The sequence below is a fragment of the Panicum virgatum genome, chromosome 2N (assembly GCF_016808335.1).
Source record: "Panicum virgatum strain AP13 chromosome 2N, P.virgatum_v5, whole genome shotgun sequence".
Taxonomy (NCBI): domain Eukaryota; kingdom Viridiplantae; phylum Streptophyta; class Magnoliopsida; order Poales; family Poaceae; genus Panicum; species Panicum virgatum.
The window spans coordinates 37,057,898-37,128,277 of record NC_053146.1 but is presented as its reverse complement, the minus strand read 5'-3'; the positions used below and the strand labels follow the sequence as shown (position 1 = coordinate 37,128,277).

General features: G+C 45.9%; 4 protein-coding genes and 1 long non-coding RNA gene across 10 annotated transcripts; 3 read left to right on the top strand and 2 right to left on the bottom strand.

Moving 5' to 3' along the window:
• The first annotated feature begins 38,766 nt into the window (after positions 1 to 38,766).
• On the top strand, positions 38,767 to 42,768 carry LOC120660333 (plant cysteine oxidase 5-like). The gene is made up of 7 exons (XM_039938831.1): positions 38,767 to 38,922; positions 39,254 to 39,307; positions 39,376 to 39,539; positions 41,412 to 41,560; positions 41,685 to 41,832; positions 42,094 to 42,297; positions 42,408 to 42,768. Exons 3-7 carry the CDS (start codon positions 39,425 to 39,427, stop codon positions 42,521 to 42,523), a joined length of 732 nt encoding a protein of 243 aa, XP_039794765.1. The 5' UTR covers positions 38,767 to 38,922; positions 39,254 to 39,307; positions 39,376 to 39,424; the 3' UTR covers positions 42,524 to 42,768.
• Positions 42,769 to 43,909: 1,141 nt separating this feature from the next.
• LOC120660332 (rab3 GTPase-activating protein non-catalytic subunit-like) lies at positions 43,910 to 48,430 on the top strand. The gene is made up of 8 exons (XM_039938830.1): positions 43,910 to 44,617; positions 45,048 to 45,182; positions 45,315 to 45,503; positions 45,672 to 45,733; positions 46,027 to 46,184; positions 46,260 to 46,408; positions 47,739 to 47,882; positions 48,121 to 48,430. The coding sequence occupies exons 1-8, from the start codon at positions 44,234 to 44,236 to the stop codon at positions 48,292 to 48,294; spliced, it is 1,395 nt and encodes a 464-aa protein (XP_039794764.1). The 5' UTR covers positions 43,910 to 44,233; the 3' UTR covers positions 48,295 to 48,430.
• A 234-nt stretch (positions 48,431 to 48,664) lies between these two features.
• On the bottom strand, positions 48,665 to 51,854 carry LOC120660331 (pentatricopeptide repeat-containing protein At4g02750-like). 6 transcript variants are annotated; one of them, XM_039938823.1, is made up of 5 exons: positions 49,828 to 51,854; positions 49,614 to 49,676; positions 49,472 to 49,532; positions 49,049 to 49,124; positions 48,665 to 48,983 (listed from the first exon to the last, which is right to left on the bottom strand). In XM_039938823.1, the coding sequence occupies exon 1, from the start codon at positions 51,751 to 51,753 to the stop codon at positions 49,957 to 49,959; it is 1,797 nt and encodes a 598-aa protein (XP_039794757.1). In that variant the 5' UTR covers positions 51,754 to 51,854; the 3' UTR covers positions 48,665 to 48,983; positions 49,049 to 49,124; positions 49,472 to 49,532; positions 49,614 to 49,676; positions 49,828 to 49,956. The 6 variants fall into 6 exon arrangements, with proteins under 6 accessions (XP_039794757.1, XP_039794759.1, XP_039794758.1 ...); XM_039938825.1 differs by having other exon boundaries at positions 48,665 to 48,963; XM_039938824.1 differs by having other exon boundaries at positions 48,665 to 48,949.
• A 1,475-nt stretch (positions 51,855 to 53,329) lies between these two features.
• LOC120660330 (phosphatidate cytidylyltransferase 1-like) lies at positions 53,330 to 59,595 on the bottom strand. Its single transcript, XM_039938822.1, has 11 exons — positions 59,177 to 59,595; positions 58,797 to 59,050; positions 58,562 to 58,713; positions 56,548 to 56,689; positions 55,716 to 55,872; positions 55,137 to 55,184; positions 54,802 to 54,888; positions 54,597 to 54,725; positions 54,458 to 54,514; positions 53,883 to 53,966; positions 53,330 to 53,789 (listed from the first exon to the last, which is right to left on the bottom strand). Exons 1-11 carry the CDS (start codon positions 59,267 to 59,269, stop codon positions 53,712 to 53,714), a joined length of 1,281 nt encoding a protein of 426 aa, XP_039794756.1. The 5' UTR covers positions 59,270 to 59,595; the 3' UTR covers positions 53,330 to 53,711.
• A 5,375-nt stretch (positions 59,596 to 64,970) lies between these two features.
• Positions 64,971 to 66,045, top strand: LOC120658810. Its single transcript, XR_005668852.1, has 4 exons — positions 64,971 to 65,043; positions 65,172 to 65,219; positions 65,303 to 65,386; positions 65,905 to 66,045. It is a non-coding gene; the product is annotated as an uncharacterized LOC120658810 (long non-coding RNA).
• Positions 66,046 to 70,380: the final 4,335 nt, after the last annotated feature.

Here is a 70,380-nt window from a genome sequence, read left to right as displayed (position 1 = left end):
GTTGCTACATCACATAACTGTTGAAATATTAGGCAACTGCATGCTTAAATTCCAAAATAAATAAATCAGGAATATTACTAGATCTAGCATGAACAGTTCTATCATACTAGTAACAAGACACATTAGGATCATATACTCAGAAAACGTGATTAGGAACTGGATGAAATAACTGTGTACATAATGAGCCTTGGCTTTCGGGAAGACAAACGGAGTTGACCAGATGAAGACGGCTCTGTTGATGGAGTATAGTAGCCGGTGTCGAAGACGATGATTCACCGCAGCGCCTGACTTGGACGAAGGATGAGCCGTGATGATGGTCTTTGAGCAGTCGGGCCGGACACTTCCGAAAAACCTTAATCTTCCTCTCCCGGTGCAGGATCTCGAGGATGGAGGTTCCGGAGACCTGCTCTCCCATTTGCCAGTGCACGCCGACACTCAGGATGAAGAAGACCTTGTGTCGTGATCGGATTCGTAATCAGATTAGGAAACTGATTAGACCTTCCATATCTCGTAACTTTATTGTCCAAGTGACCAAAAAATAAAACAACAAAAGAAAGCCACGCTCCTGCAAGGCGAGGAGCTGGATTTTGACAGACCATTCATGCAGACGTCGTGCGCTCACGTATTTCACCATGGCCCGCCCGGTGAGACGAGGCGAACAAGCGTGCGCGTGAGGAATTTCATTTCTCTCCCACACACATAGTTTGGAGAGGCAAGAATAGCTTCTCTATTTAAGTTAGTTATTCTCATCTTCTACAAGCAAGGTGGGACTAAAGGTTTCTACTTCCCCGTGCCCTCATGGGCCTTTAAGATTTTATTAGGAATTTATTTAATATGCATTGGGCCAAGCACAAATTCGAACAATATCTACTTCGGTTGAGAAGAGAAGAGAAGAGAGACGTCACATAACTACTGAGGTGGAGAAGAGGAGAGACGTTGTAACAAAGATTTCAAGATATTGTATTGGGGATGAGGTGGTCCGTGGTCAATATATTAATGATATAGCTTATACTCATAGCTACCTATTATACAAGTGGGCTACTAAATGGGCTGCAAATGATGACACTAATGCCAGCAAAACTATTAGCCTTATCTAAAGGGTCGGTTTTGATGGACTAAAGTTGAGTGCTAAACTTTAGCATCCCGCGACAATCTACTGATCTTGATTGTTCTGGGCGCTTCCTTCCCATCTTCTACGCCTTCCTCCTGGTGTTCGACTGGAACCTGCGTAGCCTTGGCTCCTTGACAGGGATGGCATCTTGTCTTTTTCGTTGAGCTGCAGGGCAGCGTGTTGAAGCAGGTGGATGCTCTGGGCAACTGCTGGATCTTTAATATGATCCAGGAGTCTTGTGGCAGGCATGATGTTGGCCACTGGGGTATGAAAGCCTTGTTCAGCATCTTTTTCAAATTCGGCCTGGAGATTGCACTGGGGTTGCTGTTACTAGCGTTGCCGCGCATCTTCCCTCTGTTGTGCGCTCTCATGATTCCTTCCTCTTCTTGCGTTACGGTGGACATCATCTTCGTTGCCAGCGTTTGCGGTAAGATCACCTGCTGAGATGTCTTCTAATAATTCGCTTTCTCTCCTACCGTTGCCTACATCTTCCATGTAGATGTAGCGATCGGTGTAGGATTCATCAGAGTAGTCTGTAGCTATCTCTGTAAATCATGTTCCTTCTTCCCGAATTGGGGAAAGGTTGTTTCCTTCCTGATATGGGAGGTCTGGGATATATGCCACTAGTCATGCGTCGTATCCGAGTAGTTCTGGGGGCTCCAAGACCTTCCAGTACATGAACCGACCTTGTAGCATAAATGCAATTGTGAGGTCCAGATGTTGACCAATAATGGATATTGGCTCATTATCTGGGAACTTGTCATAAATCGATGCCACCCAAGAATTGGTGGCATCTACGCTCAGCAGATCATCTGAAGCCTTTTCTAGATTGAAAAAGTTTTCAGTTTGGGTGTCTTTCAGATCGTTAGAGGGTACTTCCTCAAGCGGATCGGAAGGTTGGATTTTGCCTAGATCATCAGCAAGTTCTATAGCGTTATTGGTAATGCTGGGTTGATTAATCTGTGTTTATGTAGAGTCGTTTAGGTGGCTGTGAAAGCCTCCCTCGGCATTAGCTACACAAATCCATGATCCGAAGATAAAAGTTAGTACCTTCTTCAGGCATGGTGATGGAGACAATGAAGATGGCCATCGAGTTTGTCGGAGGATCGCCGGAGATCTGCCTCACAGTGGGCGCTAGCTGCCGGTGTTTTACCGTCACGTCCACCTAGGGATACCCTTAAGTAGATGAATGATCGTGGAAAGTCGCTGAGATCAAGAACACGATGATGCAAGCAACACAAGAGTTTAGACAGGTTCGGGCCTTGAGTTGTGTAATACCCTACATCCTGTTGGGCGATCTGTATTGCCTTGGGTGTAGATGGTGTGCGTAAATGGTTTGGAGGGGTCCCTACCCGCCCTTATATAGATCGGGAGGGCTGGTGTGACATCTGGTCTAATTTGTATATGGTCCAGTAGTGGCCCATGAGTGCGTTGTGCACATGTTTAGTACCACATTGCTAGTTGAGTAAGGGTGGAGCCAACTTATGAGCATTTGGCTTCCAACTATAGCACCTTCGGGTTAACCCTTTTATAAGAAGCGAGGACGAAAGTATAGATGAGGTGCTATGTGTAACCGGCTCACCTCTCGCAAGGGCTTGGCTATGCGGCGTTGCGAGGAGGGTGTTACACCTGAGAGCCTATCCCGAGTACTACTCGGTGACTTCTTTTCATACCTACTAGATATATAATGCATGGTTTACTATACATGCCTCAACATATAAGGTACTGATCTGCGCCACGCCAGGTACCCATGGCCCTGGATCTGACACACGCGTACTCCTGCTTAAGTTTTTAACATTAGCTAAAGTTTAGCCTATTTCACCAGCAATATTTTTTTGCTTAAGGTTGTCCTAAAATTTAGCATTTTTAGGCTAAAATTTAGCACATATATCCAAATATCCACTAACTCCATGAACAATTATGTCGGTGTTGACAGTCAAAATTGGTAGGGACCAAGGCTGACCGGTCTGGCCTATTGTAAAATGAAAGTAGATTTCTATTTAGTAATCCTTTTGTATCCTGATTTGTGAAAGGGTACATCTTCCCCGGTTTGTAAATATAAAGGCTATTCCCGGATAAAGTTCAGTATAATATTTAGTTAGAATCTAAATAAAGGCGCGTAGGTGGGCGGGCAGGGGGCACAGCCGATTGAGGCAAAAAAAATTGCATCTACCTTTTATCTTTCAAACCCTAGCCTTTTTCCAAACCCTATTTGTTGTTCCTCCTACGTCTCGACAACGTTTAAAGGTGTTCAGAGTGGCCTGACCAATCTCAGTGCAACCCTAGTTCCGCGAGCTCTGACTGGGTTCCTCCCGACCTCATTGTTCTAGGTCTTCGTGGTTTCTCTATATAACCGGTCTGACTGATCGGCAGGGGAGCTGCTGGTGTTGATAGTTTTGAAGGTTTACTGTGTGTTCTAGTGCGTTCGAGTGTGTGGCCAAATTTTGTGTCAACAGTCGGTACGCTATTAGTTAGTTATTGATAATATGTTAATATAATTTAGGTCAGTCTCAGTGGGAGTGTTATCGACACAGTTACCAAGTCAGTAAAATAGGTAATCGAGCCAAAGGAGTGTCATGCATGGTGATCACACTCTCGTCACATTCCATGACACTTTTCCTTCTCTTTCTTCATAATGAGGCTGACATATCAATAAATTTAATGTTCGTGACACTACAATGACACCTCTATTGAAATTGGCCTTATAACCATCAGCTGGCTTAGAACAAGAATTAATGAATGCCCCGAGAGTGCGTGTGGAGCAGTAATTCAGGTAGGTAGATGATGCGATACCGTGACCTTTTGCTGCTCTGCAACTAGTTTCCCCGCCTGACTGTGTCTCCCGAAGAATGTTGGTGCTGAACGGCTACAAGCCCCTGCGCCCTGCATACACGGCGGAGACTAGTCATTTGGTTTCAATGTTTATTGTTACTTTTCCTCCCTCCGAACGGTGACGGGCATGTAACAATGAAAAAATGGAGGAATTTCGAAGAATTTTGATTCTATAGGACTTTGTTATAAGAAATGCTTTGGAACCGAGGATTTGAATTCTACCCATCCAATGAAATTCCTATAGAATGACTTGTTTCATAGCAATTTTGGAAAAATTCTACCAAGAGGTTGGACCTATTCAAAACTTTCCTTTGTGTCATCCATTTCCTGCGTTTTTTCGTGTGTTTCTTCATTCCATAGGATTGAAATTACGATAACATTCAATTCTTACATTTTCTTATTCCTATGTTTTGAAATCCTACATTACAAAGGGGACCTTAGACTTTCGACTTGCCTCCCTATGTTTGGGGAAAATTGATATTTTTTCCTACTAAATTTTAAACTAATCTGAATTTCAAAGCAAGGCTGAGTGAGATAATAAAAAATAAAAAAATAGCTAACCGATAACACTACTGTCAATTGGTTCTTTGGGTTAGCATTTCAAGTTATGGTTTAGAAGTTGAAGGTGGAATCGATGGCAAGAAGAGTCTACAAGGGGTTCCCCGCTTCGCCCTCCCAAGACGGCTCAGGCAAAAACCCTAGACACCGGCCGGGGGCTCTCTCTGCCTTCTCCCAACCCCATAGCTGAGAAGGGAGCACGAGCAAGGCGGCAACATGTCTTCTCTTTCCTATCGACGCTCCTTGGTGTCAATTGTCAGCTGGCCTCAGGGCGGTGGATTCGGATTAAGGATGCAAGTGGGCGCGGGCCGGCCTGCCTGCCCGCTAGGCACGCCTGCAAAAAATAGTTTGGTGGGCACCTGCAGGCACCTGCAATTTTCATGCGGGCTTAAGCAGGTAGGCCCACGAAACCCATTGGGATTTAGCAGGTAAGCCAGCGAAGCCTGCAGGTGCCTACAAAGCCCGCAAACGCAGCGTCAGCTCGGCATTTCGACGGCGGCGGCGGCGCTACGGGAGCACCTGGGCGGCGGCATAACGGCGATGCGACGAGCACCTTTGTTTCTTTTTTTTTTGTGTTGTCAGCTAGCAAATTATGCTCCAGTGGGATGGGCAGTCAGATCGTGCGAGTAGCCGATAGACAGGTCCTCTATGTCTGCCGGCGCCTGCAGCAGTCTACAGGCCTTCTTCGATGTGGCCCGCAACGTCTAGCAGGTTAACGCGGCAAGCGTGCAAGCTGCAACTGCAAGGGGGCTCCTGCAGAGCAGTCCGCTTGTGCATGCGGGGAGTTGCAGCGCTCTGCAGGCGCGCCTGCGCGCCTGCCTGCATCATGAATTCGGATCCACTCAAGACGATTCTAGCGTTCCTGCGGTCAGATATGGTCGTCCGTGGCCTGCTTTAGGGGTGGTGGCGGTCAGCCTATGGCTGATGCGGCTACGGGCGTGCGGGCTGTGGCCGGTAACGATGATCGTGGGTACTACTTTTGTCTGGACCGGACAGTGAGCGAAGACAACATGCAGCAACAATGCCTTCGCGGTGGCCGTGTGCTGGTTTGTTTTATGGACCCTCAAATTAAAACTCATATTAAGTGTAATAGCTATCATTTGAATATATCAGGTTGTTGACGCTTTTTACGGGCCAACACACGATCGCGCTAGGTCGCGCGACGCGAGGAGGAGCTCCTTGCAGCACCTCCTGCGTGGAGCGGTCAGACCGGTCAGAGGGACCGGTCAGACCGGTCGCCGTGCATAACGGCGACGATCCGACGAACGCTCGCCCGGGAGGGACCCCGTCGGGGCAAGCGCGCGTAGGGTCGCCCTAGGCTCGGCAGGCCAGCTAGGGCGTCCTCAAACGCCATGGAGACGAGAAAAGAACAGCATGTCGAGGTTGGAAAAGTAGGATAACGAGAAAGAAAGGTAAAAACGATAAGGATAAATATATTTGATTGGTTCGATTGGGTTCCTTCTTCAATCGGCCGTGACCCTTTATATTTATAGGGTGGGGAAGACTTACCCCGCAAGAAATCATTTTTACAGATCTAAATCTATTAAGAACTCTAATTGTACTCGGACTCCTCCTAGACCGGTCAGACCGGTCGGACCTACCGGTCAGACCGGTTGGTCATGCCAGACCGTCTACAGACGCCTAGACCGGTCAGACCGCCTGGACACACCGGTCAGACCGGTCTGTTCAGGTTACTGCCAATTTTGGTCGTCAACACAGGTATATAAACTTAATAGTTTAACTTGATGTTAGTATTCTATAGCGTCATGAATAAATCCAGAAATTTACAGATACCGTTATAGTTTTCACCCAGAAGTATTCTAAGATATTGTATCCGTAGAGTAACATGAGTATACTACCTAATGTTCGAATTCGTCCAAAGACATCACAGTACAAAAGAGAGGTAGAGATAATTTCTAAGACTCGGATTCTAAGGTGAGATAGAACTAACCTAGTTGTTTACTTGGGACTACCACTTCTTCTGGATAAAAACAGGCAGCTCTAATAATCAGGCTTCTGCAATATATCCGGACATGGAGGATTATAATAAGTATACATGACTATCACCACCTGCCACCTATCTCTACAAACCGTGGGGAACAATCAAAGGTAAAATCTAGTCTAGACACCACGTCTACACCGTCTTTTACAAACTCTAGAGCCATACAAAAATATTTGTGTCTATCAGGAGTCTTACTTTAGAGCATACACTAAACTAGTGAACGATGGTCCCATAAACAACCAGTGAACTAGCACTAAACTTAACTAAGAAACTAAATCAGAAAGAATTCATGAACACTTATTATAATTGATAAGCATTCGTTGAGGTACAAGCTGGCGGAGAGTACCGGTGCCGATAACCCGAGCATCTCCCCGACTTCCCCTCACTCTCTCCCTTTTCGCAAAAGCACCACCTAGGCAGCACTAAGCCTCTAAAGAGTGCCTAAAGCTCAAATGTGAAGGTGAAAGCTCAAGAGAGGAAGTGCGCTATTGGTGTGTCTTCAAGGAAGCACCGGCTGCTGACAGTGGAAGATGAGTTTGAGGGGACCCACCCTTGGTTCGGCCAACCTTCTGGCACCATCTTTGGCCACCGCCTTTGGCTGGGTGGCTAGCAGGTGGGTCCCAAGATCGGTGCAAAGCTTGCATGCCAAGTTTTTCTCGTTCTAGGCTGCCAAGTGGGTCACTTGATTCATGGAAGCCTGAATGACGTGCTCTGATTGGTCTAGCTTTTATAGCATGGATTCTGGAGCGTGTTTTACCTGGATTTCTATTTACATAATAATAATTTCTAAGGGATATGTGGATTTGACATTATTTTTGGTAAATATGCAGCCTTGAGATGTTAATTCTTATAATTTTTTTGCTCAAATTGATACTCAAAATGGGTCTGTAGTGAGCGTCGACACTTGACAACCCACATTAAACCAATATATGGATCAAAACGCCAATCAGTAGTCCCACATGAAGGTGGGCGCAGAAAGTACAATCATGGCAGAGTTTTACATCATGAAAAGGTACATAGAGTGCGAGACATAAGTTACAAACCGGAGTTCAAGTACTAATTGTACATAAATCCATACATATAGCGGAAGCAAAGCTCAAATATAAACCAAGGCCTAATGACGATACGAGTGAATGACAAACCGGAAATAACACACTAAGCTCACAAATGTGCAATCCACGATATTGGCATTATTAAGAGTTGTGATTGACCACAATCCAACCTTCCTCGTCACGATGAAAAAACTTAGCACAATAGGGATAAAAATCTATATCATCTAAATCTAAAAAATTTATCCACAAAACTTTGATTATACTAATACTCAACAAGATTTACCAGACTAGAGGTATTGTTGGTATTTCTTGAAGTTTACATATAAATCCGCAAGCGCATGGATATACCATTGTTAGTATTTCACCCATGAGTATTAATGGGTATCATTATTTATATTTCCCAAAGGATGGCATGGTGTATAAGTGTTTAGTACATAATTAGTTTAAGCTATAGACCACATATAGGGTAAGTTATAACAAATTTTGAATAAGGGTAATATGACATACACACCCAAGCCAATCTCAAGAATAAAGAATTAAAGAATAAACCTAAGATTAGCGAGAGCATAGGCATACAGAGAGTTCCTAAAGGAATTATGAATTTTAGCAAAGGTTATACAAACGTATGGTTAGTACTAGCCTTAAGCCTCCAGCAAGCAAAAAGACTACCTATGAATTTTAGCAAAGGTTATACAAACGTATGGTTAGTACTAGCCTTAAGCCTCCAGCAAGCAAAAAGACTACCCGGCACTGGTCCGCTAGCAAGCGAAGGCGGTGGTGGATCCAAGAATTGAATATTGGGGGGCTTATTTCTTCTTCTTTCTCCTTCCTCCCATCTTTTTATTCTTCCTCCTCCTCTTTTCCTTCTTCCCCTACTTCATCCATGGCTAAAGAATGTTGGGGTGCTTAGGAGGGGCTTCATGGGATGTATGGGACTAGGGGGGCTCCAGCGCCCCCCCCCTTCACGCTACACCATAACCGAACGAGGGAGTGCACAAAAAAACATCAGAGCGTGTCAGACAAATAGGACTATCACCACCTGCCGCCTACCCTTACAACACAATTGGATATGGTCATATTGGATGGATCCCGTGATACCCCGGAACCACGCTCGTGTGTACAGAACCTGCTCTAGTCACCCTCAGGTCTCCCACTCTTTGGATGGACAAGTAATGAACTAGAGCAAGCTCAAAGGGCACACCAGACTGTTGTTTTAGCACAGATTTCTAGTGTAAACAAATGAATTTCATAACTTAAGGCACACAACATGGTATGACATAGCAAGGCAACCATGAAGATACTCTGAATTATAGATAAATTTGTGACGAGTCAAATACAAAGCTATACCGAAGGCCGAAGGTTGCTCAATGACCCCAAGGACGACTTGTACTCGCTAAGAGAAGTTTGAGCCTAGCTCCACCATCCTAAGGATTACAAGTCACAAAAGTAGAGAGAGGGAGAGATGCATTAAATTTGGTGTGTGTTGTGAGAGGGTTTCTTCTCCTCTTTTTATACTCTCCAAGGGGCGGTTCCTAACTGAGTTATACATGGAAACATGGCAAATCGACTTCTAAAGGATAAGAGTTAATCTCTGGCCAAGCTGCACCTTGATTGAACCCAGGCCAAGTTCGGCCAACCCTCTGGCGGGCCCCTTGGCCACCGCCTTTTGGTGGATGGCTGACAGGTGGGTCCTCTTCTAGAATCTCTATGTTCGCTGCCTTTGTATGTTAGTTTCCCTGCCATGTAGGCCGTCTTTGTAAGTGTGACACAGGATGAGATCTTCTATACAGTTCTTGTACGTCCTCTACGTGTTTTCCTCTTGTTTTGACTTGCATCCCTAAAATGTATTGATTGACAACACATCTGCGGAACTAGATTAGTGATACAAAATATGTGAGTAAGGTATATTATTTTCCTTTATTTATGAGTATAGTTGACGGTCAAATTTAGCATTTAAGGATCGCGAACAAGTGCATACTTAGCGGACTCCTATCATGCAAAGCTTTTGGCTGGTGGGTTTGTTTTACCAAAAACTACTAAGTGTGGATCCTTATTTTCAAGATTTTAGCACAAATTTAAACAAGAGGTACTACTTTCTATGTTTGCAACATAAATAAAATGTTTTTAGGGAAAAACAATTTAAGTAGATAATAACAACAGTTAATAACAACAATCCACAGTTAATTCTCTTCTTCGAGGTGATGTAGCGATCAAGGTTCTTGAAAGGATCTTGGTGATGACTAGAGGGGGGTGAATAGGGGAACCTGCAAAACTTGAAAAATATGAAACTGCAAAAACTATTTGAATCACAATTAGTCCTGTCAGAACTTCCGACCCACTATAGGAAGTTCCGATCCCTATACTACGAATTGAATGGAATTCAAAACTAAATATGAAACTGCAAAAACTATTTGAATCAAAAGTTCACCAGTACGTAGGAGAGCACCCTGCAAGTGATCTTGTGCACTAGAACAACTCAAGAGAGTAGATCGGATCAAATTAAGTTCTAGGTCAACAAGAACAAGTATGAACAAGCAAGAACAAGTAAAGTAAATGACACAAGGATTTGTTCCCGAAGTTCACACCCACTAAGGATGCTACGTCTCTGTTGAGGAGCTCACAAAGAGCCGGGTTGCCCTATAACCCTTATCCTCACCCAATCCACCACTTAGGAGGATTGAGTACTCACTAACTCTTGTCCACGAAGGATGGGGTAATACAAACTTCCCGGGGCGCTCACACCTGAGAGGGCGCTCCGCGGGCGACGCCAAACCGTCTAGGAGCAAGCTCCAAGAGTAACAAATGCGAATCGCCGGATGGAGATGCTTCTAGCGCCTTGAGAAGAACGTGGCTGCTCACTCTAGGTCAAGGACTCAAGCTCACTCACAAATCTAGCTCACACCCAAGCCCTTGCTTGGATCCACTCAAGGATTTGGCACTTGGAAGGGTTGGGGAGGTGTTTTGGAAGCTTAAGAGGGGAGTGTGTTCGTGAGGAGTTAGCAACACTGAATGGAAGAGGTGAAGGGGTATTTATTGAGCCACCTCAAAAACTAGCCATTGCTGAGGATTTATGTGCTTATCGGAACTTCCAACCAGTTCATTTTCAAACAGCCGAGAGGGGTTTGTCGGAAACTACACAGGACCTCCGAGAGGGAGGGTCGGAACTTCTGACCTAGTTAAAAATAGCTGGCCAAGGACCCTTTGTCGGACGGAGCAAGACACTTCTGATGGGGGTTGGAACTTCCGACCCATACTGTATTTTTCAGGTTTAGTCTCAAGTTGTACATCGTGTCGAGAATCGGATGGTTACTTTCTTTTCTAGACACTATAGCATCTCTAGACCGTAGTTTCGCGTCCCTCTTAATAGTACGGTGCTTCCTATACTCAAATTCAAAATAGAAATTAATGAAAATCCTCAATAAAGCTCATGCACCGTTCCTTAACCGAATTTTGCGTCGATACTTGCTCTTTTCAATTTCAATGATTTTCAATCCTGCTCATAACTCAATAAACGCATTAGCTCCTTAATTGTGCGTGTCATTATCATCAAAACCCACTTACGGGGCGTCGGATTGTTATTCCGACTAGTCCACCAGGGGTGTACCCGGCGGTAGAGTTTCAGGATGGGGATCTCAGGACCAAGAGCTCGATGGTAACACGAAGACATAGGGACTTAGACAGGTTCGGGCCACGATGAGTTCCCCTACGTCCTGTATTCAGGGTTGTATTAGGGTTTGCAGGATGCTATGAAAAGTGGAGAGAGTCTATGGGTCGGCCTACGTCTCCTTTATATAGACCAGGAGGCGTAGGGTACAAGGAATGATATACTCGGGTTGTTTTACAAGGAAGGAGGTCGGTTAAGATCCCTAGATATCCGGGTCTATAGTTAGAGCCTCTCGTCCTGATCTCTGAGAATCCTTTCCGCGCACGGCCGAGTAGTTGTAGCCGAGTCACCGAGCAGGGCAGTCTCCCCGGTTCGAGGACCCCACTCGGCAGGGAGGTACATAGATCTACCTCCGTCAAGCCCCCGAGCGCCGGAGGATTGAGTCAAACTTTGTGGTACTTGAATGAAGTCTTTCGGTGCTCATGACGATTACCTACCGTGTCTTGCTGGTACAAAATGGGATGCGCCCCTGGGCGCACCCATTGGGTGTAGCCCCGAGCCTCGGAATGTTTCGGAGAAGCTTTTCGAGGGTCAAAGAAATGATCTTTAACTCGTCTGCCTGGATACCTGCATATCCAATCAATGTTTTTGCCATATTGTCCCTCTTAGGTTATCCGGCCACCCTTAGGCTACCACAATGATCGAGCCTGACTTGATAATCCTGACTCTGAGGCCATAGATTAAGTCTGAGACTACCCAAGTTAGCCAAACATACAGGCCCTGAAGCCTTAGCTGCATCACGGGGACGTACTAAGTCATTAGCGGTACCCAGCCTCCTAGTAGGGTCGCTGGCGGAGTCACGGAGACACGCCGAGTTGTCATGGCGTCCGGGCCCTGAGGCCCTGGCTGGGTCACGGAGACACGCCGGGTCGTTTGCGGCACCTAGCCCCCGAGTAGGGTCACTGGCGGAGTCACGGAGACACGCCGAGTCGTAACGGTGTCCGGGCCCTGAGGCCCTGGCCAGGTCACGGAGACACACCGGGTTGTAATGGCGTCCGGACCCTAAGGCCCTGGCTGGGTCACGGAGACACACTGGGTTGTCATGGCGTCTGGGCCCTGAGGTCCTAGCTGGGTCACGGAGACACGCCGGGTTGTCACGACGTCCGGGCCCTGAGGCCCTGGCTGGGTCACGGAGACACGCCGGGTCATTTGCGGCGTCCGGGCCCTGAGGCCCTGGCTGGGTCATGGAGACACGCTGGGTTGTCACGGCGTCCGGACCCTGAGGCCCTGGCTGGGTCAAGGAGACATGCTGGGTTGTCACGACGTCCTAGCCCTGAGGCCCTGGCTGGGTCACGGAGACACGCCCGATCGTTTGCGGCGCCCAACACCCGAGCAGGGTCACTGGCGGGGTCACGGAGACACGCTGAGTTGTCACGGCGTCCGAGCCATGAGGCCCTGGCTGGGTCATGGAGACACGCCGGGTTGTCACGGCGTCCGGGCCCTGAGGCCCTGGTTGGGTCACGTAGACACGCCGAGTTGTTTGCGGGAATATTCGAATCATATTTGCGTCGGAGTTAAAATCCAACTGTAATTCACCACACTGATCTGTCGCGACTGATAGAGGAGCGGGCTGTTAGAGGCAACGGTAAAAAGGGAAGTTACCGTTTATCCCGCCTTCTCCGCAGCGAGATCGCCGGCCCAATGAAATCCGGCCATTAATTTCGGATCTGCCCGTTGTAAGGCCCTTGGTATTTTAACGGGGGAGGTGGCGCGAAGCATCCACCCCGTTCCCAAGCACTCTAGAGCTTTCCGCTTCCTTAGCCAACTCGGCAAGCCTCCAGAGCTCTCGGCCTTCTTCTTCCTTGCGATTTCCTCTTCTCGCCTGCATTCCACCACCATCGCCATGGCCGACTCGTCTGCTGCATCCGGATCTTCGACTTCGGGGAGCTTCGGAGAGGCCCCGCTGCCATCATCGTCGTGGCAGAAGTGCTCGCTCTAGGAGAGCGACATCAGGAGAAGCAGATCTTCGAGTGGCGGTGCTGCTACGGGGAGGAATTCCCGTCAGAGGACACGAACCAGGCGGTCGTGTTCAAGTCCTTCTACGAGAAGGGCTTCGCGCTGCCCGCGGGGGCATTTTTCAGCGAGCTTCTCCATTTCTACGGGCTCGAGGTAACTCATCTCAAGCTAATTCGATTGCTCAAATTGCGATCTTCATCCACCTCTGCGAGGGGTACTTGGGGATCAGTCCCCACTTCAATCTGTGGCGGGCTCTGTACCGCCTCAAGGGGCACCTGTCCAACGCTCGCCAGAACATTGTGGGCGGGGCTGCCTTCTCGCTGTGCCAGAGGAGCGTCTAATCCAACTTTGAGCTCCGCGACACCAACAAGGGGTGGGCGTGGGAATGGTTCGTGGTGGCGAACCCGGCGCCCAGCCTCCCGGCGCGCACCGGCCGCGCGCCAGAGTACAAGGCATGCTGGGAAGAGTCGCCGACCGCCGAGGAGATGACACAGGTGGAGCACCTCCTCAACGAGGTCGCTGACTTGTCAGCGCAGGGCCTGACGGGGGCCGCGGTGGCCATCTCCTTCTGCAGGCGGCTCACGCAGCCGATCCAGGAGAGGGTCCACCCGGCCTTCGAGTACTGGGGTCATCGGGACCCCACCCGGGGACATGAACGCAAGGTTCCCCAGGACGAGATCGTGAACCGGGTCGCCCGCATCATGGCGGGGCAGATCCGGGACAAGGGCTGCCCCAAAGCCCACTGCCTGAAGTGACCAACCGACGCCGTAAGTCTTCTTGAAGCTTGCCGAGTTGTTTTTATTCGTTCCGGGTTGTTTCCTCTATTTTTCCTCTATTTTTCCGAGTGCACCCATTGGGATGTATAAAAACTCGGCTCTCTTGCAGGCCAAAGTTTTGGAGTACTAGTCCCCCACTCCTCTGCCTGAGGGGGACCCTGGGAAGGACGTCGCCGCCCCCATCGAGCTGCGCCAGACGGCGGAGGAGGAGGCTGAGTTCTCCTCCCACTCTTCCGTGGGGAGCGAGCCGGAGGTGGAGATCACTGGAGCCTCAGGGCCACCGCCGTCGACTGCCCTGGGGAGGAACACGCGCCGTACCGTCAAGAAGATCTAGCTATCGAAAGCTGGGTTGGCGGCGGCACAGCAAGCGCTGAGGAGCTCGACCTGCAAGGGGGCGAGCAAAGTCCGGGGGCATCGGAGCCCCCGGCCACCACTGAGGTGGGGTTGGTGCAGGCCGGCCCCCGAGTAGAGGAGGAGGAGGCCCAGTCGCTGGACCAGCTGTGCGGGGAAGTGGCATTCCCGCGCGCCGGCTCTGGAACTCCGCCGGCCGTGCCGTTGAGGCTGAGGTTCCTGCTACATCATAGCAGCGGGTAAGTTCTGTTGCCTTGATTCCATTCTATCTTGATTTTTGTTTTCAGGAGTCGTTCTTAATGCCCTTGTTATTGCTGTAGGAGGGCGACGCTCAGCGGCGCCAAGAGGAAGGCGGAGGAGTCGTCCAATGAGGGCGGCTCCAGTGATGCTGCAAAATTGACCTCACCGCGGGCGAGCCCGGTGAAGAGCCGAGCCCGCCACAAGGAGGAGGAGAGGAAGGAGGAGGAGGAGGAGGCCAGCAAGAGGGTTTTCCCCCTCCCTGTGACATGGAGATGCAGGACCCGCCCCGCGACGAAGGGGCGGTGAACGTTGTGGTCGGAGCCTTAGATGTCCCTGTCATCGAGGAGGTCAGGACCGTCGAGGTCCCGGCCATCGGGGCGGAGAGGGTTTGAGACAATTCCACCGAGGAGGTCAGGCCCCCGCTAGCAAAGGAGGAGGCCGAGGAGGACGAAGACGAGAAGGGGGATGGCACGGTCTCGGTTAAGCTCGTGGAGTCCGCCAAGATCGCCCGGGGACTTGTCGAGGTAAATCCCTTTGCTGCTCTCCTTTTGTGAAGCCGACTTGTTCTTGGAGGTGTTGTCTTGTAACACGTGTGTCTTCGTCAGGCTCTTGTGGATATGTCGGAGCAGGCCGCTCAAGAGCTAGCTAGGAGGAGCGCCGCCCTCAGTCAGGTGGCGGAGCTCGAGGCCAGGGTGGCCGAGCTGGAGGTGCGGAGCCGCCATCTGGAGGCCGACAAGATCAAGGCCAAGGATGCTCTGCGCAAGGACAAGCGCGGTATGTAGTCGGAGTCATGTCCGCCGAATTCTTTGTGCACTGTTTAGTCTCTGACTTGCTTTTGTTTAGAGCTGGAGGCCTGCACCAAGGCCAACGAGGAGCTGCAGAAGCTCCGAGAGGTGGCCGAAGTGCGGGAGGCCGCCACCGAGGAGAAGCTTCGCCTAGAGCAGGAGGCTCGGCAAGGTATGACCCAGAGATCATATGCTATGTTCTTTTTGTCATGTTCTTCGGCTTGGGCTGACCCAGCCGGGTGCTTTTTGCAGAAGTGGAGAATCAGGTGGCGCAAGACCGGGCGACACTGGATCGCCTGAGCAGGCCGCTGGAGGCGCTGCTCGGGGCTTTTGAGCCCGAGGGCGTGGCGGCTGCCGAGAGCCTGGCTGAGAGGGTAGAGGCGTCCCGCGGTCGACTGGAGGCCTGCATCCGGGGAGCTGCCAAGGATGCTGTGCAGCACACCCTAGGTCTTGTGAAGACCCATCTCCCTGAAGCGGACCTGGACCCGGTGGGAGACGGCATCCCCGAAGACTGCTCGGATGCCGAGTGGGAGGCCAACCACGCTGTCGTCCTAGAGATCGCCGAGTGTGTCGTTGCCGAGCTGTAGGCTGCCAGTCTCCAGGACTTTGTTTTTATTCCTTTTGCTGCAAAGAAAGTTGGTCATAGTGGATCGACTAAGAACAACATTTATGTAAATAATGTTTTTAGTTTAATGTTAATGTTATGCCCACGGTCCGAGTTCTTTTCTGAATTTGCCGAGTAGGTGGAAAGCGAACTCTGAGCCCTTTGAATGGCGCTTGAGAGTGGATCATCAATGTGCGCGTTTGGTCAGGGAGACACAGATTGTTCCTGGACGTACACGGCTGTGTTCAGGAAAGACGAACCGGGTTGTTCTTGTCCGACTGGTCGGACTCCGAGTGGGGGCTGGCTAGATGGCCGAGACACAGCCCCCAAGCGTGTTGAAAATGACCCATTAAAGAACAAAGAGCAAGTGGTATGCAATGCTTGAAATATAACAAACTTTATTGAATGAGCAGATGGGTACATAGCTTTGCATTCCTACGCTTCTACGGATAGAGGCGACGTAGGTGTTCGATATTCCATGGGTTGCCCACATCTGTACCGTCTGGCCTCTGTAGATAGTAGGTTCCAGGAACCACTATGCCACTGACTACAAAGGGGCCTTCCCATGGGGAAGACAGCTTGTGAGCGCCGGTGGTCGACTAGATTCGTCGTAGAACCAGGTTGACGACGTTGAAGTCGCGCTCGTGAATGTTGCGATCATGATAGCGCCGGAGCTGCTGCTCATATCTTGCGTGCTAGATGGAGGCCGTCAGGCGGTGCTCCTCTGCCGAGTCGATGTCCGTGCATCGAGTCGCTTCGGCTTCATTCTCGTCGTAGTTCTGGATGCGCGGAGCACCAAAAGCTATGTCCGATAGCAAGACTGCTTTAGAACCGTACACCATGAAGAATGGTGAGTAGCCGGTAGCCCGACTTCTTTTAGTGCGGAGTCCCCAAACTACTCCGGGTAGTTCCTGGAGCCATTTTGCACTGTATTTTTCGATCGGGTCAAAAATTCTGGCTTTGAACCCCAGAAGGATCATGCCATTGGCCCTTTCGACTTGGCCATTGCACCTAGGGTATGCCACGAAGGCGTAGTAGAGGTCGATGCAGCTTTCTTGGCAGTAGTCCCAGAACTCGAATCCGGTGAATGAAGTACCCAGATCTGTGATGATCCGGTTAGGCACCCCGAATCGGTGTTGTTGACACCGTTTTTGACACGTGTCAAGGAAGGTGATTTTTGTGAAGGGAAGGTGGCCGATTTGGAAGGCACAGGGTTGGAATCGGCCGATGGAGTCCGTCCGATGGGCCAGAGGAATATGCTTTGAAGATGCTGATCCGCTAGCTTTGGTATCCGGCCGATGGAGAGTTGCCGATGAAGTCAAGGAAGGAGGAGAGGATCTGGACTCTACGAGAATCTTGATGATTCGGTTGTAGTATTTAGAGTAGTTTATCTTTAGTTAGTCTTTTCTTTTAAGTCAAGTAATGTTTGCCGTGATCGGCTAGGATTTGATAGCGCTAGGCTATATATATCAGTTGTAAGGGACCGGAAAAACTAGATACACATCCAATACAACACAACTTTAAATTTCTTTGCACTTTTTTGGCGACTTCGCCTTTTCTTTTCTTTTTTCGACGAGTTCTTTCAAGTTGATCAAGGACGCCACACATTCGACCGACTTAATTTGCTGGTGAGTTTTCGTTTTACCGAGTATATTTGAGCTTTAGCTACCGGGCGTATCGCTGTAGCTTCGTTCAAATCTATTCAAAAGTTATCGAGTTTATCTAGGCTTTGACTTCCGGGCGCATCGCTGTCGTCTCGTCTAGATTTATTCACCAATTATCGATATCGGATAGATTTGTAGGTTTTCCTATGCTTTTTGGTCATTATCACATCTAAAAACATACTAGATCACCTTTAGGTTTTGGAGTAACACTTTTGTTATCTCAAGAGCCGGTTTGGATATGTTTTTAACTCACATCATCTGAGTTACACATTCGTAGCTTAGATCTTGTCATACATACGCAATCGGCTATTCAAAGCTGGTTTTGTCGTTTAGTGCATCGGCTGATCCTGCCGATGCGCTCTTTTACTACGCGCTTGCATTTAATATCTTTTTGTCGTCTATAGTATCGGCAAAGCTTACCGATACGCTCATCTGAGAGATATTCGGAATCCCAGCTGATACGCTCTCGAATTTGACTTTGTTTTCTCCATTGTCAATTTCAGGTCAAATTGACTGGCACGCTTGGTTGACTTTCCGTGACTCGGCGAACACTTGCCCTCGGATTCTAGTGTGTTGATTTTTGCATCAATAGGTGTGATATCTCCTCAATGAACTCAGCTACCTTGGCTACTGTAGTGGCTGTCACTGGCTTGACTTCAATCCATTTTGTGAATTTGTCGATACCCACAAATATGTGACTATATCCACCGACGGCCGTGTTCAAGGGTTCCACCGAGTCGAGTCCCCAGCAGGCGAAGCGCCAAGAAGGCGGTATGGTCTGTAAGGCCTGAGCTGGGACATATTGCTGCTTGGAGAAAAACTGGCACCCGGGACATCACCTGACGATGTTCCAGGCATCGGCCAGGGCCGTGGGCCAGTAGAAGCCTGATCGGAAGGCTTTTCCCATGAGGGTGGAGGTGCCTGCGTGGTTGCCGCAGATACCCGAGTGGATATCGCTAAGGAGTCGTTCTCCTTCATCCCGTGCAACGCATTTGCACAGGGTTCCTGAGGAAGCTGAGTGCCTGAACAGCTCGGTTCCTATGACGACGTAGTTGCTTGACCGGCGGGCAAGCTTCTCGTGTTGATTTGCTTTTGGATAGCTTTTATTGTTCTTGATGAAGTCGATGATTGGGGAACGCCAGTCGGTGTCGAGGGTCAGGACCTCCTGTCCTATGGCCGGGGCCAAGTCGAGTTTTGTGGGAGGCTCCTCTTCCATCTTGACCGTGGGCTCCTGAGTGCTTGAACGAACATGCTGGGTGGTACGATAGACTGCTTGGATCCGAGTTTGGAAAGAACATCGGCCGCCACACTGTTGTCCCTGGGGACGTGGTGGAACTCCAGGCCGTAAAACTTGGTTTCTAGCTTCCTGATCTCCCTACAGTAGGCATCCATCTTTTCCTTGGTACACTCCCAATCCTTGTTGACTTGCTGTATGACGACTTTGGAGTCGCCGTATGCCAACAGGCGCTTGACGCCGAGCGTGACAGCGATCCGAAGACTGTGTATAAGAGCTTCATACTCGGCAGCATTGTTGGTAGCCTTGAAGAGTAGCTGGAGGACATACTTGAGTTGTTCGCCTTTCGGGGAGATGAAGAGGACTCCAGCGCCGGCTCCATCGCGGTTGAGGGCTCCGTCGAAGTACATGATCCAGTGCTCAGATCTCGTATCGGGTGGAAGGTCTTGTATCTCGGTCCACTCAGCAACGATGTCGGCGAGTGCTTGGGACTTGATGGTGGAGTGTGGCATGAATTCGATCGAGAATGCGCCGAGCTCTAGTGACCATTTGACGACTCGTCTGTTGGCGTCCTTGTTGTGGAGGATGTCGCTGAGTGAATATGATGAGGCCACCTTGATCTTGTCAGCCTGGAGGTAATGCCGGAGCTTCCTTGACGTGATGAGGATGGCGTACAACATCTTCCGCACTTGAGGGTAGCGTGCCTTTGATTCGCCGAGTACTTCACTGATGAGGTAGACAGGTCATTGCACTTTGTAGATGTGGCCCGGCTTGTCGCGCTCGACGACCAAGACGGTACTCACCACACTAGTAGTGGCTGCGATGTACAGGAGGAGGACTTCCCCGTCTTCAGGTGCCGTTAGGATGGGTGGCGTGGTGAGGAAATCCTTGAGCTCTTGGAATGCTTTGGAAGCATCGTCGTTCCACTCGAACTTGTCAGACTTCCGGAGAAGTTTGAAGAAGGGTAGGCCTCTATCGCGGAGTCGGCTTATGAACCGACTCAAGGCAGCCATGCACCCTGTAAGCTTCATCAGGTCCTTTTTGCTCCTGGGAGGCTTCATGAACCTGATGGCATTGACCTTGGTGGGATTGGTTTTGATACCCCGGCTACTGACTATAAAGCCGAGTAGTTTTCCGGATGGGACACCGAACACACACTTGGTCGGGTTGAGCTTCCATTTGAATTTCCTGATATTTTCAAATGTCTCGGAGAGGTCTGTAATGAACTGGTCATTACATTTTGTCTGGACGATGACGTCATCGACATAAGCCTCGGCATTGCACCCGATCTGACCCTGGAGCATCTCTGGATGGCCTTCTGATAGGTTGCGCCGGCATTCTTGAGGCCGAACGTCATGGTGTTGTAGCAGTAGGCCCCGAAGGGAGTGATGAAGGAGGTCTTCTCTTGATCCGACTCCTTGAGGGCTATCTAGTGGTACCCTGAGTAACAGTCAAGAAAATAAAGGAGAATGCACCCGGCCGTCGAGTCAACGACCTGGTCGTTGCGTGGTAGAGGAAAGGGGTCCTTAGGGCAGTGTTTGTTGAGGTCTGTATAGTCAACACACATTCTCCATTCACCATTTTTATTTTTTACAAGGACTGGGTTTGCCAGCCAGTCTGGGTGTGCGACTTCTCTAATGAAACCAGCGGCTAGGAGCCAGGTTACTTCTACCCTAATAGCTTCCTTTCGATCCTGCGTGAAGCGACGAAGCCGTTGCTTGACGGGCTTCGCCGTCTTGTCCAGATCTAAGGAGTGCTCAGCCTCCTCCCTTGGGACTCCGGGCATGTCAGATGGCTTCCATGCGAAGATGTCCCAATTCTCCCGGAGGAAGAAGGTGAGTGCGCCTTCCTACGCCGAGTCGAGGTTGGCCTCGATCACGGCGGTGTTGTGCGGTTCATCGTCCCAGAGGTCGATGGTCTAGGTTGCCACTGCCGGAGTAAGTTGCGACTCGGAAGTAGACTCCTTGGCGGGGATAATTTGCTGGTCCGCCGGGAGGTTCTTTGCTTCCTGGGAAATAAGAACGGAGTTCCTGGATCGTTCCAGGGTGTCGGAGAGCTCGATGTTTTTGGCCTCGCATGCGTAGGAGGTCTGCAAGTCTCCGTAGACTAAGAGGACCCCCTTTGAAGCTGGCAACTTCAGGAGAAGATACGTGTGGTTGGGTATTGCCATGAACTTGGCGAGGGAGGGTCTTCCCAGGATGGCGTGGTAGGAGGTCTGGAACCCGGCGACCTCGAAGTTGACGTACTCGGTACGGTAGTTGTCGCGGGTGCCGATGGTGACCGGCAGGGTGGCCCGGCCGACTGGGGTCGACCCGGCTCCGGGGATGATGCCCTAGAAAGCCTGGTCAGATGGGACCAGGGATGCCATGTTGTAGCCCATGCTCTGCAGCGTGCTGGCGAAGATGATGTCGAGGGCGCTGCCACCGTCGACGAGTACTTGGACCTGGCTTACCACCGGGCTGACCATGAGGGGGTAGGCACCCGGCCTGGGCAGCTGGACCCAGTGGTCGCGGCGGTCGAAGGTTATCGGCGTCTCCGACCACCGGAGGGGTTCAACCGGGTGTTTGAACACCAGGTTGACTTCTCTGTCATCCAGCTTGAGCTTGCACTGGCATGCTGGCTTGCTAGGGCCGCTGTATATGAAGTTGACGGCCTTGTCTTCTTCCTGGAAGTTCCCTGGGGAATCTTCCCTCTGCACGTCGTCATCTCGCCTGGGCACGTTGCGCCTTAGTGGCCGCGCCCGGGTGGTTTTGAAACCATCCGGCCTGTCGCAGTCGTCGCGGCGGGGTCGCTTGGGGTCGTCGTCCTTGATAACGCCATTGGAGAGTGCTCGGCACTCCCGGGTGGTGTGGTTTGCATCCTTGTGCCAAGGACACTTGCCATCCAGGAGTCGATCCAGGTCCGCTTGGTTGAGGGTAGGGCGGAACTGGGATCTTTCGGCGACGGCGACAGTCTTCTCGGTGCCACGCTTGCGGTCCCGGTTCTTGGAGGACTCGGTGCGGTCGTGTTTCTTCCCGTGGCGAGGTGGGCGGTCGTTGTGGCGGCGTTCCGAGTGGTTTTCCCACTGAGGGGGATGCTCGGAGTAGTCGTTCTTGTGCCGGCGGCGAGCTCGCTCAGCTTCCTCCATGTCGGCGTGCTTGTTGACGACCGTCATCATGTCGCCCACGGTCTTGGGGTAGGTCTGGAACATCTTCCTCCACAATTAGATATTGTGGAGGCCTTCGTTGTAGTGGATGACGTCCCTGTCATCAGCTTCCATAATGGTATTACGGTTAGCAAAGTACCTTTTGATGTAGTCGCGGAGGGACTCGTCCGGTTGCTGCACAACACTGGCCAGATCCCATCTGGTCTTGGGACCCAGGCAAGATGCCTGGTAGTACTGGACGAAGGTGCTGTAGAGATCCTGCCAACTGTTGATGGAGCCAGTGGGAAGTGCTTCGAGCCAGTTGAGAGCTTGGGGACCCATCATGACCGGGAAGTAGGCGGCCATGATGTCGTTGTCGCCGCGGGCAGCTCGGACGGCGATGGAGTAGGTGGGCAGCCACGTATTGGGATCCGACTCACCGTCGTACTTCTCGATCCCTGTAGGCTTGAAGGTGGTGGGTCACTGGATGGCCCGGAGCCGGTGAGAGAAAGCGAAGAAGCCATCGAGGTTGTTGCCGGGGTCGTTATCGCGGCGAGGACGTCGTGGGCGGTTGTCACCCCAGCGACCGCGGTTCTGGTAGTCGATGTCGGAGTCGCCGTGTTCCTCGTCGTACTAGCGGCGTCGCTCTTGCTCGGCGGCGTCGCGTTGGCGGTGACGGTTGTTGACGCGCTGACGCCGGTCTTGTTGGTTGACTTGCAGGCGGAGATCGCCTTGGTTAACCTCTCCATCGTCGCCGTGGGGTCGTGTCTAGTGATGACTTGACTGGGCGCGTTAGGCCGAGTTGTCATCCTGCAGCTGCTGAGCTTGCGTGGCGGCCATGTGCAGGCGAGCACGGGCCTTGACGATCTCGGAGGTCTCCTGAAGACCCTCGAGCACCTGGAACACTCCGGCGAGTTTGGCGTCTTGGCCGTTGTAGTTGAGGACAAAGTCGGCGTCGAGATTGCTGGGCCGGATCGGTGAACGCCGATTCCTAGGGTTGTGGCATTCGGCGTTCTCCAGGTCGCGGTTGGCCCGACTGATGGCCTCGTCATTACTCCTCATGTCGGTGCGGACCTCGTTGCGGCAGAGTCGTTGGGCCTTCTCCTGATCAGTCTCGTTTTCACGAGTGTCGGAGTTGTCGGAGACAATGAAGATTCGGCGATGCTCCGTCGCAGAAGAGCGGTTGGGTGGGAGGGTGAACGAGGCGTGTTGGAAGCCAAGTTCCTCTCCCGGAGTCGGGTCAGATCGGATCTGACCGAGGGTTGCTGTAACACCCTAATTTAATTTTCCTATTTAATAATAAATTTAATTGGCTTTATTTAATTTTCTAAGGTTTTATATGCTTAACCTTGCATTTAATTTAATTTTCTTCCACGAGTAATTAAAATTTTCTCTAGGTTTAAAATTGTTTGTGCATTCATGCGGGTGCATAGATTTTATTTGGTTGAGTGCATAGAGTTTGAATTCAAATTTTGTTTGAATTAAAATTAGTTTGAGTTAAGTTTGAAAAAGAAAAGAGAAAGGAAAATCAGAGAAATATGAGAACGAAATCCAGCCCAGGTAGCCCTTTTCCCTCCGGGCCAGCCCAAACCCCAGAAGCCCAGTCCGCTCCCTTTCCTTTTCCGATCTCGGCCCAAACCGCTCACGGGCCCTTTCTCCTCTTTCCCCTGGGCTCGGCCCGTTCTTTTTCTTCCCTCGCCCAGGCCCAGCAGCCACACCAGCGCCAGCCCAATCCCGCAGCCCAGCCTAGCATCCGCGTCACGCCCGCTCGCTCCGGCCAGCGCTCGCGCGTCGCTCGCTCTGCCGCTGACCGCCGGCCCCACCAGTCAGCTCCATCTTCCCCGGCCGCGCAACGCCCGCACAGCGTCACCGCCGTGATCTCCGTGCCACGTCAGCGCCCCGGGCACGCACGCCTAGGTTCCTCCGCCGATAAATAGGATCCTCGACCCTCCCTGCACCTCACCTCGCCCCCGCAGCTGCCGTAAACCCTAGCTCCGCCGCCTCGCCGAGCTCCACCACGCAGGAGCTCTACGCCACTGCGGACCCGCTGCTCCACCGCGCCACAACCCCGGCGAGGTACCCCAGGAGCTTCGCTGTGAAACCAGGAGCATCACAGGGCCAGTCATTCCCGACCTCGGCCCGTGCACGCGCCGGGATTGCTCGCGAAGCTGCCACCACAGGTGAGTCCAATCGCAAGCAATTCCTTGCCGCCGACGATCCCATGACAACCCCTGACCCCGTGGCATCTCCACAGCACCGCCGTGAGTCGATTTTCGTGGAATCCTGAAGCCGGAGACGCCCAGCAGTGGCCCCGTCCTCGAGCTCTGTCCAGCGCCGCCGCCGGTCCTCGTCGCCGACCGCCCTGCGCTGCAACCCCGGCCGCCTCGAGCCCTCGGTAAGAATCAGTGCCGCCGCCTTGTCCTTTTGCGCTGGGTTTTAGGGTCCATGGCACACCCTAGATGCTCGGGCATAGCACGCCGGCGGTCGCCGCCGTGCAAATCCGCCCCGCCATCGCGCTCGTTGGTTCAGGCCTCCCCGAGCCCAGCTTAGGCCATAGGTGGATCACGCATGAAGCGTTGATCACCCCAGACCCAAGACCGGGTCGATTTGACCCCCGGAGTGCCCTGTTCAGCAAACTCCGGCGAGTCGGAGTTGAGCGCCGCCGCGGAATTGGTCGCCGGCATCAAGCGTCACCGCCCCGCGCGCGGGATCAGCTATGATCCGTCCGATCCGAAATCAACGCGTGAGAATAGATCTAGATTGGGTTAGGTCCGGATAGTTAGATCCAGATCCGACGGCCGAGGTCCTCGCGTACCGGTTCGCCATGGCACTTTTGTTAAAGAGCCCCTGGGTTCCTTTGAAATCAACCTGCGGTCCTAGACAGTTCAGAAGTAATTACACTTAGGCACAATTTTTAGCGTTTAGGCCCCTGACCTTTCCAGATATATAACCCGCAGTCCAGACCCGGACTTTTTGTGCGTTAGCCCCTCAGTCTATGGGATAATTACGTATAAGTCCCCGGTTTTGCCCAGAACCACCCTGCAGCTCTGTTTTTCTTGCAGTTTGGTCCCTGGATCTTGTTTTAAGCGTAGTTTTCATGTTCTAGCTCCGTTTTAGGTGTTCTTTATGTCCACGCGATCGTTGAAACGCGTAGAATAGTTCTAGCTTGGTTTTGCTTGCTGGTTTTATGTATTGTTGTACTATTTCTTAGTGTTTGCCTTTGTTTGCATGTATGTGTATGTGCTGGACTTGTTTTGGCGTTGCGATCATGAGTAGACGTTGATCCGTCGAAGGAGTACCAGGAGCCATCTTCCGCGGGATAGTTTGAACAGCAGGAGAACTTTGAGGAAGGCAAGTATAACATGAACACCACCTATCACTTTTAAATACAATTTCATACTGCATTTAATACTGTATGCATATAAGGACTTTCCTAGCCACTTTATATCCTTTACATATGTACCTTGGGTTGCATTTTGGTTAGTTGTGCTAGGTGCCGCGCTATAACCCACTTGGTCCTTTTTAATTAATTTGATTAATGGTATATGCAACTTAATTCTGGGAGTGGCCCTCTGTGATCTGTGCTTGAGTGGCTCACGTCTCATTAAAAATTGGTTTTTCTAGAAACATGGTTTAGGGGGCCAGCATGGTGCTTAGTGCTTGGTTGGCCACTCTCCATAAGGACCGGTTCATAGAGCGACAACCTGGGACAACAGCGCTACCACAAGACTGGAATGGGACGGTCTTGGCTTACTAATTAGGTCTTCTTGGTTTGGAGTAACTTACTTGTGGGGCAAGGGTGATAAGCTTCTATGGCCCTCGTACTGAGTGGCCTCGTCTGTGCTCTGTGTCTTGACAACCACTAGACCTGCTCCATAGTCGCCGATCCAACCCTCACGGTTACTCCTTACCAACGAGATTCTTTGTAACGGCCTTGTAGTGAGTTTGCTAGTCATCTCACCTACGGAAGTGTGATGAACAACTAGCGTAGCTCACGACTTGTGGGTAAAGATGTGCAACCTCTGCATAGTGTAAAACTAGTATACTAGCCGTGCTCACGGTCATGAGCGGCCCAGATCCTCCTTTTGATTAGTGGGGTTATCTTCCTTTGATTAGGGGGGCTCCCCGGGTGGTTTGGTTTGGTTCTCAGTAGTTCATAATTAATTCTAATTAATTACTATGTAACTGGGTTCATGGTAAATCATCAACTTGTAGTAATTAGCTTTAATAAAATTTTGCCAAGACTTAAAAGCTAATGTAGTTGAGTCAGCCAACCTTAGAGCCTCATAGTTTGTGTTATACTTGTTGAGTACTAGTTGTGTACTCACACTTGCCTACTCTACTCGTTTCCTCTTGTTCTCTTTGGGGATACCCTACTGCTGCTCAGTTCCCGGCGACGTGGAGGAGTTCACCCGGAGCTACCAGGAGTACGAGGACTTCTAGGCGTTCGTCTCCCAATCGACGTCCCTGTGGTGCCCAGCTTCCGAGAGTTTTCGTATATGTATTTACGCTTCCGCATAATCTGTATCAGACATTTGTCACTTATGTAATAAATAACATTCGTACTCGCTTTATTATATCTTGTTACGTGATATGTGCTGTGATATACTGTTCATTCTGTTGTATATACGTGTGACTTGATCCTGGCACGTATATGATTGCTCGGTTTATGTCCTTTTGTAAACCAGGTGTTACAGTTGCCGGGTTGGGTCGTCGCACTCGGATATGATCCGAGTACGTTGCAGCTGCATTGCGGAGCCCGAAGGGGATCCGATCCGGGTCGTCGTGGTGATGGAGTGCGTCCTCACCGAACCTGATGCACTCGGCAATGGATCTGCTGACTAGATCTATCTGAGAGATAAGATCGTCAGCTGATCTAGCTGGACGATGGGTTGTCCTAGAAGAAGTGACCATGGCGTAGTCCGTCTCGGGTTCGGGAACCCTGAGCGAGGCAGATCTCGGAATGACCAGATCGGATCTGGTCCTGGTGGGAGCGTTGCCGAGTTCACGGAGAACACGGTCGGGGTCATCCCGATGGCGAAGCGCGAGTTCGCCAAGTCGAATGCACTCGACGATGGATCTACTGATGCGATCTATCTGGAAGATCAGGTCGTCAGCAGATTCGTCAGGGCGACGGGTCACCCTGGTTGGCATGGCTGCCATGTCGTAGGAATCCGAGAGGCGGTAGGCGCTTGGGGGGTTAGATCGGATATATCCCCGGCGACGACGTTGCCTCCGGTGGCAGGAGAGCCGGAAGCGGGGTTCCTGGGACCCGTAAACTCCGGGAAGCTTCCGAAGGTGAAGGAGAAGCCGACCGTCGCCTCCATCTGGGCGGTGACGCTGGCGGAGAAGACGACGCCGGTGTTGGCTGCCATTGAAATCGATGTGTGAGCCCTGAGTCCCCTACCTGGCGCGCCAACTATCGGATTGTTATTCCGGCTAGTCCACCAGGGGTGTACCCGGCGGTAGAGTTTCAGGATGGGGATCTCGAGACCAAGAGCTCGATGGTAACACAAAGACGCAGGGACTTAGACAGGTTCGGGCCGCGATGAGCGTAATACCCTACATCCTGTGTTCGAGGTTGTATTAGGGTTTGCAGGATGCTGCGAAAAGTGGAGAGAGTCTATGGATCGGCCTATGTCTCCTTTATATAGACCAGGAGGCGTAGGGGTACAAGGAATGATATACTCGGGTTGTTTTACATGGAAGGAGGTCGGTTAAGATCCCTAGATATCCGGGTCTCTAGTTAGAGCCTCTCGTCCTGATCCTCTGAGAATCCTTTCCGTGCACGGCCGAGTCCCGCGCGCCGAGTAGTTGTAGCCGAGTCACCGAGCAGGGTAGTCTCCCGGGTTCGAGGGCCCCACTCGGCAGGGAGGTACATAGATCTACCTCTGTCAGGGGGCCAAATGCACTTACAATCTCCCCCTTTTTGGTGATTGATGACAACACAATTAAGGCTCACAAGATATTCATATAAAATCATTTATCCAAAGCTATAGATGAGCTCCCCCTAAATTCGTGCATGAGTTCAAAAAATTTCAAGAATAGCCTCATATGCTATTTGCACAAATTCAAGATGCTCACATCTATTTCTTTGAATCTAGTGGGGTGCAAAGTGTCACAATAAAGCCGTGATGCATATGACATGATATTTCAAATCAACAAAGTGAAAGAGAACATTACACCAATTCAAAGGCATCACAAGCAAATATAAGTTCAAACCACACTAGCATATTATGAATTAACAAGTCTTACAAATAAAAGATCTCACTTGGCACACATCATATAGTCTCATACATAACATGAATAAAGTCTTACAAGTCCACAAGCCAAGTCCACAAGCCTAGATAGATAGAAGTTTAAGATACAAGACGATCGAAAAGCGAGATAAATGATAAGCATGAAGCCCATGACACTAGTGAGCTCACTCCCCCTTTGGCATCAAGCACCAAAAAGGAGAGGCCCCGCCAAGGCCACTACTCGTCATCGTCGTCGCCATCTCTAGCATCCTCGTCGGTGGGGGTGTCGACAGTCGGCACGTCCTCCTCATCCTCGCCATCAGAGCCCACACGACCTCCAAAGTCCTCATCATCAAACGGCAGAGGGCCTCCATACATCGAAGAAAAATCTCCCATCTCACCCCACGGGTTGTAGAAGACCGGCGGAGGAGGAAACTCCATTGGAGCCCAAACTGGAGAGTGCTCAATGTCATTTTTTGCCATGAGGGCCTTCTGCCTCGTCTCGATCCTGTCTGAGTTTCCGGCTTTGGGAGAGAGAGTGTACCGGAGAATCTGATTCATGAACTTGTAATATGGTATAAGTCGAGATGTCTCTCCAAACTTCACCTCACCAAAAGCACTGTCATACATATATTGCATTTCTGCATCATCAATGATGTTCTCATCATGAATCTTGGGCCTCCCAAGATCAACATCTGGAAATCCAAGAATACTAGCAAATCTGCGATAAGTGACTGAGAATCTCTCACTCTGAAGCATCCAATGGAACTTCTTGCCTGGGCGGTCAACATAAAGAGTGGCATAGAACTGAACCACTACTTCCTCGTTCCAATGACAGTTGAAGTTCATGATGTCTTGCAAGTGCATGTTCTGACAAGTGTCCACTCCCTGAGTGACCACTTGAACATCCAACTCTATCAGGTGATTCCAATCCATGGACTTCATCTCAGTGGTAGGATGGGTCTTGGTCATGATAATCGTCTCATACCAGTCAGCATGAAACCACATCGAGAACCTGAAGTCTCCCTGCTGCTCCTTATCAAAGTCATGATAGTTCTAGAACCTCAGCTCTTCAAACTTGTGTTTGCCCTTCATGTAATTGACTGTTCTGTGTCCATTGTACTGAGCTCCAGTCCTGTTCACAGGTGCTGCCATCCTTATGATGCGATGCTCAAGATAACTCAGATCATTTGCATCCCCTTGAGTACCGGCCAGAGAAGCACGCTTCATCCTTGGCCTGGCATGTGCATCTGGATTAGGCCTACCATGGCCCAGTGCCCTCTTCGGCACCTTGGTAGCCACTACCTTCCTCTTGGCATGAGCACGGGGTGGAGTGTCTTCACGAGTCTCCTCGGAGTCAAAGGAAACTGGTGACTCAATCTCTGGAGTAGAAGCCCGGCCCTTGCCCTTTTTGTCACGAGCCATCTGGGATAAAATAGAGTATATGTGAACATTAGGATGGATCAAGGATTTGGACAAAACGGTTGAAGGATATGAAGCTGTACAGAAGTTTCAGGCTCATGTCGGAACTTCCGACCTAGAGTCGGAACTTCCGACAAGGCCGATGTCAAGAACCCTAGAACAAGGATTTGAATAGATGTTCTTCAAATGAGATGAAACTCTAGGGACATGTTCTATCAGATGCTAGAAACCTAATCCTAAAAGGACTCCTTCTAACTCCTTAAGCATTGATAGATTGGGCAACGAGAAGATTTGAGTGCATACCGGTTTGATTTCTCGCGTGGATCGAAGGAGCGAAGGACGGGATCGGAGTCTCCGATGGATGGGGAATCCAAAGAACTGATGGGCTTCAACTTTCCACGGTCAAAACTCCAAATCGCTGCAATGGGGAGAAGAAAAAGTGGGGGGCGGCAGTGAAAGAGTGGAGTTAGGGTTCATGCCGACCGTTGCAGGTTATATATAGAATAACCTTTTATCGGAAGTTCCGACGGTAGGTCGGAAGTTCCGATGAGGCTAACAAAATTCTCCCGAGAGCATTTTATCGGAGGAGACACGGGACTTCCGATGGATGGGGTCGGAACTTCCGACTCACCATCGGAAGTTTCGATGGAACATTTTTGGGCGACCGAGAGTATTTTTACGGAAGTTACAAGAGACTTCCGACACCAGTCGGAAGTTCCGACGTGACATCGGAAGTTCCAATGGAAGAGTTAATCCTGGCCGAGAGTATTTTGCCGGATGTCACATGGGATTTCCGACACTGGTCGGAAGTCCCGATCCACGATCGGAAGTCCCGACACATTGAAAATCAGCCCAATAAAAGATGATTTCAAGATGAGTTCGATGAGATTTGCTTGTAGACAAGTAAGACAACTTGATTCAAGTGTGACTAGGCACAATCAACAATACATAACAATAGTCACATGAATCAAGATTTGATCCAAAAATCAACATCCAAGATTTTTATAAAAACTCACCCAAATAAAATTGTTTTTCCCTAGTCTAGGCAACAATCAAGTATGTACAATAAGTCAAGCCAAGTTACGAGAATCTAAGATATTTAGTTCACTCCTCAAAGCACAAAACCTTTGCTCATCTAGAGGCTTAGTAAAGATATCGGCAAGTTGCCGTTCGGTGCTCACATGACGTAAAGCAATATCTCCCTTAGCCTCATGATCCTATAAGAAACAATGTCTTATATCTATGTGCTTTGTTCTAGAGTGTTGCACCGGATTGTTAGCTAGTTTGATGGCACACTTATTGTCACACAAGAGTGGAATCTTACTAAACTCACAACCGATGTCACTCAAGGTATGCTTCATCCACAAAAGTTGGGCACAACAAGCACCCGCTGCCACATATTCGGCTTCGGCGGTGGATAAAGCTACCGAATTCTATTTCTTGGAACTCCAAGATACTAGGGAACAGCCAAGGAATTGACACGTCCTCGTCGTACTCTTCCTATCTACTTTGCAACCGGCATAATCCGAATCGGAATAGCCAAGTAGATCGAAAGTGGAGCCTTTGGGATACCACAAGCCAAGGTTAGGAGTATGTACTAAATATCTCATAATTCTTTTAACATCCACTAGGTGACATTCCTTAGGATTGGCTTGAAATCTTGGTCACAAGCACACACTAAGCATAATATCGGGCCTAGATGCACAAAGATAAAGAAGAGAGCCAATCATGGAACGATATACCTTTTGATAGACCGATTTCCCTTCTTCATTTAGATCAAGATTACCATTTATTGCCATGGGTGTCTTGATTGGCTTTGCATCACTTATGTACAACTTCTTGAGCATATCCTTGATGTACTTGGTTTGACATATGAATGTGCCTTCCTTCATTTGCTTGATTTGAAAACCGAGGAAGAACTTCAATTCACCCATCATAGACATTTCAAATCTCTTGGTCATGATCCTACTAAACTCTTCATAAAAATTTTGGTCAGTTGAGCCAAATATAATGTCATCGACATATATTTGGCACACAAATATATCATTATCAACTTTGTGAGTAAAGAGAGTAGAATCGGCTTTGCCCATTTCAAAACCGTTCTTGAGTAGAAAATCCTTAAGGCATTCATACTATGCTCTAGGAGCTTGCTTAAGCCCATAGAGCGCCTTATGGAGCTTGTACACATGATTTGGATGCTTGGGATCTTCAAAACCCGGCGGTTGTTCAACGTACACCAACTCGGATAGGGAGCCATTCAAAAATGCACTCTTCACGTCCATTTGATATAGCTTGAAATCATGGTGAGTAGCATAGTCTAATAATATTCGAATTGACTCAAGCCTGGCTATGGGTGCATAGGTTTCACCAAAATCTAAACCTTCAATTTGGGTGAAACCTTGTGCAACTAACCTCGCCTTGTTCCTTGTGACGACACCATGTTCATCTTGTTTGTTTCTAAAGACCCACTTGGTGCCGATCACGTTTTGCTTAGGGCGTTCCACCAATTCCCAAACTTCATTTCTTGTGAAGTTATTCAATTCTTCTTGCATTGCCATCACCCAATCCGGATCATCAAGAGCTTCATCTACCTTAAGAGGTTCCAAAGAGGAGACAAACGAGTAATGCTCACAAAATGTAGCTAAATGTGAACGAGTAGTTACCCCTCTTCGAATACTCCCAAGTATGTTGTCAACGGGATGATCCTGTTAAATACTTTGATGGACTCTTGGCTGTGGCACTTGTGATTGAGGTTGAATTGGTCCAGCATCATCATCATTATCAATTCTAGGTGCATCTCCTTGAGTTGCTTCTACTTGAGCTCCCTCTTGATCATTGCCTTGATCTTGATCATCACCAAGAGCTTGACTATGATCTTGAGGAACTTGAGAGCTTGGTGGTTCAACTCTTGTTGATGATGATGGTTGATCCTTGTTGCTTTGCTCAATCGGGGCTTGAGTGCTTGATTCACGTGGTCTCACTTCACCCAAGCCCATCCTCGTGATAGAAACACTTGGTGGTTCCTCCATATCTATAAGGTTCTTATCAACTTGCTCTACTTGAGAGCCGTTGGATTCATCAAATTTCACATCTACCGTGACCTCAACACAACCGGAGGTTTTGTTGAAGACACGATAGGCATGTTCGTTAATACCATAACCAAGTAGAAAACCTTCATCTACCTTTGGCGCAAACTTTGAGGTTTTGGTTTTCTTGTTAAATATGAAACACATACAACCAAAAACTCGAAAGTAATGCACCTTAGGTTTGTTACCGGTGATTATCTCGTATGGAGTCTTGCCCAAGTACTTGTGGATGTAAAGGCGGTTGATTGCATGGCAAGCGGTGTTGATTGCTTCGGCCCAAAAGCTATCCGGGGTCTTGTACTCATCAAGCACGGTTCTTGCGGCTTCGATCAAGGTTCTATTCTTCCTCTCCACAATGCCATTTTGTTGAGGAGTGTATGGAGCAGAGAATTCATGCTTGATTCCTTCTTCATCTAGAAATTCTTCAACATTTGTATTCCAAAATTCCGAGCCATTGTCACTTCTAACATGCTTGATCTTCAACTCATATTCATTTTGAGCTCTTCTTATGAATTTCTTGACTATCCCTTGAGCTTCACTCTTATCTTGCAAAAAGAACGCCCAACTGAAGCGGGGAAAATCATCAACAATTACAAGACCATATTTGTTACCGCCAATGCTTATGTAAGCGCTGGGTTCAAATAAATCCATGTGTAGAAGCTTTAGCGGCCTTGTAGAAGTGAGAATGTTCTTGGCAGGATGTGGAGCACCAACTTGCTTCCCGGCTTGGCATGCGCTACACAACCTATCTTTCTCAAACACAACATTGGTTAGTCCTAGGATGTGCCCTTTCTTTTGAAGCTTGGCCAAGTTCCTCATTCCAACATGGGCTAGTCGGCGGTGCCATAGCCAACCCATGTCAGATTTAGCCACCATACAAGTCTTGGGCTCAACCTTTTCTGTTGAAAAGTTCACAATATAGAGTTTGCCCTTTAATTGACCCATAAAAGCAATAGAGGAATTGTCCCTTCTAAGGATGGTCACACCCTCGTTAGTAAAGAGACAATTGTAACCCATACCACAAAGTTGTGAAACGGACAACAAATTGTACCCCAAAGTTTCAACAAGATAAACATTTGTAATTGAATTGTCATGAGTTAAAGCTATCTTACCCAATCCAATTACCTCACCCTTGCTATTATCTCCAAAGACAATGGTTTCCTTTGGAATGTTGTCATATTCAATTGAGGTGAACAAATTCTTCTCTCCGGTCATATGATTTGAGCATCCACTATCAAGCAATCAAGCGGTGCCACCGGAGGAATATTCCTACAAAACAAATTATGCTTGGAATTTAGGTACCCAAATAGATTTGGGTCCTTGTAGGTTAGATGGATACATTTTGGGAACCCACACACTCCTTAGAATCTTCTTCTTTGTGTAGGCCCCAACATACTTGATCACGATTTTGCCATTGTGATCCATAGTCACCATGTAATCCGAAGTGTAGCTTGGTGAAGGCTCATCATGGTGCTCTTGTACTTGATGGGAGCTTCTACTTTTTTCTTGTTCAAAGTAGAGATCAAGGGGGTCACTCCATGTGCTATGTCCATCAATTCACCAAGATTACCACCCTTGGTGAAAGAAAGGACTTCCTTGCCTTTGACCACCTTTCTCTCACTTAATTTTGGTTCCTTGTAGTGGCCAAGCCCATCCTTCATGGTAGGATACCTACCATCCTTATAGATGACCTTGGGCTTGGGCTTCACATTACCTTCATAGCCATTCTTGACTATCATGTTGAGCCTTTTGATTTCAAGATCTTTGCTTTGATCAACTCCTCTAGCTTTGCCATGTTAGCAACACAAGCTTGTATATCAAATTTATAGCATTTGAAGCATCCTTCACTTGTGGAGACATTGGAGTTAGGAATTGCCTTGGAATGGGTTTTTGTGCTTTCTAAAAGAACATTATGATTCACTTCAAGGTCTTTGTATTTGACCATCAAGCTTGATAAGCTATTTTGAAGTTTCTCATTAGTGGCCTTTATGGAAGCTAGAGAATCACTAGTCATGGTGTTCTCTTTCAACATCCTCTTGTTAGAGTCATTGGCCAAAGACAAGTCAATGGACAACTTCTCTATTTTAGCTCTTTCCTCGGCAAGGGACTTCTCTAAGGCAAGGTTTCTCTCCTTTTCTTGGATGAGTAAGTCTTCTTGCCTATCGAGTGTCTCTTTCTTTTTCTCCAATTTCTCCATAAGCTTTTTAATTTCTTTAAAACCTTTCTTACCAAATTCTTTGATCATATAAGCTTCATGTTGTTTTTTCTCATCATCAAAATCATTTTCTACACTACTTGATGTAGAGGAAGGATGAGAGGTGGAGGAGGATGTTGCTAGTACATTATTGCCTCTTGCTATGAGACAAAAATGATTGTCATCCTCATCATCGGAGATGTTGTTGAAGAGTCGTCTTGTGGTCTTGGTTATGGCAAGTGATGCCACACCTTTCTTGTCGGATTCTTCATGACTAGACTCCCACTCTTCACCAACATGAGCACAATCTTGATATCTATTCTTGAAGTCCTTGCTCTTCTCCTTGTATTTCTTCTCTTCCTTTTCCTTGTTCTTGAGTCTAGGGCAATCGGCAATGTAGTGCCCCAACTCCTTGCACTCATAGCATCTTCTATGATTTGGCTTCTTCTTGTCATAGCCATCCTTCTTGTGAAATTTCTTCTTCATGAACTTCTTGAAGTTTCTCATGACAAGTGCCATCTCTTCATCGGTTGATCCTCCATCACTTGACTCTTCTTTTGTTGGCTTGATGGCTTTGGAACTTGACTCAACCGGGATGCTTGGGCTTGCATTGAGTGCAACACTCTTGGTCATTTTGTGGCTAAGAGACTTTGCCACATCTCTCTCAATCAATTTTTGATGAAGAATCTCACCAAGAAGTTGATTTGGTGTCTTGGTCTTGAACTTGGGATCTCTTCTAATCATTGTTGCAAGTGTAGGATTTCTTGGAGTGAACGCTCTAAGCAACATCTTTGTGACCTTGTGATCATCCCACTCGGTGCTTCTAAGAGCGGCAATATCCGAAACTAGAACCACGAGCCTGTCATACATTTGAGTCACGGTTTCATCATCATTCATGACAAAGTGCTCAAGTTCTCCTTGCAACAAATCCATCTTGCCTTCACGAACTTGATCCGTGCCCTCATGAGCTTCCTTTAATGTATCCCAAATCTTCTTGGCAATCTCAACATTGCGGACCTTGTTGAACTCTTGGATACAAAGTGAGCCGGTGATGACTCTTACGTCTTGCGCATTGCGGAAGTAATCTTGTGTTTGTTCGGCCATAGGAACACTGTTGATGGGTGGAGTCACACCTACACACACAACCTCCCATACCGAGGGGTGAAGCCCATAGATGTGCATTTTCATATCAAAGGCCCGTAATCCGTACCATCAAAGTACGGAGCACGTCCCAAGTGGATGGATTGAAATTGGGGAGAAGAGTACACTTGTTGCTCGTAATTGTGAGGAACTTGATGCATGCCGAAGAAGGGGTGCTTCTCCTTTTCTTCCTTGATTCTTTGCTTCATCAATTTCCTCGCCTTCTTCTTAATCTTCTCCATCATCTTCTCTTTTCTCCTTCACCTTGCTTCCGACATCTCCTCTTCATCTTCACTTGAGCTTGATTCATCGCTTGATCCCGCATCATGGATGGAGGGAGGCCGGCTTCCGAAGAAGGGGTTGAAGGGGATCCCGGTGGATCCGACGTTGACAACCGGCAGAACGGTTGCCACATCTTGCGCGGCGAAAATGTTGGCGTCGGCGCCGTCCCCGCTTTGAGACATCAATATCCCTTAGCGATTAAGCCTAAATCAAGATATTAGGCTCTGATACCAATTGAAAGGATCTTGGTGATGCCTAAAGGGGGGTGAATAGGCGAACCTGCAAAACTTGAAAAATTCTTCGCAGAAATTAGTCCTGTCGGAAGTTCCGACCCCTATACTACGAATTAAATGAAATTCAAAACTAAATATGAAACTGCAAAAACTATTTGAATCAAAAGTTCACCAGTACATAGGAGAGCACCCTGCAAGTGATCTTGTGCACTAGAACAACTCAAGAGAGTAGATCGGGTCAAATTAAGTTCTAGGTCAACAAGAACAAGTATGAACAAGCAAGAACAAGTAAAGTAAATGACACAAGGATTTGTTCCCGAAGTTCACACCCACTAAGGATGCTACGTCTCCGTTGAGGAGCTCACAAAGAGCCGGATTGCCCTATAACCCTTATCCTCTCCCAATCCACTACTTAGGAGGACTGAGTACTCACTAGCTCTTGTCCACGAAGGACGGGGTAATACAAATATCCCGGGGCGCTCACACACGAGAGGGCGCTCCACGGGCGACGCCGAACTGTCTAGGAGCAAGCTCCAAGAGTAACAAACGTGAATCGCCGGATGGAGATGCTTCTAGCGCCTTGAGAAGAACGTGGCTGCTCACTCTAGGTCAAGGACTCAAGGTCACTCACAAATCTAGCTCACACCCAAGCCCTTGCTTGGATCCACTCAAGGGTTTGGCACTTGGAAGAGTTGGGGAGGTGTTTTGGAAGCTTGAGAGGGAAGTGTGTTCGTGGCGAGTCAGCAGCACTGAATGGAAGAGGTGAAGGGGTATTTATAGAGCCACCTCAAAAACTAGCCGTTGCTGAGGATTTATGTGCTTATCGAAACTTCCGACCTAGGGTCGGAACTTCCGACCAATTCATTTTCAAACAGCCGCAGGGGTTTGCCGGAAACTACACAGGACCTCCGAGAGGGAGGGTCGGAACTTTCGACCCTAGGTCGGAACTTCCGACTCAGTTAAAAACAGCTGGCCGAGGACCCTTTGTCGGACGGAGCAAGACACTTCTGATGGGGGTCAGAACTTCCGACCCATATTGTATTTTTCAGGTTTAGTGTCAAGCTGTGCATCGTGTCGAGAATCGGATGGTTAGTTTCTTTTCTAGACACTATAGTATGTCCAGACCGTAGTTTCGCATCCCTCTTAATAGTACGGTGCTTCCTATACTCAAATTCAAAATAAAAATTAATGAAAATCCTCAATAAAGCTCATGCACCGTTCCTTAATCGAATTTAGCGTCGATACTTGCTCTTTTCAATTTCAATGATTTTAAATCCTGCTCATAACTCAATAAATGCATTAGCTCCTTAATTGTGCATGTCATTATCATCAAACCCCACTTAGGGGGCCAAATGCACTTACAGTTCTCATATTCAAGAGGTGCTGCGAATCGACTCGATTTAGATCCTTGCAAGGAAAAACCTAACCGCATGACACGTGCATGCTCCATCGAGCCACACTTGGCAACCTTTCCCTTGACCTACTACTAAATGCTTGAACCGCCCCCTCAACCCTCAAGTAGCTAGTCCCCACCGATTAATCCAATATGATTAGTACTATTCAAACTTGATCAAACAGAGCCAACAACCAATGGACTTTATCTGACATGAACGAGGCTACGTCTTCTTACCAACAACATCACACATACCGTTCTCATCCCTGCCCGAGCCCAACTTTTTATGTGAATAATTGCAGTAAATAATTACCCATAATAAGAGATTTTATAGTTCGCGAGTGATAGGCAATCACTCGACTTCTACTTGTCTTAATTAAGCATAGCAAGGCTAAAGACCTAAACATACTAGTATAGCCCAAAGGAACCTAGGGTCGGATCATGCATCTATGATTTCATTCAACTACTAAAAACTTAATACTCAGTATATGTCACGTAGTTTAACAAACATAACTTTTTTGCGTAATCTAGAAAGCATCATCCATCCAGACCATTGCTTTGTCCTTGCTTAAAAAGTTGTTTTCTTAGACAACACTCTGTGTGAATATCAAGGTAAGGAGATGAGATGTCACACGATCGCTCCAATCCACTTCTCCACTAATAAATGCGATGAGATTTGTTTGCCTGTACTCTTCCCAGCTGCAAAGTGTGTGTATGCACGGATGAATAACACAAAAGGAAAATATCAAATCTGTCACTGCCCTGTCTCTTTCGGTCCTCTTCTAGAGCCGGAAGGGAGAAGGTTATCTTCCAGCGTGCACCAAAATTCAACAACGCCCATTCGCCCTACTGTCTCTATTGTCTACCTACCGACCGGGCATCAGAGTACAAGATGGGAGATCACACATACAGGAGCTCGTGAGATGAGGTCTCAGGACCCTCCTCCTCATCTGGCTCGTCCCCTTTTCCAAGAACCCGAGGTATCCCTTTGCATCGCCTCTGTTTCCTGGTTCCGTCCAATCCAAAGTTTTTTTTTCTTTTTGTCTACATGTTTGTCATGGCCCTGGGAAATCTACTTTTAGATTTGTTGATTTTAGTCTTGACTTTGTAAAGATGTCCTAATTGTGTAGATATCTTAATGTGAAGTAGATTCTTTTCCTTCTGGGTGAATGCAAATTTTCTTTTCCTTCAACGAGTGCAGCGTCTTTTAGGAACCATCGATTGATTGATGTACGCATGTGTCCATCTCTTGATTTTCTCTTTATCCTACTTGGCATGTCTTTATAATCAACTCATTTCTCACTGACACAGGCTCTAAGGGAAACCTCAGTCTTGCTTAAAGACAACTTCTGTCGAAGTGAACTTATATATATATATATATATATATATATATATATATATATATATATATATATATATATATATATATATATATATATATATCTGAGGGTTGAAACTTCTTAGTTTAGTCTTAAGTTATAAATGCCTTCGACTACTATGGGTGGGATCCAGAAGCTTTATGAGGTCTGTAAAGGATCATTATCTGAAAAGGGACCTATATCTTCTGAAGCCATCGATAAAGTCCGTGTTGTATTAGGTAAGAACTACTACCTACCTTCTGGTATTGACATAATATTCAGAAAATCCAAGCTGGAGGACACAATATCAATTAGAACCAAGAAAACTTTTATGGAGTGAGAGTATGTAAGGATCACCGGGGTGTCCGACCCTAGAGGGGGAGGGGGTGAATAGGGTCGCTAATCGCTTTTTAACCTAGGGCTCAAACTACTTGCATAAGATAAACCTAACACGTCCTACGCATGCTAGTTATGACTAAGGTTTATCTATGCTACTCTCTACTTACCCCTAAAAAGACTTGCAACCTAGCTAATCCTAATCAAACTAACTAGGAAAGTAAAAGAATGCAAGGTAGAGTAAGTGCGGAAACGTAATGCGGTAAGTAAAGAGGTAAGTGCAAGAGAGATGCAAACTCCCGAGTAGACACGGCCATGTAACGTGGTTCGGCATAAACGCCTACGTCCACGGGACACCGAGGCTCTTCCGATCACCGTCTTGCACTACGCCACCAATGGCGATGCCGGCAAGCAAAGGCAAGTGCCCACAAGACACCGAGTCTCGTGCACCGCCACCGTCTCTCTCGGTCACCCGGCCGAAATCCACTACGGAGCTTCTCCACCAAGGAGGGGGCCTCCTCTTCCCCCGCACAAAGTGTCGTTGCCACTCCACACCAAGACGGAGGGTCACACGACGGATCACAAGTTGCTTGCCGCAGCAAGACTTCTCTCAAGGGAGCTCTCGCAAGAACTAATCCCTAAACAAGCACTAAGCACTCTCACAAGTGTGCTTAAGCCTATATGATGTACAATGAAGCTCTATGGTGGTTGGAGATGTTCTTGGGTGTGTTTGGGATGTTCAGCAACTCCAGCACACTTCAAATGGACGGGGTGAGGCATATATATAGGCCACCAAGTCTTGTAGCCGTTGCTCCAACGGTTAGCTGAAAATCTGCGTATCACCGGAAGAACCGATGCCTCTTGGTGGGGTAGCGTCGGTTCATCCGGTCACTCACAACATGAAGTAGCCGTTGAAGTCCTGACAGCTGACGCAGAGACCACCGGTTGAACCGATGCAATGCACCGATGCCTCACCGGTTCAACCGGTGCTGAAAGAATCTTCTCCTGAACGCTGACGTCATTACACCGGTGGTATGCACCGATGCACCGTCGGTTGAACCGGTGCTGAAGAAACTTCTCCTGGGCACTTGACATCGTCTCTGGTACAAAGGACGGCCAATGCACCGACGGTATGCTCCGATGCACCGTCGGTTGAACCGGTGCTGAAGAAACTTCTCCTGGGCGCTTGACATCGTCTCTGGTACATAGGACGCCCAATGCACCGATGCACTATTTTGGACCGTCGGTTCAACCGGTGCCTATAGGCTGACTTGGCTTCGATTCCTTTCTGCACCAAGGTATTATGGCGTCGGTTCTTCCGACTACCACCGGATGCTCCGATGCCCTGGCGTCGGTTCTTCCGGTGCTCCTGAATCGAAGAGCTTTCAGGGCGCTGCCCTGAGACCCGCGAGGGGCGGCTCCCCCTCGACCCCCGTCCGCTAACCGGGTAGCGGAACCCCCGTAGGGGGCGGCCCTTTGGGCCTAGCTACGCCTATCTTCTCTTTGTCATCACTTGAACCTAAAAGCCTGAATGGTCATCTTTAACAATCATATTAGTCCAAGTGTTGTGTTGTCATTCGATCACCAAAATCACTCGAAATGGCATCAATGGTGTCATGTTCGTTACAGAGTATAATTTTGCACAAAGCGTGTTTGTGTCACTGACATTATGTATTGGTTGTGAAGTCAAAGTACTGTGAAAAGTTCAAACGACACAAGCATGACTCACAAAAAAATCAACAGATCTGTTCTTATTGTTCAAAACTTCTTGGCAGACAAGATCACACCTTGTGATGTTGGACTAGAGAGTGAAGCTCAAGCTGCACGTGTTTGGCGGAGTCCACAAACCCGGTGCAGGAAAAGAGTTTTTCCCTCCACCCCTGCGATCAGATACCGTCACATTTATGAGTGCAAAAGCTTCTCAGTAAGCCATTAACAACTTCATATGCCCATATATCTTTTTTTCTGCATTGCATCATTCAAGTGTTCAGCAGCCCTCCTTCACCCTTTGCCTCTAAAGGTTGTTGTCGTTCATGATGAATGTACAGATTGGGATATTTTGCATACCAGCATCGTCCATCATTCCACTCCACAACCATCCTGGAATGACTGTACTTAGCAAAGTTTTATATGGCACAGTGCATGTCAAAGCATATGACTGGATTGATAGAGCTGAACCTCTTAGCTTACTAAAAGGTAAGGTTTCGTTAATCATAGGTATTTATGATAAGCTTCACTGACGAATTAAATTTAACTTTTTAGGTTGTTCAAAAATGTACAAAAATCAAACTTTTGATATAGTACCCCAAACTTGTTTGGATGTTAGACCTGCCAATGCCCTCTGATATAACAGTATTCAAATATAGTATTGCCAAGTGAATGCCTTCAAGTACATGGCTCTGATTGTCCAGTGCTTTCCATCAATTTTGATTGCATACTTTGTTTTGTAAATTGAAGTGAGACCTGCGAAGGTTGTAAGAGATGGTGAAATGTCGGCGCCTTGTGGAGCCATGGTTCTTCATCCAGAAGAAGGCGGGAACATACATGGTTTCAAAGCCATCACACCATGTGCTATCCTAGACATTTTAACACCTCCTTACTCTTCAGAAGGTGGAAGGCACTGCTCCTACTTCCGGAGCTGCCCAAAGTCAGACCCATCGGGTTAGTGTAACAATCTTTATGCATGAACATATATGTACAACACTTGATCTACTGATTCTGATGTGAATTCAGGATCTTACTCGCCTTTGGGATTGCTATTGTTTCTCCAGGCATTTTATTGAACCGTACAAAGGGATCTGAATTTGTTTGGCTTGAAGAATACCAGCCCCGTGACAGCTTTGTCATTAGAAGGGACCTGTACACAGGACCTGCTTTAAAGTTATGAGAACATCATGCTCAGCATAATAATTGCTTTCTTTAGTTTCTTAAGTTATAAAGTACATAGCCATGCAAAGCATTCCATTTCTACTTTTTGCTTTGCACTTTTATTTAGAGGCTCCTAATTATTCCATTTGATCCGATTTATGTATTTTAAGGTAATTTTATTGTACATTTCATATGTAACTCGCTGACAAAATATTTATATAATTATATAAAAGTGGAAGGTATTTTCTAGCCTTCCTTTGGATACAGGCCTCTTGGAACTTAAGTTTGATTCCTCATTGTATTTCTTATCGAATTATTATTATTTAGTCTATGCCATTTCATATCCAATGTTATAGAGAACTTAAGTGGTGGAAGTGGAAGTGGAACCACGATGAACATGTCAAGTTAAAGATGATATGACAGAGGCACAAGTGTTTAATATGTTGTCTAAATTTTAAATTAATTATTAAATATTTTAGTGATTTTTAATGAAAAAACTCAAAACTACAAAGTTTTAGATCTCGCTGAGAGCTACAATTCTTATATAAAATTAATCTTCATCCAAATTTGTATGAAGAAGATATAATTTTACTAAGGCTAGATCTTGTCACGCCGGTGCAGTGGCATGACAAGATTGTACTGTCACACCGGTGAGAGTGGCGTGACAAATTTAACACGTGGAATATGCACTGGCAGACCACCCTCATATGCGCTCCAATGTGGTACACCTTCTCACGCCAATGCATATGTCACGACAATTTGTTTTTATCATGCCACACGGACCAGCGTGACCAAAAACGTTAAATTTGCAAATATTTGTTTGGTGGGTTATTTTAAAATAAATTTAAAGATAGGTTAAAAATAAAAAATAATTCCCATGCTTGTGACCGTATAAGGCAAAGAGAAAGATAAGTTGGTAGTAAAATTAGGGAATCAACAAGCAAATGACTTGTTTCTTTTACAGAGATAGAAAGTCGAGCACAAGGATCCACATCTGTATTCGCTATATAATTTTATTTTCTAGCTACATAAACTTTTGGATCTTGAGCTATGAGAATACTAAGGGTATCTGGTTGAGCTATTTGCTTTCATTTTGCATTAATAATTTAAAAAATCAAGACAATAATGGTACTCACCTTTTTGAAAACGTATATTCAGGGAGAGAGAGGAGATAGGTTTCCTCATCCTAAAAACTAGGTGTACATTGTTTCCAAGACATGAAACATATTGAAAGGGCTATAAAGTTTCATTTCATTTGATTTCGTCCAAATTCAGTGTATTCATTGTATTCCAATTAACATTTTTATCTTGCATTGAAATTGTGATATCAGAGGTATTTAGTTCAGTTTCAATGGGAATTTCATAAATGATTTCATGACATTAAATATTATCAGTTTTGCTGATATGTCAAGAAAAGAGAATGAGTTTCATAGAATGTTAGGAGAGTTTCATCACCGTAAAATCCATCAGACACAAAATTAAAGTTTGTTTCAAATTAAAAACTGTAGAATGTTAGGAGAGTTTCATAGAATGTTTGCTGATATGGCAGGCCCATCCCATTGAAACCTTCTACTTCTACCGAGCAACGCAAGGGCTTAATCTCATTAGTTAACCACTTGACCGTGAATTAGAGGTTAGCCAAAGGGTGTATCCGCCAAAATCACACGCGCACGCACGTCTCCTCTTCCTGGGGCCAAACCTTCCGCGGGATCTCCTCTCGCCTTCTTCCATGGCGCCGCGGGGCCACCACCTGACGGAGGTGGCGCTCCTCGCTTCCGCCTCGCCGGACCTCGCCGCCGTGGATGCCGGCGAGCGTGAGGGGTGGCTGGACGACCCCACCGTGCTCCCCTCGCTCGGGCCCCGCGCGCGCGCCCTCGCCGTGGCCAGCGCGACGCGGTCCGTGCTCGTGATCGTCCCGGTCGCGGGAGGTGGAGGCGGCGGGGTCACGGTGAAGCCCGCGGTGGGGCCCGAGGAGGGCCAGATCTCGGCCGTGGAGTGGGTCCCGCTCACCACGGAGGACGGCGAAGGGGAGGAGGGGGTGGCAGTGGCGGTCGGCACGGACACCGGGTGGCTGCTGTTCTACTCGCTCGCCGGCGATCTATTGCACAAGCAGGTCGCTTAATCCATCCAGTTCTCTCTGTAGATATGCTAGTCTGGGAAAATTTAAAGGGTACCCAAATTTAAATTATTGGGTCTATTTTTTAGATCAGATTGTTACAATATATATGATAGCTTCTGTACGATCTTTTAGGATTCACGCTAATGCTCTTACAGATAAGATGCAAGGATTTGCTTCAAATGTGAGGACTTCTAGCAGTGCAGATTCCAAACGTAGGTTTCGTGTCTAGGTAGGTGGTGTAAAACTGCATTGATGGATTACTCCCCCTAAATATACTTAGTAATGTAGGAGGACATGTATTGTAGTGCAAAGAGAAGATACTCCGTTTAGATTGCTCCTACTGTCAATAACCGTATTGTCTAACTCCGATCTTTTATCAAACACACATTTTTTTAATGCTGTCCTTGGACGTGTTTTATTTCAGAGTATATATCCTTCAAAGATACTGAAACTCAACTTTCGTGAGCGGAAGGAGAACGCTTGGGAAGATTCAGGTTCAGATGAACTTTCTGTAGTTTTCCCTGGTGTTATTGCACGCTTTGATGGGGCTGATCTTCAGGTTTGTGTGAAACCCTCTATTTCTCTATTAGAAACGGATAGAATGATGCTTAGTCCCCAGCATCGTAATGATCAGGCTTTCTTTGTCCGCCTATTCAACAATAATAATAACTAATTTCTTGGTTATTCACAGAACATTCTTCAAAAATCATTTCAAGATGTAAAATCACGTCTGTGGAAAGATAAGTTTGAAGAGGAAGATACTGCGGATGAGGGTTCCTTTCGAAGGATACCCTTTCAGATTTGGAATGTAAGCAAGTTTGGTTCATGTGCTGATGCTGCAATTGTTGGTCTGATGCCACCTCCCTTGTTAGAACTTCAGGTGACTTGCTCGCTCATGACTGTTGTTAGATACCACTCTTACATAAATTCATTATGCATTTACCATTATTATTTTAGTTTTATCATTGTCCCTGTTTTGGTACCTTTAGTGGAAGATTTCTGAAGCTACGATTATATTGAATTCAGCTGCTTTTATATTACTGGGCAGTCAAGTCAGCGCCATTACTGTGCCATCACAGTTGGAGAGGATGCTGTAGTTTCAGCATATAGGTGAGTTCCATTGCGCACTGGCTTTTTCATTTCGGATTGAGGTGACCATCATACTAGCTCGACATAGTGACATTATTTTTCAGTCATTTCATTGTGAGTTCTGTAGACATGGTTTATCGATTCAGATTATATTGCAAGTTTGCAACAGGAATCTTACCATGATAGCTTCCATTCAAATTTGAATTGCAATCAGTTCAAATAATCTGTTCTAGAAGTTGGTAGAGGAAAGTTACTGAGTGATGGTGACACATTGTTAGTTTTACACATCTCCTAACACATTGTTGACTCTGCAGGCTATCAGAAGATAGAAGCAGGTCAATTGTTGGAGCAATTTTGTCAAGAGGTGTAGCTGCAACATTTTCGACAATATCATCTTTGTCAAAAATTTTATGGCGGAGTGAGCCATCACCACCTAAAAAGTCACGGCCAAAGCCTCAATCCTTTGCAAAAAGTAATGGCTAGTAGTTAAAGTTCAACAATCATTTAAAAATATTGAATTTATTCCTCACAGTCACATATGCTGCAGCATCACCCCTAACTTGCTTAAAAGACTCGCCGAGGAAGGGAGAACGGCTTACACTCTCCCCAAGTGGTACATTGGCTGCCATAACTGATTCACTTGGGCGGATTCTGCTGCTGGACACTCATGCCCTTGTGGCTGTACGGTTATGGAAGGTAAAGTTCTTGAGTTTATTCTTAAATAATCTAATGTAAAGAAATAATGAATTGCCAAGTAATATGTAACTTCCAGTAGTTATGACTATTGCCTTCTGGTGTCGTTGTTAGTTCATTTTCTTTTGAAGGCATGTTGATCTTGATTAGTTTGTTTTGCCTTAGTTAGGTATGTTTGTAGTAATTGTAATGCCTAGTCGTCTTGTATTTAGCATTCTAAAGGTTTGTTTTGTCTCAGGTTTAGACTAATATTGGATTCACCCAAAAATAATTGAAGTTAAAACACATGTATGGTGAGAATTGCGAGACAAAAAGGTAGTAAAATGGATTCTCCCTTTCAAAATATGGAAACTTTGTTTTGATTTGAGAGGGGAGAGACATTGCAGATGGAGGTAGTAAAATGGATTCTCCCTTTCGAAATATGGAGAGGTAGCCTGGGTCAAAATAGATATCCAATGGTTCCTGGTGATTTTCCAAACCTTGGTTTCGAGAACAAAAGAGAAATTATGTCATGAAGAAAATCACGCTGTAGAAAATATCACCTGATAGAATTATGTGCAGTAGTGGACACAACTGTGTAACCATGCGTTGTGGCATTCTGTGGTGTTGAGGGCACACCTGGATGTACCACCCTATGATAGCTGTAAATCATGGTAGGATCAGGAGATTGCACATAGGTATGGTGGTTCAACTGTGCTTTCACATCTCATCCCTGAACAAGTCTGCAATGGATACACAATTGATACTGTGAGAGTAGCAAACCAGGGTAATCATGTAGGTAGCACAGTACACAATGGTACAGTCCTCTGATCATGCCACCATTTACCGCTAGGTAGCACGGTACCATCCCATGCCACTGCAACTCAAGAGTGTATTTTGAGGGCATTATCAGATCCTTAAGTGAATAAGATTCCAGTACTTTGAGATGGTTAAGATTCCAGTAAGCTTATATCTAGCTTCCTACTGGTTTTCCACACCTAGATAGCAAGTGTAGAAAATCTAGTTATAGAAACTATAACCTCAATCTGATGGCTTTTACATAGCATTTTTCAATCAAATTGTTGATTGGTTGTAGCAGCTGGTCAAAACCTGTTTGCCATGCTTGGATCACTTTTTTGGGTTGAAGGGGGTTGCACTGTCCTACAATTGTTGTAAATCATGGTAGGATCAGAAATCTGCACATAGAAAATATTGTGGTTCAAGTCTGCAACGGATATAAAATAATTGTTGTGAGAGCACGATCACAGGACTGCACATGATTACCTTGGTCAGCTACTCGCAATACCATTGTATTTCCATTTCTTTTATCATTTTTAATGTAACGACTTTATAGGGCTATCGTGATGCTTCATGTCTATTTGTGGAGATGCTTCTAAATAAAGACAAGGCTTCATCAAGTACAATGCATATGGAATATACAAAGAGTGATTACTGTTTGTGTCTAGCAATCCATGCCCCACGGAAAGGCATAATAGAGGTAAGTCTCATGGTTGCCTAATTTCTGATTTCTTGTTTAGCGATCATCTTTTGGTTCTATCAGTGCTGAACGATGACATTCTGGGGTTGTTTGATTTTCTGTTGGTCTTCGGTCACTTAGAAGAGTTTAAGGGTACACGTTTTCTTCAGAGGGTATAAACAAGCTGTGTTGCGAGGTTGGCTAAAGAACTATTTACTTTCTGGTTGAGAATTGTAATTTGTTGCCCTTATGTGGCCAGGTTTGGAAGATGCGAACTGGGTCACGCCTCCTAACCATCCCATGTCCCAAAGGAAGCAGAATCTTACAACCCTCAGCGAGGCTCTCGTCGTCATTCTCGTATGCCCCGCTGGAGGTTTACTTGTTCAATGGAGACTCTGGGCAGTTGTCAGTTTTGAATAGTCACGTTGGATGACTACTGTGTATTGTCCTTTTGTGGTGTTAAATTGTTCCTGCCAAGTGTTGTACAGAAATATTTATTTTCTTACAGTGCTTCCAATTTTGAAGATCAAGAAAAATGAATAAAGCTGGGTTTTGTGTGACTTGTTTCATTTAGCATTGTACCACAATGGAGTATAACAATCATGTTCAGTGGGACTGCTGTCAGAAAATTTAGCGTTTAACTGTGCTTAAATAGAAATATCAAGGTTTTGCTTCAAGTTGGTTTTGCTTCAAGTTTTTTTTTTTTTGCTAAAAAAAAGAAATATCAAGGTTTTGCTTCAAGTTGGTTTGCAGTTAGACCTCTTCACTAAGGTTATGTCCGAGTTCGAAGCAAAACACCAACAAAAAGCACATCAATGGTAATCTTTCAAAGCATTGTACCACAATAGTTACATACCTAGTGAAGAAAATATTTGGCTACATGAGGAAACAAAGTCTGTTGATTTTCAGGCAGTAAACTATAAGATGAAGATAAAAGTGGTGACAAATCATCTCCGAGGACACATGAGGGGTAAGGCTCCCTTGTTTGGGAGCGTTCCCGCTGCTCCATTACACACTGGATTCCGTGGAGCCCTGCCAAGCACAAAAATCATTGCCTGCTACTCCCATGAATCAACGAAATTGATCTGCTGCAATGTGTTTCCTGTCAGCGTTGTCGATCTTCTGTTGTGTTATTAGGGTGTTAGAACTGTGCATGTGGATTATAGAAGCCCAAATTGGCAAATTACCTGCTAGATAATCCCAACAGACAAGTCTTGCACCATCACATTGGAAGTATATGGTCACAACGGCAACCACGACCATCTGTGACACCAATGGAAGTTGCTCAACACAAAGCATTCTAATACTGTAAACTATAAGCTTCACATTGCAAAGCATACACAGGAAACAGTTCAACTGCAGATTCTCATATTGTATACTGTTATCTCTTGCATTGCATGGCATACACAGCATGAACCCATTTGAAATCTGAACTGCACAACAAGCCTAGAGTTCACAACAATAGCAAACCCTAGATGGAGGCATTGTGTTTGAATCGACATGAATTCACACAAAAAGTAGAACAGAGCACACATTAGAAGCACACTAACAGGTAGATTTTACTCTTCAAAAGTTCAACAATAACAAACATGTACATTTTGGAAACATACCAAGTTTAAAGTCCACCTTAACTGTAAATCCACCATGTCTGGGTAAGCCCTCCCTAGAATCCTGAAAAAGTACAAGCAGGAATCAGGATGAGCTTCTGAGGATGAAGCATCTTTCCAACAGGTAACATCATACTCAAAGCACCTTAAATGACTCTGGAATCCACTAGCAAAACCCCTCCAAGTTGCACTATTTTTTAGCACTTATCTAAAAAAATTAGCAAAAATGGCACATGATAAGTAGTCTAATGCAAAATTGAAAACTGTGACAGAAAACAAAGATTCCTTTGTATTAACAGCTACACACCAGTGATGTACATAAAAATGGAAAGAAAAATGCAAGTTGTATATTTACTGACTTGCTACAACTGCGCAACTATCAGCAACCATGAGGTGCTGATACGTAAGCATCCCCACTAGGCATTTGTCTTCTCGAATATGCCTAGCAAATAGAGTGCATAAACTCAGTTGGCAGTGTCAAACAATAACTAATAAGCTTCCCTCCGATAGTCTGACACCTCAGATGGTTGTTTCACACGCAGACCCATCTCACCCAACATCGAGAGCATCACAGAATTCTGTTGAAACGAAATGCCATCTTCAGCATCAGGATGAGGTTCACTTGATCCTACAAGGCTCATCCCTACATCTTTTTGCACCACCTTCTCCTTCATCACCTTCCTCACTTTTTCAACATCATCCCATCTGCCTTCCGCAGCATAAATGTTTGACAGAAGCACGTAGGAGCTGAACTCTGTTGGCTTCATTTCAATCAATTTCTTTCCAACAAACTCTCCAAATTTGGAGCTGTCCTGAGTTCGAGTGCCTGCTATTAGAGTGCCCCTTAATGCAGGTGACACCTTCACCTGCAAATTATTGATGAGCTTCTCTGAATCTCTGAGCAGTCCAGCACGACCAAGGAGGTCCATCATACAGCCAAAGTGCTCAGCCTTGGGCTCAAAATTGTAGAACCTGACCATCCTATCAAAACACCACCAGCCTTCAAGCACCAGGCCTCCATGAGCACACGCGCTCAAAATGCAGATGAAAGTCGTCTCATTCGGTTGAGGCCCATTTTTCTCCATCTCCATGAACAACTCCAGGGCTTTCTCGCTCTGCCCATGCAATCCATACCCGATGATCATTGAGTTCCAGGATGCAATACTCTTTTCACTCATCAAATCAAATATCTCCTTGGCTGTCCCCATCACCCCGCACTTGGCATACATTGTCAGCAGTGCAGTAAACAGTAGTACATCTGGCACAAGTTTCTCCCACCTCTCGCGGACCAAGCCATGCACCCATTTCCCCCTCTCCAAATCACCCAAATTACCACAGGCTGTCAGCACACTGACAAATGTCTTCTCATTTGGAATGCTTTCCCCCACAGCCATCATCGCATCAAACAGCCTCAGGCACTCGCGCCAGTCTTTCACCTTTGCATATAATGCAAGAACAACATTCCACGAGACAATGCTCCTCCTTGGCATGCCATCAAAAACCATTCTCGCCATCTTGATGTCCCCGGCCTGGGCGTACCCATCCAGCATCGAGTTCCACGACACAACATCCCTCACTGGCATTGCATCGAACATCTTCTTGGCGCTCTCCACATCCCCAAGCCGAGTATAACCAGCGAGCATCGAGTTCCATGTAACCACGTCCCTCTCTGGCATCTCATCGAAGAGCTCCCGGGCGCCGACCATGTCCCCCTCAGCGGCGTACCCAGTCAGCATGGAATTGTACGAGACGAGGTCCCGCTCCGGCATTTCGTCGAACAGGCGGCGCGCGGCGGGCAGGAGGCCCATGCGGAGGCAGGCGCGGAGGAGGGTGTTCCAGGTGACGGTGTCGGGGCGGGGGATGTCGGCGAGGAGGCACCGCGCGGAGGCCGGGGAGCCGAGGGAGAAGTAGAGCGAGAGGAGGGAGTTGGCGAGGCGGAGGTCGGAGGGGAGGTGGCCGGAGGCGAGGGCGAGGGCGTGGAGCGCGCGGGCGGCGGGGAGGGAGCGCGCGTGGCGGTGCTTAGTGGAGGAGAGGAGCAGGAGCGTGAGGTGGTCGCGCGGGAGGAGGCGGAGGAGCGCGGGGAGGCGGTGGCACGGGACGTGCGGGAGGAGGGAGTTGAGGAGGCGGGAAGCGAGGGCCGGGTGGGAGGAGGAGAGGCCCGAGGTGAGGACGAGCGCCATGGACTGGAGGAGGAGGAGGAGGAGGCGCGGCGAGGCCGGCCCGGCGGCGACGCGGAGACGCGGCAGCAGAGCGCGTCGGGGGAGACCAGGTGGTGGGGAAGGCATCAGACTGTCAGAGGTTGTGGCCGCCTGGCGGGAATCGGTCGGGAAGCGTGGTTTTGCCAAGAAATGGAGAATCAGGGTGCGCAGGAGCCAGGAGGCGGGAGCTCCGCGAAATACTCTGGAAAAGAGAAGTGATTGAAATTCACTTCTGTGAAATGGTATAAGGTTGGGAGTTGGAAAAAAAATAGTTTCTCCTAATTCTATAAATTGTTTCTTGATTATAATTTTAAAATTTTATGTTAAGAATAAAAACAATTACTTTCATCCACAGAATCACTTCTTCTCTTAGAGAATCGGCTCCCATTCCACCCATTCCACGGAGAATCAAAATTAGATGGAGCTCTATCAAACATACCCTCAGAGTGATATGCACTTTTCTAAACTTGTTCCATTGTTTTAAGTACAGCTATGCAAATCTACATTAATGAACATCTAATCAACGGAAGCTCTTAAACTAATCCAAATTTCAAAATAATGACATCCCTAAATACGAGGAGCCCTCGCTTTCTATGCTATTGAGGAGGTATGTGCCGCAATCCATACTCAGAAGGTAAGATCAATGACCGCCTCTGCAAACTAAGCAAAACCGTTCGAGTTGTTTGCCTACGTAGTGGTTCTGCCTCTGCCTCTCACGATGGTTTACATTGTCATCAATAGATTTTCGATATCTATAATTGTTTCTGTTTTATTGATGGAGCTCGATAGAATTAGTTTATCATCTAAAAATATTGGTGTTTTGAATTTAATCTGCTAAAGGGCCAACCTACAATCGTGTGATTATACTTTTTTGTAAACATTTCTAATAAAGCTATCCATACCCCCACGCTCAATCAAAGGGATGCCCGAGCAAGTTTTCTAGAGAAAGAACCGGGATAAAGCAATTGTTTGTCTTGCATTGCAGCAATCAAAACCAAAGTCAAGAATTAAAGGCTGTTGAAACACTTCATGAGGCCCTTTGACTTGAGGTACGATCTTACCTCTTTAACGCACTTTCTGCTTGAAGAAGTATAAACTCGCTGGATTTGTAACTCAAGGCATAGTTGAACTTGATCACAACGTTGTTGATATATTGGATGCATTCCCCATTTTAGCTGCCATTACCATCAACCTCATCTTAGATGGTGGAGATAGTAAGCAAGACTGTGACTGTCTACGCTACGATCTTGATTGACCAAAAAAGAAGCTAGTCTATGTCACAAGTAGGGTTTGATGGCACCCACTACTCTTCCCGAAGAGCTATTCCAATAGCGGATTGTTTCATTCCAATCTTCGAGAGAATGCGAGCGAATTCAAGAGCATGGTACCAATAGATGGATAAGGGCATGTGGACATCCTCTGACCCTAATCTATACATTTACTTTCATTCCATCAATCCAACCTCCATATTATTAGGCTTATCTTTTCTATTAAAACGATCAATATCTTGTGCAGATCTCACCTGATTTTCTAGCTAGGCCAATCACTATCTTGTCGACACAAGAGCCCTGGAGGCACTCACATTTGGGACAAAGGGTGCAAAACTGAGACATGTCGACAATAGCAAAACAATTACCAACAAAGAGCACATCATGCCAGGGCATTCTTTGAAACAAAGATTTATCGCAAACTACCACAGTGAAGAAAGACATTGACAGGCAATACAACCTGCACATAGTCAATATAAACTACCATTTTACACAAGAAAACAGCGTTAGCTGGATTTGAGGCGGCAACAAGCATAACACAACACCAGAAGCAAGAAAAAGGGCGATGCCAAATCATTCAGAAGGACGCAGGATCTGTATACTCCAAAACATCATACAGCGGCGCAACTCCTGTGAAGTGTTGTGGTTTTCTTTTTTCTTTCCATTTTGTTCTTAGGGGTGTTAGGGCTGTACAAGCAGATTAACTAAAACACGGCCTCGAAAAAGCACTGCACATATCCTTTTGGATCTTGTGCATGCACAACGTCTATGTTAGCATCAGTTTGCTCGTGCCAGTAACTTGCCTAGCTGTTCATATAGATCATGCTGCTCCTCGACAGTGAGATTCCTTAGTATCTGCAGTGAACAAAATGGTGTTTAGCAGCTATATTTCTTTATTGCACAAGTGAATTGGAGTCAAGGTATAAAAACACGGCGAATCCAAATTACCTGCTCCAGGATGGTCTCAACAGATAGGTCCTGTACCATCACAAATGATTGGTAATAGATGTATGCAAAGACAGCCATGACCATCTGCAAGAAATCAGTTTGGAGTTTCTCAGAATATAACATGTAATAATGTAAACTACCAGCTTTCAGATGGCAAAGCAAACACGGAATGAAAAACGCAGATGAAGCCTGAACTGCAATCTAATATTGTAGACAATCAGCTTTTGCATTGCAAAGCATACATAGAATAGAAAACACAGTTGAAGTCTGAACTGCATGTCTTGTTTAATTTAACATTGAAAAGTGCACCATGCAGAGAGAGACATAACTATATGGTTCTTTTAAGAACACAAACTATCAGCAAGCCTGAATTCACAGCAATTAAAACACATATCATCTATGAGCAAGAATAAATGAGTCAAAAATAAGAAACAGATGCAGGTGTTCTCTTTGAATCAACATCAATTCACACCAAATATGGAACAGAACATACAAGATGCACAGTAGCAGAACTCATAAAATCACCAATAAGAAATGTGTACATTCTAGAAACAAATCAAGTCCAAAATGCATACTTGGCAGTCCATCCTATCTGTAAATCCACCATGGCCGGGTATGCTGTCCCCAAAATCCTAAAAAGTATGCACATGAATCAGGATAAGATCTGGAAAATGAAATATCTTTCGAACCAGTGATTGCAAAAAAAATAAGCACCTTAAATTTGAATGCCCTCTTGAAGCCACTTGCAAAAAAACCTCCAAATGGTGCTATTATTGAAGCAAACAAGCCAAGAGCTAAGCCATGCCATTGAACAGGCATAATTGCAACTTCTCGCCAGGGAAACTGCAAAATACAAATAAACTAATTGGAACTCTGACTAGAAGAGATGGAGAATCAAGTATTCAAATTGCTTGCTCACCGATTTCGGCATCCATCCTGATAACCTATAACTTTCTGGTGTAAACATGGGACCTGGGTCGCAATGAAGCCATCCAGTTGACAAGTCCTACAGAGGGAGTAATGGAATAAGATAAAGCTTGGTGGCAATACATTTCAAATGCATTGCAATGGATGCTGCTCTATGAGAAAGGAGGTTTTGCCACTGTCACAATTGCTCAATCTCTTATTTGCCATCAGTGTGCCTATGACATGTGGACCCAGGCACAGCATGTCATAGAAAGAGCTAATGGCAAATAAGGGATTGAGAAATTTTGCAATGGCATGTGAAGAAAATAATCCAAGGAGGAACTATACCTTTCTTGGGCATGTCAACCACTGGAAATGGCCCATGAAATTAGCAAGCTGCCAAAACACCAAAAGTAAATAATGACACTAGATCCATCTATACAAACACTTAAATTTAAAAAGTATTAGAAAACATGTAAAAGAAAATGCACTTTGGTGAAGTCTCAAACACCACTACAACGAAATCAGCCCACCGATTCATTCATTCTAAGAGGTACAGTAGTTGCTCTCCAGAACACAAGGCTTGGAGCATTTTAATGACCATAAGTGTACAACTTTTTGTGACTAATTTTGCAGAAAGTAGCCAATTGCAGTGTCGCACATGGGGGCACCAACCAAACAATCCCCACCATGTTTTAGCACATCCTTCGTACAATATAATGTTACCAAAGGACAGGTGGATATTGAAAATTTTATGTTTGATTGGGTTGCTACTCCAGTTAATTAGGCATGTCCATATTTGAAGAACGCCACCAAGAAAACAATTGAACAAAGATGGAGTATATGTACCACATAAATCAGTTACATGGCCATCAGTAAGCTACAGGTACCAACAATAATACAGAAGGCCAGCAAGTATTTACTGACCACAAATGCAGAAAGCATGGTTGTCACTGATGCACCAATAAAGCCTTCCCATGTTTTCTTTGGGGAGAGTTTAATCAAGGGTGTTTTCCCAAAGAAGAATCCAAAGAAATATGCAGCAACATCATTGATAGCAATTAATGAAGCTGGTAGGAGGAACCTACAAAAGCATCTATGTGTCAACCTTACATTAATCAATTAGGGTCCAGTTGAATGAGAGAATCTGAATCAGATTTCAAACAAATAGTAATAATCCCCAGAGAAATCTCCCACATCCAGACACAGTTTAGCCGCCAAAGCTTTATCAAAACCACTCTGCATGCTACGCATAACTAAATAAAGATAAATGGAGTAGAGCACAGATCATTAGGTACAAAGATCTTAAAACAAAAAGGTACAAAAGTGCGTAAAATTGTTTTGCCTTTTCTATACCTAAGCTAAGTTGATGCTCCATAAAAGTGATGTGTGAAAGATTGGAGGAGTTAGAGGAGTTACACAAAAAGAATAGCAGGTTTTTACTATTGTTTTGAATTCATACAGTTCTAAGAAACTAATGTAATCATTAAACTATAGCTTGGTTCAAACACTCTTTGAATTGAACTTCTTTAATGAATGAGCACTTTTTAAATCAGTAACTCTGCAGCTAATCTCTCGCAAATTTTAAACCAACAACAAAATTTTACAAGAAAAATTACAAGCACAATCATAAAGTAGTAAATAGTAAAGCAAATAGGCTCATAAGCTGGTAATATTTCCACACTGTTCAAACAGAGCACTGGCATCCATATCATATTATCAGATCAAAGCATCAGAAGGCTGTAAGATAGAAACTTACCAGAATATTCCATCGAATATGTTTGCCACAGTGAAAGATGACTGTGCAAACACCATCAGAAGGATCATATGAGTCCATGCATACTGACTGAACTGGTATTTGTATGCCTTTTTCTTTAGCGTGACAATAAACCAGACAAAACCTGGATGATACATCAATTAATATGGTGGCAACAAGCAAGCAATTTTTCAAAATTGACAAGTACATTTGCCATATCTATGTCAACAAAGGCACTTGTTAGTAAGTACAACAACAACATAGCTTTTTTTCCCAAACAAGTTGGGGTAGGCTAGAGATTAAACCCGAAAGAAATAAGTTCAAAGTTCAGGCATATTGATAGCTAGTCTCCAAGCGCTCCTATCCAAAGCTATCTCTTTAGAGATATTCCAATCCTTAAGGTCTCTCTTAACCGACTCATCCCACGTCAGTTTAGGTCTACCTCTACCCCTCTTTACATTATCGACCCGCTCAAGAACCCCATTACGCACCGGCGCCTCAGGAGGCCTTCGTTGGACATGTCCAAACCATCTCAGCCGATGCTGGATAAGTTTCTCCTCAATTGGTGCCACCCTGACCCTATCCCGAATAATTTCGTTCCAGACTCTATCCCTCCTTGTGTGCCCGCAAAACCACCGCAACATCCGCATCTCTGCTACACTCAGTTGCTAGACATGTTGCCTTTTTGTAGGCCAACATTCAGCACCGTATAACATCGCCGGACGAATTGTTGTCCTATAGAATTTGCCTTTTAGCTTTTGTGGCACCCTCTTGTCACAAAGGATGCCAGAAGCTTGCCGCCATTTCAACCAGCCAGCTGAAATTCTATGCCTAACATCTTCATCAATGTCGCCATCCTTTTGTAGCACCGATCCTAAATACCGAAAAGTATCCTTCTGGACCACCACTTGCCCATCTAGACTAACATCTCCCCCCTCATGCCTAGTCGCGCTGAAATCGCACATCATGTACTCGGTCTTGGTCCTACTAAGTCTGAACCCTTTCGACTCTAACTTCCTATTAACCCCTGCCCTACTCTCGTCAACTAGCACCACATCATCAGCAAAGAGCATACACCAAGGGATCTCACCTTGTATATCCCTTGTGACCTCATCCATCACTAAAGCAAATAAATAAGGGCTCAATGCTGACCCCTGGTGTAAACCTATGTTAATAGGAAAGTCAGTGGTGTCGCCATCACATGTCCGGACAAACGTCGTCGCATCCTTGTACATAACCTTAATGAGGGTAATGTACTTAGTTGGGACTTTGTGCTTCTCCAAAGCCCACCACATGACATTTCTCGGTACTTTGTCATATGACTTCTCAAGGTCAATGAAGACCATGTGCAAGTCCTTCTTCTGCTCCTTATATCTCTCCATCAATTGTCGTATTAAGAAAATCGCATTCATGGTTGACCTTCCAGACATGAACCCAAATTGGTTTTGAGTCACACTTGTCACTCTTCTTAGGCGATGCTCGATAACCCTCTCCCAAAGCTTCATCGTATGGCTCATCAGCTTAATCCCACGGTATGACCTACTAATCACACTTGTTAGTAAGTACAACTATCCAAATTGACAGTTAAGGATTGATGTGCCATAAAAGCTTAAGTGCTCAACTACCAGACCTAAAGGTGTCAACATTGAGAATAAAATTGCATAGTAGGTCACATCATAAACAACCTACCCAACCACCTTTACTCAATAACAAATATCAACTAAAACGAGCACCAACTTACTATGGAAAATTGAAGTTTTTAAAGGAGAAGACTAATACAGTAAAATTCAAGCAATAATCCTCTGGGCTTCCTGAATAAGCCTCAACTGGAGAACAAATGAAAAAACAATTTGTCAGCCTACAGTTCTAGGCAAATGAACCAATTTTTCTTGACGATCTGAACACATAGGGTCTAACACCTGCCTATCCAAACAAGCACTGAAATGTTGAAGGCCCCCTATGTTATAATTGACATGGCCCTTATTTGGGAACACATAAAAAAGATGGTCACAGCTACCTGCTATGTAGAGGAAGTAGCAAATAAACATCTGATACTTGATGACCCCGCTCACCAGCTTGTACAGCAACTTATCTGAAGTGACAGTGTTGACAAGCTGCCGACTTAGGAACCGGCCATATGTAAACAGCATTGCAGTAAAGAAAAAATGCCTGCAACAACACACAAAAAAAAAAATTGTAAACCTCGGCTCATCCTATTAATCAATCGACCATATATCCTACCGCCACCTCACCAGTTCAGCATCCTAAATCCCGGGAGCTGCCGATCCTCATTGGCCTTCCTAAGCAGGTTGAAGAGCTCCTTGGCCATGAAGATTTGTATGACCACCACCATGGCCCAGATGTAGAGGTGCCCCATATATATCAAGAACACGAACCCAGCCATCATCCACAGCGAGGAGTAGGTCCGGACTAGCATCGATTTGTACTTGTTCTGGTCGTTCAAGAGCAGGTTGGCGCCATTGGCCTTGTTCACATCGCTGAGAACCTAAACAATAAGGGAGCATGCGCAAAAGATTTCGAAGATTGCGACATGAGTCCACTACTGCTACTCTGCTAGACCCAAGAACCAGAGGCATTTTCTGTATGGATTATTAACAGGTAGAAGGATCACCTCGCTGGAGCGCTTCCGGTGCCTGAGGCGGCCGCCATGCGTCGGGCTCGGGGTGCCCGGCGTCGCGTCGCCGGCGCCGCTGTCCCTCTGCATTTCTCGGGCCCTGCAGCGATTCCTCCGAGCAAGCTTGGGTTAGTTGCCAAGAATTGGTGAGATCGATCCACGACCGTATAGGAGGGTGGATGGATCTCCCCTCCGCGCCGGTACAATGCCAGTAGAGGAGGAGGAGGGGGTCGGCGACACTAGGCGATAGAGACTTGGATGTGATGACTGAGGAGGACTGGGTCGTCGTATGCCGTCGCCGGCGGTGAGGTCGCGCCGGCGATGAGGCGCGGCAAAATGGTGGCGGCGGTAGGAGACAGACACACAGAAAGGGACAGGGAGCGCCGAACAGGAAACCCTGGTCCCTCTCCTCCAGTTTGCGGGTTGCCAGTTTTGACTGTTTGGTTACTGGGTTCCAAAATTTTTGGATGCCCAGTCTAGGATTTTGAGCGCGTTTAATTCCCAAAATTTTTTGGAAAAAATTACTGTAGTAGTTTTCAACCGAAGATTAGGAGGACTAAACATGATCTAATTGTAAATCTAATTACACGGATGGATGGGAAATCACGAGACGAATCTATTAAGCCTAATTAATCCGTCATTAGAGATTGATTACTGTAGCAGGACATTGTCTAATCATTGCATAATTAGATTTATTAGATTTGTCTCGCGATTTTGCCCGAGGGTTGTGGAATAGGTTTTGTCAGTTATCCACATTTAATACTCTTAATTAGTGGTCAAACGTTCGAAGTTACTGTAGCCAGTTTTGAGCCTGTTTGGTTACTGGGTTCCAAAATTTTTGGATGCCCAGTCTAGAATTTTGGACGATGTGTGACTGTTTCAACAAAAATTGTTAGATGCACCAAACTCATACATAGCAGCTATTATTTGTTGCATACATGATTACAAATGGAACAGCGAATTCAGTAATGCCCGTACAATTTGTTACATCATGACAATGCATATTCCACAGACAATTATTGCGCAAGGATTAAAATGTGCCCACCTTGCAGTCAATACACATATACGACATCTATCTATCCTATAGACAGCCATTTGCTATTTCATCACGGACATCATTCATGTTTATATCTTCTTCCACATCCTCATCATTATCTGGCTGCTCTTCATCTCCATCAACCTGCGGGGGCGTGGCAAAGTATGCCGCTTCCTCCACCATATGGAAGTGTGGGTCGTCATCGTCATTCTCTTTGATAAAATTATGGAGTCCGCAATATGCCAAAATTATGCTGGTTTGTTTTGCCTCCGGATACGAAGGTATAGCCAACAAGATTCTCCACTTCATCTTCAACACCCCAAAGCAATGCTTGATAACGGATCTCAGAGTAGAATGAGCTCTGTTGAAGATCTCGTGTTTACCTGTAGGTTCAACGCCAACTTTTCAGTCATCTTGATGGTACCTGACCCCCTTGTACGGTGACAAATATCCCGGCCTGTTGGGATAGCCAGAGTCGACTAGGTAGAACTTACCTACAATCAAGTGTCATCAAATAGTAACGCAATTGGGAAAAAAAGAATTAATTTAACAAACCACGGTACATGTCAGGCAAACGTTTTACCTGGGGGTGGATGTGGAAAGTTGCCCCGAAACTTGATGATCGCCTCGTGCAGCACTTTATAATCATGTGCCGACCCCGGAATCCCAGCAGCAACAAATGTGAACCGACAGTCGAAGTCACATATGGCAAGAACATTCTGTGTTTTATCATTCTTCCGATTGATATACTTCCCCACTTGTTCAAAAGGCACCGTCACTTTGACATGCGTGTCATCTATTGCTCCTATGGCATTGTTGAAGTAGGGAGCGTACTTGTACTCAGCTAACGTCGGGTGCACAGAACTGTATGTGGGGTCCAGTGGCCTAATTATATCTTTGGCTAGCCGGGTTACACATGTCAAGACGTGGTCGAATTTCCGGCTTATTGTCTCCATGGATCTAACAAAGCGACCCTCAACTTGCCTCACTGGTTGCGGTGGTCCAAGTGTCCATAAGAGCATGCCTAAAGCCTCTCTAGATGACATCTTGGTGGTTGACTTCAATCCATAGGAATTCACTAAAACTTCATGAAGTAGCTCAAACACATGTTGATGCATCCTAAACATGTTGTAGCAGGAGGTTGGATGGTCTAGTGTTCTCTCTACCCATTCAATTCCAGATTCTATTGGATCCCTCCTAGGTAGTTTGTCGAAGTAAGTGTCATGATACATACCAACATAGAAGGCAAGCTTCAACAATTTTCGATTCCTCCGACGGCGCCGAAATATTATCTTGAGTACCTCAGTATCACTTGAGGAATCACTGAACACCTCGTCAAGGGTAGCATTGTAGTCACTGCCACCCCATGCGAAGCACGGCTCCGCTGCACCCTCACTGCTGTCACCTTCGGCTGCCACACTTGCGTCCATGTCCCGCAGGCCTGCTGCCTCCTCTTCTCCATCATGGCAACTGAAATTGTGGTCACCAGTACTTGATGCCTACACAAGAATAAAAAACAACAATTAATATGCAACAGTAAAACAAAATTATTCATTGATCCACATCAGAAATGTTTGAATTCAGCACTGAAGGGACACCATTCAATACACAAATTCCACACATATCAGGTAGCGTCATAACATAGACAATGACAATGTTCACTGTAGCAGCATAACTCCGCATCCCTTAAACACATCATAGTACACGACAGCGCGATAATTCAAACTCACAATTCAAAGGACTACCGACATCTAATTCCTACATAAATAGGGCTTCACGATAACGGAGGACACTAGTACTTAGGCCATCAAAGGTCCGCTATGGCATTGCGGAGCCATCGGTATCTGGCGTCCGGTTGAGTGCAATGCAGGAAGACATATCTGTTGATCTCATCCTTGAACACTTTGGTGCAGGCATAGTAGTCATCGCTATTCTGAGAAATGCCAGTCAATAGCCACATCCAAACACTGCTTAACGTTTTCTAGTTCCTCAGACTTCTTATTCTTTTTTTCAGTGACAACTTGCTTTAGAGCTTGATCACATGACTCTTCTCCTTTCCGGAATTCCTCCATTATGCTCTCCATAAAGTAACGAGTCGTAGTTTTGGACTTGCGGTGGGAGACCATCCAAGGACTCTTTCTCCTCTTAGAAGGACTGGTGGCTCTTGACTTTGTTCCTCCACTTGAGGACCGCTTGCGGCTACCTGAGGGGCTGGATGGTGTGTTTGGACTGAGGACATGGTCTGCAGGGCACGGCTCCTCTTCTTCGCTACCTGAATCCACCGTACCCACCATGGTTGATGGATCAATAGCCACATGTTTGAACATAATATCCAAGAGATGAGCATATGGTGGATCACGGTTTGCCAGTATCTTCACTTCTGGTCTCCCCTGCCAAACATGTAAAACCAACACATAGTAAGCAGGCATGCTGCTATATGAGGATAATGTGAAATTACAGGAAGAGCAATTGACAATCGAACAAGTACCTGTGACTGCTCTTCCCAAAATCTTTTGGATGCTTTAAAACCATGCCTTTTATTCCGGCCAACACCCGTTCTTGCTAACAATATCTTGCGGACGATGTAAATATTTTTGAGCTGCAAGGCTCTGTTGGACATTTGCTTCTGCCGATGGCGTAAACCGGTTGCTTTCTCATAATTCTGAATAAGGAGTTTGTACCCTCGACGCTTCATTGTTCCATTGGACCAGTTGCCTAAGTGCATTTGCTCAATCCACAATTCACAGAATTTATATGTGTTGGAGTCATCCCAATTGCATCTATCAATCCGGATCTATGAAAAATATCAGTAACATGCAGATATGAGTAACATATGAGTACTCAATAGGCAGATATGAGTAACTGGGTAAAAAATATGAGTAACCAATCTGGATTGCATCATGTATTGCAACGTAACAGAATGATCATAAATAAACAAAACACCATCAGAATTTACATTCGTGCTGCTAAATGAGGTCCACTTTCCATCATACATTAGCATGACACCATGGCATAGTTCAATTGCTCAACCAAAAATCATGAAGATGATTTGCAGGGACTGTTCAATTGCTTACCGGAGAGTCCAGAACGGTCTAAAATTTTGGCTTCTCGCGTTTGGAACTTTGGCTCCGTTCCACCTAGACTACATTTTGGATCCCAGTAACCAAACACGGCCTTGCCCCTGATCACGGCATAATTTTTTTGAATTGGAAAACCATTCCATTAAACTTACTCCTTCCGTCCTAAAATAAATACACTTTTAAAGTTTAGGTGCTGCTAGTGCAAAATTATATATGTATACCTCTATAAAGATTTAATGTTTACATCTTTGGAGGATACAAAGGCCCTGTTTAGATCCCAAAATGTAAAATACAAAATTTTTATAAATCGCTTGCCTGGTGTACTAAATGTAATCGAAAAATAAATCTCATTACACAAATGGATTGTAAATCGCGAGACGAATCTAATGAGCCTAATTAGGATGTGGTTAGAAAAGAAATTGCTACAGTAATGCTACAGTAACATGCTCTAATGATGGATTAATTATGCTCATTAGATTCGTCTCGTAGTTTACAGGCGAGATGTGTAATTAGTTTTGTGATTAGTCTACATTTAATACTTCAAATGTTGAAGATTCCCTTCCAAAAATACAAAAATGCAAAATAAATTAAACAAGGCCAAAGTAGAAAATGACATCAACAACTAGGTTGTCTCATTCATAGATGTACTTTTATTTTGGAATAAATTGTGAACTCTATGATTACATTTATTTTGGGACAGATGGAGTATTAAACATCTCTAGGTTTGTCTCCGAAGACTAAAGGAATTAATTACCAATTCTAGTGCATGGTCTATGAACATGTTTGAATTAGCAGCGTCCAAAACTAGCATCATAGGCATACAAATTGTCTGCTACTTGATTACAACTTGTACTACAAACGGAGATTATTGTCTTAGTAAAATCATAACATAATAAATCTCACGTTTGCCTAAAACAAAACTCCATACGGGCTCCTATCCCAAGCAGATGATCTAAAGACTCATAAGGATTGATGCATCTGTCTCCACAACAACGTGAGTCATTTCCCAACTGGAAAGCTCGCTCCACGCTGCTCAGAGCTCCTGCCGCTTCTGCATGCAGAGGACTTGATAGCTTAGCAGCTTTCCAAAACTCACTTCCCAAATATCTCCCCTGTTGTTTCTTACTACACATCCCTAGTCGCCAGTACAAGTGTTCTGGTGGTAAGAAGCATCCAAGCTGATCTTGAAAAATTCTAGTGCCAAGGGGCGGAGCACCTGTTATGGCGCACTATGGCGCGCGCCATACCTAAAGTCGGAGTCCAAAATTTTTTTCTCCTCGCGCTGCATTCCGCCCACCGCCCGCCCCGAGGCCGCCTCCGCGCCGCCAGCCACCTCCGCCCTCTGTGCCGCAGCCGCCCACCTCCGCCCTCCGCGCCGCAGCCGCCGCCCCGCAGCCTCCTCCGCCCCGCCTCCGCGCCGCAGCCGCCGCCCACCTCCGCGCCGCCCGCCTCCGCACCGCCGCCTCCTTCGCGTCGCCGCTGCCCCGCCTCCGCCTCCGCGTCCCCAGGCGCACAGCCGCGCAGCGTAGCGGCGCAGGCACAGGCCGACCAGCCGCCGACAGGCGCAGCCCGCCTTGCGCCCCCAGGCGCACAGCCGCGCAGGCCGCAGGGCCGACACCGACAGGCGCAGGCACAGGGCCACTGGCCGACCGCCGACAGGTGCACGGGCCGCGCAGGGGCAACTTGCGGAGTTCCGCTCCTACGAGGGGCAGGAAATGCAGATCAAGGAGAAGATTGTGCCTCTCAAGGTTTGGTTAGTTTTTCTATGTCTAATTGCTGCACATCAGCAGACTGTTTCTGGGCCTCTTGTATTTTTATACTCACATGAATGGAGTTTAAATATTCAAGTGACAGCTTATGAATGTTGAATCTGCAGATTGACCTCCGAGTGAACAACACTGTAATAAGAGACAAGTTCTTTTGGGTATGTATGTGTGTATTTGTAGATTCTAGGAGCCCTCATGTCCAGAAGATTTGCTATAATTCACCTGCATTTTTGGTGGTCAGGATATTGGCAACCTTGATAGTGACCCTGAGGAATTTGCGAGGACGCTATGTGACGATTTGAACATCGCAGATCCTGAAGTTGGGGTATGCTTTAAATCATGAATTCTTAGTGTTCGGTGTAATGAACTTCTAATTCAGCTGAAGCAGCAGCTTTTATGACAAGGGTTTCCCATCTTAGCTGGCCCGTATTTACACATTTGCAATCCCCCCAATTGTCATACGGGTGCGGTTACTAGATGAGAAGAGCATGCGTTAAACTATGTTGTAATTGCAAGTCAAGCAAACTGCCACTATTATTATTGCCAAATCTTTCTAATTTTCCGTGGATGTGGAACTCGCGATTGGCTTAGTCGTAATTTGTTGTTACATGAATATGAATATTTCTTGCACTGCAATTCTTTTCGTTTAAATACTTGTGTGCACTACATCAAAAATGCATTTCAAAAGAAGAAAGATAGTAATATGAAATTGCCGAAGTATCCTAGACGCAACTAATAAATTTATTGGTATAACTCTATACTCTAATTGTATATCTCGTATTACATTTAATATTTTTACTCTAATGTTTCACTACTAATTGATGTTTTCTCATTGTTTCACAGCTTGTTTTGGTCCAATTGTTGATTTGACGAGTACTCTACATGTTATTCTTCATTTAAGGTACTTCTGAACGATGTTCTTGTTGTGAACTTTTATTTCCGTGCAATATATGACTATAGTTTATAAATACATCGCCACACCTAAATTTTCGGTCGTCCTCCGCCACTGGGTGCCAGTAGGTTCCATTTTTACTTGCATTTTTGGGGGACCTGTTTGGAGGGTTGGATTGCTGGACCTTTTCCCATTCCATCAAATGGTACGTTGCGTTACAACATACCTCTGATACACTAGCCATTCTCTACCCTAGCTTTGTTTCTTGCTGACCACTATTGCCATAAGAAACCAAGAATCTTATATTGTAATTTGTGCTCCAGGTTTACTATTATGCTCATTACTTGAGTTCTCTTTCTGCATTGTTCCAGCACAAGTCTTTCTTTCCCAAAATTCAATTCGCGCCAACACTCCTTCAACTCTTTTGCACTTGAAGAAAAGGTGGCCTCAGTCCTCATCTAGGCAATTGCACACTGGGCACACAATATCAATTTTAACCTCTCACCTTGCAATATTCGATGCACCGGCAAGCTATCATGAGCCATTCTCCAAGCAAACATTTTAAACCTTGTTTCGGAGTTTGCCATATTTTCTGCCACCTAAAGCTCTCTTCCTTTCCAATATTTAAACCAGATGATGAAGCATCACTGTTTAGTAATCTTCCCCTGATTTGCACAACAAGTTTATAAGCAGATTTGACAGAGAAGAGGCACTTCACTTGGCACATTTGGAATTTATATTAATGTATGTGAGGGCATGCTTGGTTGGGCTCTAAAAATACTGTACCAAAATATGAGCATGCTAAATTACTTTATCAAAATTTAGGCAAAACTAGTAATTGATTGGGTGTAAAAGTTTGATAGCTAGGCAAAATGCAAATATCATATGAGGAAGTGTGGCCAGAACGGTCAAAATATAGATGAACTGAATATTGCCAATTTTTTAATTCAACAAACGTGTGCGTGTCAATTTTTTTAATTCAACCAAACTAGCACCAAAATTTATAGACTTACCCATATTTTATTCGATGCAAAATTTGAAACTCAACCAAACAGACCTTGAATTAGAATTTGAGGCTACAATTCTTGATTAATTTCTAGAATGTGCATTTGTGCTTCTGCATAAATATTTGGCTAAGAAAGTTTGTAAAACTATTATTGTATAGAGATTTTTCTAGGTGGTTCTTGGGAATAAAGTATTGGCCATTCAAAAACCAAACATGGAATGGATCAATCCATGAAATTTTAGAGAAAATCTAATGTGGAGTCCAACTTTTAGCCCAAAAAAAATTCTTTGTGTCTATCTCTCTCCTTCGATTCCTGTGTGGTTCCCTGTGTTTCATGCAAACACTATCTATACTATAAATCTATACTATAAAAGTTGAAACAATTGAAAACATTTCTCACCAAAATTAGACCCACTATACCTCTCACGGAGGTCCCACTTGTCAGATCCAAAGGTTTGACGAAAGGAGGTGGAGTCCCGTTTTTTGATAGAAGGAAAATGTTTCCACCCAAAATGCTTAGATCCACTATACCTCTCACGGAGGCCCCACTTGTCAGATCTAAAGGTTTGATGAAAGGAGGTGGAGTCCCTTTTTTGATAGAAGGAAAATGTTTCCACCCAAAATGCTTACTTTTTTTCACCAAAAGTTTTAACATACCCACCTCTTCATCGTGCAGTTTACTTTCCTTTGATACGACACGCCCGAAGCATGCACGGCAAAAATTTCGGCTGAACCACCCTGCATGGTCGGCAAATCAATTCCCATAAATTCATATAAATGTGAGAAGGAAAAATATGTTTGGAAAGAAAATATTCTTTTGTTTCTTTCCTTTGCTTATTCCCTTATGCGCACGCAAAAGGTTTGTGTTCGGAAGGAAAAATATTCTTTTCTTTCTTTTCTTATGCACACACACGATTTATTCTTTTCTTTCCTTATTATGCACACACACATGGTTTTTTTCTAGCGTAGCTTTTTTGGAACACACATGTCTCATGCCTCCATTGTCCATGCCACCATCGTCCATTGTTCCTGCCACCGGCGACCCGGCGTCCAGGCCTCTCCACCGGCACCCCAGGCCACCGGCGCCCCTATCCACCGCCGGCGCACACGTCTCCCAATCTTTGTTGTTCCTGCCATCGGCGCCCGTCGATTTGCTGACCACCCGCATCCCATATCGTTTTGTCGCTGATAAAGGTAATATTCTTCATTCCATTCGAACATTGTGTTTACCTGGTTGCCGGCATCCCCACATTCTCCCCGCCCGTCCTAACATCGTACATTACATGGTCATCGTCATCAAGGCCCTTTCTATCCTTGGAGGTCACCTTCTGCGCCTCTGACGTGCCTCTCACTACCGTATCGATGAAAAATCGAGCTCTTTGCTGAAACTGTGAGGCAAGATATTATTCTCATTCAACTTTTGATATATTTTTTATTTTAATATGATGTTTACAGGGAACCATGTACTTTTAGATGTCTGGGTTAATAAAGATCCGTCATTCATGATCAGTTGAATATTTTTCTTAGCAATGGATGGCCGGTGACCATCTGGAGATATCACAAACATGTTGAATTGTTGTAAGAGACAATTACATGAGGACCTGGTTACCATGAAGTGGCCGTAGGTACTTTTTTCATGTCTTCTTAGCAATGTAAATATAAGCTTTGTGCTTCATGGTTGTGATGAATAAACAAATGATCTATTCATGATTCTTTTACAATTGTAGGTGCTTCCACTGATGAAAGGGAGGCTAAGCGGCAAAGGGCAAGAGAGAAGTACGCAAGCATGCCAGCTGATAAAAAAAGCTAAGTTGAATACAAAGAGGCGGAAAAGTTACCAGCGGAAAAGACTGAAAGAGAAGCTGCTCGGAATAATACAAAGAACCTCGGTATAATCTTTTTCCAAACCTAACCCATATGTGAGTCTGCTAACTCAAAATGCATTGTCTATATGTAGGTGTTGCGTCTGTGATTAATGAAGCAAACATGTCCAATGACATTTTTTAGCAGCTAACTTATGAGTTAAACGGGAGAACCACAGATGATTTTGATGATTCATGGTTGCATCATAATGATTCTTTCCAACTTCCAAGGAATTCCATTGGAAGATACGAGCACATATACAGAGCATATGGTATTATATATTAATTAAATTGATCTTAGGCATGGTATTAATTTAATTGACTAATGTTCTAACATTTTTCAAACCAGATGATCTGCCGGGATCATCTCTTGTCGTGCAGCAGAGGGAGAAAGATAATATGACAGATTATCAGAAGGCTGGTAGGAATGCTAAAAAGCGAGCAAAGAGGACTGTCAATTTTTTTGATCCTGTGGCCAACGTTGCATCCAATGAAGGTTATCACATTTCTTCAAAGATTCTTATTTTTATTTCAACATTAAAGTGTATTTTTTAAATTATTATATTTGCATAAATATAGCGTGTAGATGGAACAGATGGTACTGGCACGAGTTGAGGATGAGATTACTTCGGAGCAGCTGAAAAGGGAGTATGATAGTAGAAGATATCTTGAAATGACAGATTTAGCAAAGCTGCGAAGATATTGAAATGGCAGATTTTAATAGTCATTTGATGCAATTCAATTACTTTTAAATATTATTCTTTAAACACGTGCCTGTGACACGTGCATCTCCACTAGTATTAGAAATGTTCCTTTATTCTCAAACACGTAGGATTAATTTCTAGTGGCATGCAACTCAATTTCTGTGTTTTTTTATTGTTCCTGTGTTTGGTAATCCTGCATTTCAAAGAGGTACTAAGATCATTCTTAGTGCAAGATGTTGTTACATGGTTTTAAAGAATGTCATGACACCTAATGATATTTGAATTGATCATGAAAAATTTCTCTCAATGCAAGGTTTAATAAGCTAGCTATCATTTGAGTATTGTATCTAAAGTGATCTATGAGACTTCATGAAAGGAGTGGAAATAAAACTCACACCCTCTCAATGGAAGTTTCACTTGGTTTGAATTCCAACATTTTGGAAACGGTGAGCACCGGTTTTATCCTAATAAAACCACTCACATCCCTCTCATCATCAATACTTTGACATGTTACCATATTAGTTAACGGGGAACCTAACTTAATTGATATAGAAATGAATTTTTTATGAAACTGCCATTAAAAATAGTCTATGTTCAAAACTGCCACAATAGTCTGTTATATTGATATTGCAGACAATAAGCATGGAGGCGGGTACAAATTTAGAACTAAAATACTTTACAACGGTGATGCCAACATCCAAACAACAAAGAGGATAGAACTATACAAGACAAAAGGGAAAAGAAAGTGGGACGTAAAGCTTCTATACATTCAGGGTAGAGGCAAGGCTAACGATGTGGATGGTAATATTTAAACCTAAGACCAAATGCTTACTGTATTATTTAGGACTAGTGATG

Coding starts and splice junctions, on each gene's coding strand:
- LOC120660333 (XM_039938831.1), top strand. CDS start 39,425: ATGCCTTCGACTACTATGGGTGGGATCCAGAAGCTTTATGAGGTCTGT. Junction 39,540..41,411: donor TAAAGTCCGTGTTGTATTAG/GTAAGAACTACT, acceptor ACTTCTTGGCAG/ACAAGATCACACCTTGTGAT. Junction 41,833..42,093: donor ACCTCTTAGCTTACTAAAAG/GTAAGGTTTCGT, acceptor TGTAAATTGAAG/TGAGACCTGCGAAGGTTGTA.
- LOC120660332 (XM_039938830.1), top strand. CDS start 44,234: ATGGCGCCGCGGGGCCACCACCTGACGGAGGTGGCGCTCCTCGCTTCC. Junction 45,183..45,314: donor TTGATGGGGCTGATCTTCAG/GTTTGTGTGAAA, acceptor GGTTATTCACAG/AACATTCTTCAAAAATCATT. Junction 45,504..45,671: donor CTCCCTTGTTAGAACTTCAG/GTGACTTGCTCG, acceptor ATTACTGGGCAG/TCAAGTCAGCGCCATTACTG.
- LOC120660331 (XM_039938823.1), bottom strand. CDS start 51,753: ATGCCTTCCCCACCACCTGGTCTCCCCCGACGCGCTCTGCTGCCGCGT.
- LOC120660330 (XM_039938822.1), bottom strand. CDS start 59,269: ATGCAGAGGGACAGCGGCGCCGGCGACGCGACGCCGGGCACCCCGAGC. Junction 56,690..58,561: donor CTACTTCCTCTACATAGCAG/GTAGCTGTGACC, acceptor TGTATCATCCAG/GTTTTGTCTGGTTTATTGTC. Junction 55,873..56,547: donor ATATTCGATGGAATATTCTG/GTAAGTTTCTAT, acceptor ATGCTTTTGTAG/GTTCCTCCTACCAGCTTCAT.